The sequence below is a fragment of the Miscanthus floridulus genome, chromosome 7 (genome assembly GCF_019320115.1).
Source record: "Miscanthus floridulus cultivar M001 chromosome 7, ASM1932011v1, whole genome shotgun sequence".
Classification (NCBI taxonomy): domain Eukaryota; kingdom Viridiplantae; phylum Streptophyta; class Magnoliopsida; order Poales; family Poaceae; genus Miscanthus; species Miscanthus floridulus.
In genome coordinates, this window is record NC_089586.1 from 80,138,893 (window position 1) to 80,199,840 (window position 60,948).

The 60,948-nt window shown below is 47.9% G+C and overlaps 3 protein-coding genes and 2 pseudogenes across 4 annotated transcripts; 3 read left to right on the top strand and 2 right to left on the bottom strand.

Annotated features, from left to right (window-relative positions):
• Nucleotides 1–2,373: 2,373 nt before the first annotated feature.
• LOC136463555 (NADPH-dependent pterin aldehyde reductase-like) lies at nt 2,374–13,097 on the bottom strand. The gene is made up of 5 exons (XM_066462546.1): nt 12,809–13,097; nt 11,985–12,054; nt 11,660–11,853; nt 11,395–11,567; nt 2,374–3,151 (listed from the first exon to the last, which is right to left on the bottom strand). Exons 1-5 carry the CDS (start codon nt 13,040–13,042, stop codon nt 3,082–3,084), a joined length of 741 nt encoding a protein of 246 aa, XP_066318643.1. The 5' UTR covers nt 13,043–13,097; the 3' UTR covers nt 2,374–3,081.
• Nucleotides 4,973–10,817, top strand: LOC136462247 (uncharacterized; annotated as a pseudogene).
• A 21,806-nt stretch (nt 13,098–34,903) lies between the features above and the next one.
• LOC136465716 (secreted RxLR effector protein 161-like) lies at nt 34,904–35,758 on the top strand. Its single transcript, XM_066464340.1, has 2 exons — nt 34,904–34,999; nt 35,321–35,758. Exons 1-2 carry the CDS (start codon nt 34,904–34,906, stop codon nt 35,756–35,758), a joined length of 534 nt encoding a protein of 177 aa, XP_066320437.1.
• Nucleotides 35,759–39,841: 4,083 nt separating this feature from the next.
• Nucleotides 39,842–50,166, top strand: LOC136463556 (uncharacterized; annotated as a pseudogene).
• Nucleotides 50,167–51,094: 928 nt separating this feature from the next.
• LOC136467149 (zinc finger CCCH domain-containing protein 16-like) lies at nt 51,095–56,959 on the bottom strand. Of its 2 annotated transcripts, XM_066465734.1 has the most exons (10): nt 56,323–56,959; nt 55,799–55,957; nt 55,555–55,689; nt 55,271–55,429; nt 54,913–54,969; nt 54,357–54,449; nt 53,480–53,596; nt 52,745–52,819; nt 52,351–52,577; nt 51,095–52,219 (listed from the first exon to the last, which is right to left on the bottom strand). In XM_066465734.1, the coding sequence occupies exons 1-10, from the start codon at nt 56,695–56,697 to the stop codon at nt 51,277–51,279; spliced, it is 2,340 nt and encodes a 779-aa protein (XP_066321831.1). In that variant the 5' UTR covers nt 56,698–56,959; the 3' UTR covers nt 51,095–51,276. The 2 variants fall into 2 exon arrangements, with proteins under 2 accessions (XP_066321831.1, XP_066321832.1); XM_066465735.1 differs by lacking the exon at nt 54,913–54,969.
• Between the last annotated feature and the right edge of the window lie 3,989 nt (nt 56,960–60,948).

The window sequence follows — 60,948 nt, forward strand, 5'->3', positions numbered from 1 at the left end:
CTACCCTATGAATTTGAGATAGGCTACATGTAAACTTGAGAAAATAGTGAAATGTCAAATTTCAAACCAAATAACATAATTTCATTATAAGTAGATTCTAATTCCTTCAAAATCAAAGGCCAAACAGCCTCTAAGAGAAATTATGGACCAAAGTTTACTTTGGAAGACTTTTCCCTACCAGAATATATATAGCTTGCAAAGATGGAGGGAGTGGTGCACAGGAATCTGGACAGAAACTCTGAAACTGAAAAGGGGAAAAAGGGTTCATACAACATATATAGTGAAAAAAAAATCGGTCCAAGCAGAAGTAACAAGCCAACAACCTGACGCCGGTGCAGCCTGACGGCAGTTAACGTTACCACTGAAAGATTCCAGGCGCGTACACTGCGAAGGATTGTACAGTAATGATAGGACATAGCAGGAGTCCTGAAGGAGAACAGAAGCCGGCCGGGCGTCCTGCCGGAGAATCATGCAGCGCAGGCGCAGGTCCACTGCCCTCCCCCTCATGACTGCCGGCCGGCCGGGCCGGGCTGCCAAGCCATTGAATGGGGCCATGGGGGGCGCACGGCGCAGTCCAGACTCCAGTCCAAGAAGCGCAGCGCATCGGCTGAAAACCGGACGCCATGGGGGTCTGCATGCGAGATGCAAGGCGCCAAGGCGGGTTATTTGCAAATCCGGAATCCCTGTTAGCGCAGGTACCTGTGACGATGTGCCAGAGCAGCAGAGCAGGAGCGCAGCAATGGCGGTGGCGGGCCGGCAATAACTCGCGGGGGATCGCGCTCAGGAGGAGCAGGGCAGCGTACACTGCCTGGTGGTGCGCGCTCCGGATGTGCTCATTGAATCCCTGCGCCGAGCACGAGCAGGGCTTCGTAAGCGCAGCGGGGGCGATCTATGATGGGCCTTCGCTGCTTGCCGCCGACACGCGGATCTGCAGAGCGCCCAGGCTGCTGCCTGCTGCCCGCCAAGCGCCAATCCAAAGCTCAGAGAGCAGCCGTCTACTGCGCTCTCGATCTAGGAATGGATTCGGATGGGATTCGCAAGGAAACGGATTCGGATACCACTGTTTACCATATTTTAATTTCAATTTCAATATGAATATGGATATTGTCAGATACTAATGCAAAACGGATACTCGAATTCGGATTCGAATTCAGATATCTACTTGATTTTGAATATGTTGATAAAGACAAATACAAAAAAATAAAATATTTTAATCAATATTTCAATAATTAGGTATATAATTATAAGAAAAATATAGATAATATATATTAATTACCGAATTCAAACAAATAAAAATATATATTATAAGACATTTCCGATCGACGCCACAACTTGAGAGATGCACTTAGTTGATAGCCCTTTGAACTTCACTAAACATGTCGTATTGTCGTGGCATTGGGTACTTGATATGCAAATAACTTCAATACTTGTGATCAACACAATGGGTACTCCAATAGTACTTACTAGATCATTCATTGCTTGATGGTACCCAAATGGTGTTGGGTCCTCTCATGTTAGTGACCACATGCTTAGGCATTGAAATGGCCTTTGCGTGCACAATAGAATGATTTGCAACTGTAGCCTTTATGATATCATTTCCGTCCTTCCTAAGCAAATAATTTTCATTAATAGAGATAATTCTTAGGATTGTTACTTTTGAGACAATTCTTAACCAAGTGACCCGGTGGTTGGCACTTGAAACAAATGAAGCTTTGTTGGGCCTCTTGATTCTTGCTCAAATTATGCTTCATGCAGGCTTGCCTCCTCCTTAATGCTTGTTTTTTTTCGAAAACCCCTCCTTGATGCTTGTGCCTTCTACACAAGCTTGTTGGGATAACTTGAGGCAAAGTGCCCCATTTCTTCCCATTCAAAGCATTTGATGTGAGCAATATCTCTTTTCTTCTTGCTCACTTCCTTGGCATCATGATATTTCTTTGAATGCCCTATTCTTTCTCCTTGTCTAGTTTTCATCTTTACTTTCTTCCCCATATTGGCCATGTTCGCTTCTCTTATAATCCGTCTTTTTCAGCTTGTTTTTTCAGCAGGAACAGTGTTTTCTCTCTCACAACAAATCAGCCGGAACAGTGTTTCAGCTTGTTTTTTCAATGAAACGAACAGGGCCATTATCATTATCTTGATGGTTGACCTTTTCTTCAACTTGGGGTTTCTTTGACTCCTTGCTTGAGTCCTGTGGCTTCACACCATTCTTGTTGGGGCAACTCATGTCAAAGTGCCCCATCTTGTGACGCTCAAAGCACAGGCTACCCTCTTAGCAAGCCCTCGTTTACTCTTTATAGGTCAGTCACAGATGGGGTTTCATGAGAATTTCATGGACATAATAAGCTAGCATAGCATAGCATAAATGAAGAGATGTGATGAAGTTATTATGCAATAAAATGAGTTTCATATGGATGAAACTTATCTATACTATTTCCAACACATAGGAGTATTGAAAACTAATAATAAGACATGAAACCCTTATTGAGAGCATCTCAAACAGTATGAGCTAGCTCTAAGTTGACAAATATATGGAGAGAAAGAACGCAGCAAGCAGCTCTAAAGATCATGCTGTGAGAAAAGAATACATTGTGAAAGCCTTATTCATCTTCCGGGGTTATGGGCAATAATTTCTCCCTGCGGCCCTGCCTTTTGCGATGCAAAATTATACTTGGAGCCAATAGATCAAGTATTCAAGTGCTCACAGGAACGGCAGAGCGACGCAACAGGCATCATGCCCGTGAGCCCGTCCGCCCAATTGTTGCTGCATCAGACACGGGCGTACCAGGCTGGGCTTCAAGGCCATAGAGATATGCTAAACAAAGCAAGGGCTGCTTCCATCTCTCCGCCCAAAACCTCTCTCACCATAGTACTCCCCCATCAACAGAACATCAGATGATAGAAGAGCAGATGCATAGGCCATAGAGGTATGCTAAACAATAACGTTCAGACAGCAGCTAGGGGCATCAGAGTGCAGACACACATCATCACTACAATTTTACATCACCGTAATCTCGCAAAAATCTACATGTCAGGCTACAAGGGAACCCATCAGCAATCAATTGAGCACAAAATTTCACCACTTCATACAGTCAAGGAGGCACCGTTATCGTCGAGTGAAAGGCTTAGTATCATTGTAGCTGCCTTGGGTGCCCTGAAAAAACAGCAACATCCATTCATTAATCTGGTAATGTTCATTGTATTCAATGTCTAAACAACCTAATACTATTTGTTTGCCACACAAAGCAATGCTTTGCAACAGCTAAGTATATCACAATTTGTATGCCAATTTAATTAGGAAAAGCACGGTTCCTCCATCCAGTTGAGTTACAACCCTGAGGGCTTGTTTGGATGTACTCGAAGTGCATGGATTGAGGTGCATACGAGTGCATCTAAACAAGGCCTGAGGTGAGTCTGGGTTTTGGGACAATGCTCCGTGCGCCGCATGCCCAATTGGACGTGGGTCGTACAAATCCGTTGGATGTGTAGCAGCTATCATTTAATTACAGGACCACAGACAGGATGATCGAAGTGGCAAGACTTCTCAATGCAGAGTTTTCAAGTCTGAAAAATGCAATAGGATAGATCAAATCTAGCAAATAATAGCAGGCTACTCAACATCAAGCTTCCCTGTCCAAGTGTCACAGAAACCTCACGGAAAAACTTCACATTTGGACAGTATACATGTTGGCAAAGACACAGGTTTGGGATTTTCAGATTTCTGTATTGCACAAGCCTTGAACCGGCTGGTATGATACATATAGACCAAGTGGTCTTGCTTACAACTAAAGCTACCAACTAAAGTAGAAGATAAGCCTAGAGATAAGATTCTAAAGCTAAGTTAAGGTGCCATGACTTGGGCACTAACTGCTACTACTTTATCTAGAGATGGAGCTCCAAAATATCACAAGCACAAGACTTGTTCCTTCAATACAAAGTGGGGTTAGCTATTCCATAAGAGTCTGGAAAAATGGTAGTTGAATTGTAGAGACAGGGCACTGGAAGTGCAAATGTGCAATACAAGGTTGAAGATGACTGACAGTATATTTAGTTGGACTAAGTGCTGACATATTTGGAGTGGAACAGACACTTTTGAAATCACTGGTATGGCAACAGGACTTCTCTATATTAAAGATATGAAGGCACGCCGAATCGGCGGCCTTCTAGGGTGTCCACGTCAGTTCTTTTTATTTGGTGCGTTAGATCGAAATTCCACGGCTCAGATGAGATAGCCAGATAGGTGAAGCAACTGCACCCATTAAATGAAGTACGGTTGTCTGCTGTGTCTCTCAGGGTGTCCACGTACGTTCTTTTTATTTGATGTGTTAGATAGAAATTCTACAGCTCAGATGAGATAGATGAAGCAACTGCACTCATTAAATGAAGTACGGCTGCCTGCTGCGTGACACGCAATGCATGGTCGGTGCATGGTGGTCGGCACGCATCCTCCGCTGGGGCCTTGCTTGCATGCGAAAGCTGTTGGCGCTTGCTTCACGGGATAACTGGTTGCCCGCAACCTCTCTCTCTTCCTCTCCCTCTCCCTCTCTCCAGATCTGCGGCCGCATCGGTCGGCCTCCGGCGCACCGGCGTGGCCAGGCCCCCGCGGTGGGCGCAGCCGCCTCCCCTCCCCCCGCTGCGCGCATCGCTCTCTCGCGCTTGCTCTAGATACGCCCGCGGGTGGCCGAGGTTGCCACCGCGCGCTGCTGCTTTGCGCCGTGCCGTCGCCTTGGTTGGCCGCACTCACCCCTGGGCCGTCACTGTGGGTGCCTGCTCGCTGCTGCGTGCCGCACGGGCCACATCCCCCGCCGTGGTCACGCGGCTCGGTTGCATCGCCGACCCCCTCCTTCCTCGGAGCGGGGCCCTGGACGGAGGACGTGCGGCTCTGGGACTGCCGCTGCGGTGGCCGTCGGGGGCGGCACGAGGAACCACGCTACGGTGATGGAGACGACCGTGCTCGTCGTACTGGAGGCTTGCACCCTTATGCTTGCAGGTACCTCGCATTGGTGTTTCGCCGCCGCCGCAAAAGAGGCGGCCGCTGTGGAGTTCAAGGGAGGAGGAGGCGCCGCAGAACTGCTGTAGATCGGGGAGCCGAGGGCGAGCGAGATGGGGATATTCTTCAGCAAGGCGGAGCCACCGCCGCCGATGGTGTTGGTGCCGCCGCTCTTCGATTACCCTCCCATCGCCGCCCGCACCAGGTTCGTCGCTTCCTCTCTCCCCTCCGTTCCGAACCCTCTGCTTTGTGTTAAGGCAGGGAAGCCAATTGGTTGGTAGCCTCACTCTGCACAAATCTCGGCTGGTGATTCAGCCGTAGACCTACGCTCTGCATAACTGCTCCACTTAAACGGCTGAATGGTCGTGATTAATCATGCTTCCAAGCAATCGCGCTTGATTGCTCGCATGGTGTGAAATAGAACGGTGGATTGGTGAAATGCGTCAGATCGTTAACATCAGTTAGTTGTAAGGTTGTGCACTTGTGCGTCTCAATTTTGGTAGCTTGCTTTTATCCTTGGAGCACGCACATCTCTAGCAGATGCATTTTCCTATGCACCTTTACAGTTAAGGTTAGTTTTAGTCTTCCTGGAAGGATGAGACATTGCCGCATTACACTTGGGGTTGCACTTATGTCAGCCTGGGCCCTTCATTGTGCTTTACTTAAAGCAGTGTTAGTCTTGAACATGCAGGATGGCGGTGCCAGCGTATGAACTAATGTTTGGGAAGCTCTCGCTGCACAATCTGTTTGAGGACTATTTCGATCAAGCTGGGAATATGACCTAAGGATCATGTTGAAGCCGCTGGAAGATCCTCACGTTGATTTGATTGCTACTGTATCCTGTCAAACATTACCTATCATTTCTGCTACTGTCTTCACTTTCTTTACCCTTTCAATATCATGGTACCTGTCTGTTTAGGATGTAATTGGTGTTAAGTGCACCAACTAAACCCTATTGTCATTTTTTTTATTTGTTAATGCTGCTATCATTTTCTGTCCTTTTCATTTATCTTTGAAAGAAAGAATTTCAAAGAACTATCACTTCATATCTCTAGTTGTCATTAGCATGGCATCGTTATTAGAACATCTAGTGACCTTTTGACATCTGTTCTGGAAAGGACACTCTGTTGATGTTCCCTGTGCTTGTGTTTCAACTATGATAACATAGTCTTGCCTGGATGTTGCATAGTGCCACAAACTGAGGTTTTCACATATATATTTGTTGATATTACAGACAACCTTGTGCCAGATTTTGAAATGGTGCCTTTAGTGCAATCTCATGTCCATAAAGCCACTGATTTGCTAGCAGTTTTGTAGAATGGTTATAGCTGCTGCAACTGGAATCTTAAGAGATTTCGTTCCAATTCATCCATATTTAAATATTTTATTACTTCCCGAAAAGCTTTTGCCTACCTTAATGTCACTAGGTGTCTGCTGCTGCTGATAACAATAGTGGAACAGAAGTAAAAGGGGATGCTCTATTTCGCTGGCAGAGGTGGATATTCATAGCTTCTAAACTCTTCATATTAGTCCCACCTTTGTTATACTAACAAAAACACTTCACTTTTTCTTAGAGAACTAGATGACCCCCATACCTTTGTGGACCTTCTTGTGTCAACTTCAAATCTGTATGCACTTTCTGGCTCGATGGACTATAATAATGTTAGTCAGCATTTTTATGTATGAAAAACACATGAATAACAATTTGCCAATCTCCTTTTCTTGCAGCTGGTTGCAGCTTAGGTCATGTGCCTATGATCCTAACTATCGTTTTGGTGCCTTCGGAACACTACCTTTGCTAATGGGGAACAGGTAGGCCATATATCTTGTTTTTGTTTCCAAATAATGCAAAGTGTTGTTAGATAGCTTTCCAGAAGCTTTAATGTTGGTTGTTGAAGATTTTTTTTCCTGGTCCAGTGTTAATAATATTTTATTCTGTTAATATAATTAGAAATGATCACAATGAGGGAGCTATGTTTGTCTTTTTTGCAGGGTGCGTTCAGAAGATTATGGGGTCGTGGGTGTAAGATATGGTTCAGAGAATTTATCTGTTGGGGCATCGTTTGTGCCAATTCCTTGTATACATCTATCTACTGCTAAAACACCTCTTTTCTTTTCTATCTTTCTGTTGGTGGCTTGCTACCCCGACTTGCTCAGGATTAAGTGCCTTTGTTGTTGTTTATTGAATTTTGATTAAGGTTGATATAACAAGTAGATGCACCTCCATAGTTTTGAATCTATTTAATGTATTGGATTGTTCCTTAATAATATTCTTATGTGGTTATGTTCAGGTCTAACATGTCATGCTCATTCTTTTCTTGGCAGTATCTGGTGAGGTACCCTTGGGTGCATGGTTGGTTGGGAGAAAAGGGAGCTTAACTGCAGGAGTACAATACAAGCCACTTAGTGAGTGTTACCAGGCTAAATGGTCTAGAGTTCTATTCTTTAGATGGATATATGATAATATGACTCTTAAAACATCAATTCATTGTTTTGCATTTCTTTGTCTTATTCACCACTGAAGCTACTATACTTGCATGTTGTGGGTGTACTGTTGTTTGTAAGCTGTAGCTGTCTTTTGGCTTTGAACTGCAACAACCAAAACAACAAAGCCTTTTAGTCCAAAGCAAGTTGTCACTACTGCAACTGCAAAGATGTATCAGGCTTTGAAGTTCTCTACAATTACTATTTCTATTAGATCTCCCAATATTTACATAGGTTACCCTAACATGCTTGGGATTAAAAGGCTTTGTTGTCATCGTCGTTGCTAAGTTCCAATATTTTGTTGAATGTTTTCTGCCTTCCCTGCTAGCAGATGATACATGTGGATGTTTATTATTTTTATATGTTTTGAGCCTTCTGTTTTTGCTGCTGACCCTTATTCTCTATCCTGTCTATTCTACAATAGGTGGCAGCAAACATCCCATGCCATTTACAGAACTGGAGAACTGGAATTGTGCAATCAGTTATGGTGTTGGCTCAACTAGCCCGCTCAGCCCTTCATTCATTTTCTCCCTGGAACTTGCCAGAAGTACACAGGTTTGCTTTTATAATTGTACATATTTTTCAATAAGAAAGCTTCAGATAGCTTATTAGTTTGCAACTGCTATGATCTTTTAACAAGAGTATAAACTATTTGCTGCCTCTGATGGAGTGAGGAATTTTTTGTGCATGGATTACGATATGTAATTTGCAAAGTAGCTATATACTCATGTTCGTGATTTATCTAAGAACATCATCGATGCATTAGAAAATGTAATGTTTCGCTTTTTATTGGCGTGTTGTATGCGCTTTGAGTCTTAGTTTACACACAATAACGTATGAGCTTTAAAAGTTGCTGCTTGATCTCATTTGTAATTTTGTAGATTCATAGGTGTCAAAGAACTCAATTATAATCACATCGAAACATGCAATGAACAATGAGGTGGATGGATATGCTTTCTTTTATTCTTTTGTGTGGGGTTCAAATGGTCAACTGTTCTTTTAGAAACTATTAGTTACTTATGGGCTAAACATAAAAAATTACAACACTGACATAAGTCAAGCAGTTGCCAATGATGCTAGCTAAAGAATTTCTTTATCTAAATAATGCTGGCTACCTCGAATTGAATTTTTCCCCTTAACGTGCAGCTAACCACATCATTCTATCAGCACCTGGTTGTTCAAAGAAGGGTAAGGGCAGTTCTTTCATTTCATATTTGCAAATAGTCCTTGTCCTTTCTTATTAATTACAGTTGAGATTCAGGTTATATCTGCTGCTGTGTCATTTTTTGGGCGAGAATCCTACCTGACTTAAATCTAACTTCCATATGGTGTCATGAATATCTGGGGATGCGGCAAAGCCTGAATTTTGTGGCTGTTTAATTATTATATTGTTATTATTCAATTTGGGCATAAATTATGAAGTAAAGCTCTTTTTTGCATTTTCAGATAGCCCATTTGACACTATATGAATTTTCTGGATTTCTTTAGGAAACCATGTTTCTTTGTTCATATTCCAACAAGCTCTAATATATTTTGTAGGGTCCTAGTGTGCCATTGGTTGTCAAATGGGCCGATACAGAAAAGGAAAGGCAGGCTCGGAAAGCACAAAAAGCTCAGTTACAGCTATCTAATATGCCCAATGCAAGTCCAATGCAGCAGTCTTCGGTATTTGGAGCTTTACAGATGGGATATATGCCTCAATACAATGGATTTGGCTATCAGGTGTCTTCTGCTGTTCTTTTAGCCTTCTTTACATTTTACAGCCATATCATAGAAAATGCTCAGTAGTTATACCAAGGGCAGCACTCTTCTAATGGTATTCTGCTTTCAAGGTTTTTTTCCTTCACAAATTCTCTCCACCAATCCTTGTTCAGAACATATGATTTATTAACTTCTGTTCTTCTCACTCATAACATATCATCTGCAGTATTTGAATTCCTTCCTGCTTGTTCTTTGGTAAACATATGTTGTAAACGGAAAAGATCTATTCCATTCAATTTTTCGAAACTCTTAGCTTTACTCCCTTGACATTATATTATATTGATTCTTAAATAATACATGTTATATGTGGAAACTCCAAACACCGAAATCTTTGCCGTAAATGATGATCAGCATCAAATTTAATGTAGTGTGTTTTATTTCTTGTGCAGCCACCAGGAACATACGGGCTTATGCAGTACCCTCTATCTCTGCAGAATCAAGGCCCCTTCTAGAATATGGTTCAACCTCTTAATCAAGGGAACCCAATAAGAGGAGTCAATCCTGAACTGTCTCCCAGTTCAGTTCAAAAGTCATTTAATGCAATGCAGTTAGGCAGCCCTTATCCTGCTATCCCTGGTATGCAGTATCCTGGATCATATCCTGGTGGTCCCATGAACAATCGTCCTTTTGGCAATTCTCACAATTCAATTTCGATTAAAGTTCCAAATTCAAATGCCAATTGCGCCATTTCTTCTAGTCCCAGCAGCAATGCTGGTGGGCAGGTTGAAGGTTAGCCACATTCGATACTCTATTCTATGCAAAGGGAGAAAGACTATTCGCTAGAGAGTTCATGTGGTCATTAGCATGTACTTTTTGTCTCTCAAGTCTCAACGTTAAGTTCCCTAGCAAAAATGTGCATTTTATAGCATGATGTGCATGATCCTTTGTTTCACAAAAATGTACATCAGTACGTAGGACAAAAATGATTGGTAGCCCTTATTATAATATCTGTGCTATCAAAATCCATAAGGACCATAACCCATTATACAATCAATTAATCTGCCTATCTACCACTTCTATAACCGATACCGAATTGTGTTTTAAAACCTATATAACCTAATTATCTAATTATCATGTTACAGGTCCTCCTGGAGCCAATCTATTTATTTATCATATCCCACAAGACTATGGTGACCAAGAGCTTTCCAGTGCCTTTCAGAGTTTTGGTAGAGTACTAAGTGCTAAGGTGTTTGTAGATAAAGCAACGGGCGTCAGCAAATGCTTTGGTAAAATCTCCCACTCTCTCTATCTTTCGGCGCACAGCCTGCTAACTTTGCTAACCGACTCATATAACCTGGATGCAGGTTTTGTGAGCTACGATTCTCCTGCTTCTGCACAGGCAGCAATCAATAGGATGAACGGGTACCAATTAGGCGGTAAAAAACTCAAAGTACAACTCAAGAGAGAAAACAACAACAAGCACAGTAAACCTTATTGGCAAAAGGCCAGCAGCTGTTATGACCATACCACGTGATCATGGTTCTCAGAGAAAGACGTACTTGTGTTGTAGTTTTCGCTCTTTCCACCTATACTATAATCCTAGCCAATGTTGCGCTTTGAATCTAAGTGTGTTGGTTGCCTGAGCCCAACTTCATCAAAGACTTCTTTCCACTGATATGTCATTGATTTGCTGGTTAGAATAGGCACCATGTAATGACAGCCAACCTCTATGTTGGTTTACAACATTGTAATGAAAAAAGCCATGTTACATTTTTTTTCCATATTTTTTCCATTTAATATACCAAATAGACCAACCTTTCGTAGCAACGCGATGATAAAACATATTAGACATATGAGCCATTTTTTCCAAGATTTTTCCTATACCAAACACATCACCCGCAGCGAAGCGCGGGCAGCAATGGCTAGTAACAATAAAGGTGGAATGGAAAGGAATAGGTATAGCAATCAAATCATCCTGGTCAGAACTATCTTGGGAGGATGATCCAGTAAGGTGATTTATGTGTCAATTGACTATGCTAAAGTGTTAACACTAGTTATGTAATCGTAGTGTCCCATCCCTGAGTGTCCGTTGGTTTAGATTTTATTTCCAGCTCAGCCAATAAACAGTGAATAACGGAATGCTGTGTTTATAATCTATATGTGCACAAGGTAGAACAACATAAGGTAAATAGGTCAAACAAACATAAGGCAGGGAAGTTTACCATGTTTCAGTTGTTTGATATAATGCAGCTGAGCTTCCAAAGCATGAAGTAAGCATGTCAGTATTCACGACACCAGGGCTAAGAGCAATGGCTGCCAATCCAGGAGGCAGCTCTTTAGCCAACGAGCGTGTCAAGCCCTCAATCGCCCACTTCGAAGCACAATATGGAGCAACCTGAAAAGACAATGTGCAATTTAGTATGCACTGAGGATTTTGATTCAACAGAAAGAAACAACTATAATGCATTTGATGGCTTTCTGTATGACCTCTGCAGCAGCAGATCTTCCCCAACCAGAGGATAGATTGATTATAATCCCATGTCTCTTCTCTATCATAAGTGGTACGAAATGGCGAAGCACATTTGCTGTTCCCTTGATATTTGTATCGACCACCATATCAAAATCTTCCGCTGGAACATTCCATGTCTTGTTATTCTTATTTATTGTACCAGCATTGTTTACTGCCAGAATACCTCAACAGTTAGAATCCAGGAAATCTTCTTTGCTCATATACTCAGAATGAGCATACAAATATGTGATTCCATAATAAACTTCATGGCTCAACTGCATACGGACACAAAGCACAACAAACCTATAATATCTGGAACTTGCTTCTTTTCCACAACAGCCTTTGCCAGCTCGGCCACACTGCTGTCAGACCTCTGCAGCAGAAGCGTAAAATAGTGCTTGAGAAAATGTTTTCACATAGCTACAACCTTATGTCCAATACGTCACTGATAAAATGTAATTCTATTATCATCTCACTATTGTCCAACACTAATAGCTACAACCTTATGTCATCAATGTACTATCTTTATGCATCTATGGTCAAAATTAAAAACGTTTGGTGGGAATCCTAGACTACAATACCCCTCTCCAATTCCTAGTAAGGTGGAAACCAGTTCTTCAATGTGGAGAATGCTCCAGCAACTCATGCACAAACTGTTCTAGCCCATAGTCTGAGACGATAATCAACCCCCACTGGCTACTGTATGCATCACATTGTGAAAACGTAGAGCACAAAGATTTCCTATTCCTTGAACATCAAATATTATCATGCACACTTATCTGCATTGACTTATGAATTGAAGACCCATGAACACTCAGGTGATACGCTACCAGTCAAACAACGAAGTTTACCAATCTGTAAAATACTCATCCAAAGTTCTAAGCAAGGATGCATATACAGCAGCACGAATCTACAACCTAGTGGGTGTAATTGAGATTTCGCTCATCAATACACTAGCATATGACTTCAAAAGCACAAAGTTCATGGGAAGCCCCAAACGAAAGTAAGCACTGAAAATGAATCCCAGCGAACTGGAGAACTAGGTCAGCAGGTCACTCCCTAGAAAGCAGCGCAGAAACTGCGAAGCAAAATTCCTATCAGTACTTGAACGAGCACTGGAGCCTTACTACATCGGCGACGGTGAGGAAGTGGCGCGACGGGGACGTGATCTCTGCCTCGAGGGAGCGGAGGTGCTCGGCGGAGCGGCCGCAGCCGACCACCGCGTGCCCGCGACGCGCGAGCTCGAGCGCCAGGGCCCGGCCCAGCCCCCTGCTGACCCCCGTGATGAGCACCGTCCTGGGCCCCGCCGCCGCCGCCCGCGCCGCAGCCGCCGCTCCCCCTCCAGGCTTGGGCGCCGTCATCCTCCACTCCTCTCGCTCGCTGCGCCGCCGCACGATGCTTCCAGGGCCTGTTTGGTCGAAGACCTGGAGGACTTGCCTGGCTAAAAAGTGTTGTCTGAGAGTTGCGTTGATGATCTTTGCCTTGCCAGGCAAGTCTGAACAAGGTCTGTTTGGTTAGAAGCATGTGCCTGGAAAAGCTAATAAAAGATACAATACATATTTAAAAGCTAATAAAAGGTATAATACCATATTTAAACTTACACGGTTATGGTTATAAATAATAATAAATAAATAAAAGCATCCATATTTTCTCAATTAATAATATATTTGAAATTACAATTACAAATAAAGTTAATAGATTTCCTAGCTATTTAAAAAATGTCATAAGGAAAGAACGTATGAGGAAGAAAGATAATTATAATTATACTGCACACATTATGCTAATTTTAACGTGAACATGATCAACCGAGGGGAGAAAGACTAGAAAATATAAAATATACAAAAAGTTTTTACACATAGCTGTGAAAAAAGAAATAGAATATGCCTAAGAAGTTTAATAAAAAAGAAAATATATTTTCTTCTATATAAAACTTTAGCATCATTCGAGTAATATATATTATTATAATACAAAAATAATATAAATAAAACCTTTAATAAAGTAATATAAAATATAAATACTTTTAATATTTTATTTTCCTAATAATTCATTCATATGATTAAGGAATAAATAGAATAAAATGTACTAAATGTATCTCGGTTGCACCTATCACAGATTAACAATAGAAAATAGAAATATAAATAATATAGCGTACAGCAAAGTAATAATATAATGTACTAAATGACTAGCTTAGCACTGTAACCAACGTCCAGGCCAGGCAACTGAGAGCCAGGCGCTCGTTTTTTATCGCCTGGGAGCGGACTGGATTGCCTGGGCCAGGAAAGTCACCAGGGTCCAATCCAAACATGTCACAGGCAGCTTCCAGGAACCTCCTTGCCCAGGCAAAATCTTTCCAGGCTCCAAACCAAACAAGCCCCCAGTGCGTGTGGTTGCAGGCAGCGAGGGCAGCTCGTCGCTCTCGATGTTTCCTGTTAAATCGGCCCATGGACCAGGCCCCTTTTAGGCCGGACCATGGGCCTCAGGGGTAAAAGGGAGGATGGGCCCATAGAAAAGCCGGAGAGGAGGGAGGGCTACCGGCCCATCCACCGTACTGTTTCTCCGCAGGGGTGCGCACGCCGCCGTCGTTTATTCTGGTCTGGAGTAGCGTCCGAAAGTGTGTCGAGAACCTAACCGATCCCTCGCGCCGCCTCCGACCTCGCCGCCGGCGGTAAGGAAGCCTCTCTCTATCTCTAACCTCATCCTTGGTTCGCTAGTCCATCATTTGTGATCCCTCTGCTCGTTAGCCTTTCCGGATAAGGTGGAAAAGTTTGTCCTTCTTACTCGATCGTTAGGCTTCTTATTCTTAGTCCTGGGATTGGCCTGTGATGTGTCGTTGTCTCCTGTCACTTGTTGGGTTCTTGTCGTGCTCGAAGAACATGTTACTATCAGAGAGTAAGTAGGGCTGTTTCCCCTGTAAGGGCTTGTTAATTTTGCTCCTAATTTATGCGTTGCCTGATTGAAAGGAATGTTTTCATTTTAACGAACTGGGTACTGTTGTCCTAAGAGGAGGATATGGAATGCTGGGGGTTCATGAATTGAGTTTGTATAATTATGTTAAGACGAACTGTGTCATGTGTCATGTAGGTGCTAACTGTCAAGTACTATGTAGTTTGGGGCTTTAGCAGATTTTTTTTATAGAAATCAATAATTAGTGTGGGGTACGATCTCGGATACCCACGGCAGACCACATGAGTTGCGCCCCCAGGGGCGGCCCAACCCATAAGACGAAGCCTTGCGGGGCACGGCTCTGCTCGGCGCCTCCCGCAAGACACTGGGAACATATCCTGAAGATACTACGAGATCTGTTAGGATACATATGATCCCAAGATTCCTGTAATCTGTTATTACTTTCCGGTTATCTCTCAGATCTAACCGACTTGTAACCCTATCCCCCGGACTATATAAGGCGGGCAGGGACCCCTTCCAAACACACGCAATATCATACGATAGCTAATACAAACCAACAGACCATAGGAGTAGGGTATTATGTCATACTGACGGTCTGAACCTGTCTAACTCTTGTGTTTCTGTTGCCTTCTTATTCTTGATCACACGCTTATCTGTCGATCAATCTATCTTCGTGGGATACCCCTCGGAGGACTGCCGACGATATTCTATCGACAGTTGGCGCGCCAGGTAGGGGTGTGCGTGCTGTTTTCTTATCGAACAAGATGACTTTTTCCACAGCCTCTTCGTCCCTCCCGCAGCCCGGCTAGATTTTCACGGTCGGATCCATCTCGTGGGTCATCAACGCTGACGGAGTCAGAGAGCTCATCGAGACGGTGCAGATCAACGCTGCGCCAAGCACCCCAACACCTGCGATTGTAGATCTGATCTCGGAACCGCCTCCAAGGTCCCCTTCATCGATGACTCGTCGCTCGCTTCCTCGCTACTAGAGGAGGCAGTTCAACAATGATGATCTGATCGCATCCATCGATCGGGTCGGTCTGAAACTCGCCGATTGCTTCTCCATCGCCGAATCAGCTCTGGACACTTTAGTTCAGCGCCGACCATCCTCTGATCCAGATCTATCGGAGGCTGCTCGGGAAACTCCAGGGGTTACGGCCCTACCCTTCGAGTTCACCAACGCCGCCGATATTTACCAAGATGCCCTAAGGGGCAAATTCGCCGACCAGGTTGGAGATATCCATCCTCTCACCGACCAGCCTCCGCACGGCCATCAACATGCTACACGTCGTCCGCCGCCCTAGAGCGTCCCTCCAGACCATCCCGGAGGAGAATTCGAACTCCGAGTCCCAGGGCTCTATGGAGACCGTCGCCGAAACGACTACTGAAATACTTCTTCCCCTCCGTTCTGTGGCGGCGCAATCTTCAACGTCATCGTCGACAGCCCCCCTCAGAACGGTGAAATCGAGGAGGAACACGTCGCCCGCGAGAATCGGAACGTCAACCGTGCGCAGCGTCGAGCAAACGAGATTGCTCTCGCGACGGCCGAGCAGCAACTTGCCTCACAAGGAAGGCCACTCCAACACAACCTCGACGACGAGTTTGTTCGCGTTGACGGCCACGACGTCTACAAGACCCCAAGCGCCAATCTCGCAATGGCCGCCAACGAGCTCGCCTGGCTCTCGCAGACACCCGAGGTCGCCAAGGTCGCCGCCATGCTTAAAGCGGCACACTGTCAGATCAATGAGATCCGCCAGGATCAAAGACCTTCATACTCCACAACCTCGATTCGCCGATCAGCCGCGACAAGAACCGATCGCCACCAAAGTCGCTTCACCGACCAGCACCGCGACAACAGGCAACCTCTCCAGAGCGGAGCTAGGGGCAACCGCATCAAACATCACCACCAACACGACCAGGAGGTCGACCAGGACATCCGAGTGCACCTCAATAATCTTCGAGATGCACGACAACATATCGACGAATGCCGCGTCGGTCGCCATGAAGAAGAAGTACACCGCCGCCAGGAGTACGAGCAAGAGTACGGTAATCCAGACTCAGCTCTCGAGCCGCTCAACGCTGGAAACATTGCAGACGATGGTGCCGCCAACCCTAAGGGGCCCCCAGCATTCACGAGGGCGCTCTGAACACTTCAGTGGCCCCATGGTTTAAAAATCACAGTGGTCGAGCCCTACGAAGTAAGGATGAACCCAACACAGTGGCTATAGGCTTACGCCACTGCTGTCTGCACCGCCGAAGGAGACACAAGTGTCATGGCGAACTATCTTCCCGTCATGCTCACGCCAACCGTCATGAACTGGTTCACGAGCCTTGCCCCAAACTCCATCGGATCCTAGGAAGAGCTAAAAAAAGTTTTCACCGACAATTATATGGCTACGTGTACTCGGCCGGGCACTAAGCATGATCTCAACCGCATCAACCAGAAGCCATCCGAGCTCCTCCATAGCTACATCAGACGCTTTTCCGAGATGAGGAATTCTATTCCCAACATCACGGAAGCGGAGGTCATCACCGCCTTCATCAGAGGACTCCATCACTGCGAGCTTCGCTCTAAGTTCAACCGCAAGCCGCCCACAAGGATTGGCGAGATGATCACGACCGCCAACCAGTACATCGACGCCGAGGAAGCCGAGGTGCGTTTCAATGAGGATGCGGGCACTCATCACCCAACACGCCGCTACGACGACCGCCCCGACGACCGATGCCACAACAATTGCCGTTATGACGACCGCAGTTACCATCAGGACAGTGGCCGTGATTGGCCAGAAGGACCCAAGTCTGGTCAAAATCGCCGCCGTCGGCCAGACCACATTGTCGCCGCCGTCAATGAACCTCGCGCCAAGCGCAAGTACGACGAGCAATAGAAGAAGATCTTCGACGACCCGTGTCCTCTCCACAAGAACGCTAGACATAAGATGAAGGACTGCCTCGGCTTGGCTAAGGAGTTCTAGGACAAGAAGCTGGACGACGACACCAACGACGGAGCTGGAGACCGCTGACCACCTGGGGGCAATAACAATGCCTTCTAGGACCACGACAAGGTGGTCACCACCATCTTTGGGGGCCTCGCCTCCACCGAGAGCAGAAGAGAACGGAAGCTCGCCGCTCGGCGAGTGCTCGCTGTCACTTCAGAAGACACTGCCGCCAACCCCAGCTATCGCCCATGGTCCGAGGTCCCAATCACCTTCAGTAGGGCCGACCAGTGGGCGGACTACACAGGGCGTTTCCCCCTTGTCCTCGACGCAACCATCTAGAAAGTGCTTTTTAGAAAAGTGCTTGTCGACGGTGAGAGCGCTCTAAATCTCCTCTTCGTCGGAGCCCTAAAGGAAATGTTTGCCAACCTCAAAAGGTACCAATGGAAGCTGAACCCTTCAAAGTGCATCTTTGGAGTTCCATCCGGTATACTCCTGGGCTACATCGTCAGCGCACGTGGCATCGAGCCCAACCCCAACAAAGGTCTCTGCCACCACCAACATGAAACGGCCAACATGCGTCAAGGATATACAAAAGCTTACAGGCTGCATGGCTGCTTTAAGCCGCTTCATATCGCGCCTCGGCGAAAAAGGGCTACCATTCTTCAAACTCCTCAAGGCCTCCGAGCGCTTTTCCTGGTCGGATGAGGTAGACACAACTTTTGAACAGCTCAAGTTGTTCCTAACAAAGCCTCCAATCATGACGGCGCCATGGCCAGACGAAACTATCCTAATCTACATCGCCGCTACGTCTCACGTCGTCAGCACAACCATTGTGGTCAAATGCGAGGAGGTCGGGCACGCCTATAAGGTGCAACGTCCGGTATACTTCATTAGCGAGGTTCTCAACGAGCCCAAGACTCGTTGTCCTTAGGTCCAGAAGCTGCTATACGCCGTCCTGATTACATCGCATAAGCTCCGCCACTACTTCGAGTATTACAAGATCATCATGGTCACCGAGTTCCCTCTAGGGGACATTCTCCGCAACAAAGAGGCCAACGACCGTATCATCAAGTGGGCTGTCGACCTCGACACTTACTCCATTGAATTAAGAAGCAGGCCTACCATCAAGTCTTAGACGCTTGCTGATTTCGTCGCTGAGTGGTCTGGAGTAGCGTCCGAAAGTGTGTCGAGAACCTAACTGATCCCTCGTGCCGCCTCCGACCTCGCCGGTGGCGATAAGGAAGCCTCTCTCTATCTCTAACCTCATCCTTGGTTCGCTAGTCCATCATTTGTGATCCCTCGACTTGTTAGCCCTTCCGGATAAGGTGGAAAACTTTGTCCTTCTTACTCGATTGTTAGGCTTCTTATTCTTAGTCCTGGGATTGGTCTGTGATGTGTTGTCGTCTCCTGTCACTTGTTGGGTTCTTGTCGTGCTCAAAGAACATGTTACTATCAGAGAGTAAGTAGGGTTGTTTCCCCTGTAAGGGCTTGTTAATTTTGCTCCTAATTTATGTGTTGCCTGATTGAAAGGAATGTTTTCATTTTAACGAACTGGGTATTGTTGTCCTAAGAGGAGGATATGGAATGCTGGGGGTTCATGAATTGAGTTTGTATAATTATGTTAAGACGAACTGTGTCATGTGTCACGTAGGTGCTAACTGCCAAGTACTCTGTTGTTTGGGGCTTTAGCAGATTTTTTTATAGAAATCAATAATTAGTGTGGGGGTACGACCCCGGATACCCACGCAGACCACATGGGCTGCGCCTCCAGGAGCGGCCCAACCCACAAGATGAAGCCTTGCGGGGCACGGCTCTGCTCGGCGCCTCCCGCAAGACACCGGGAACATATCCTGAAGATACTACAAGATCTATTAGGATACGTATGATCCCAAGATTCCTGTAATCTATTATTACTTTTTGGTTATCTCTCAGATATAACCGACTTATAACCCTACCCCCGGACTATATAAGGCAGGCAGGGACCCCTTCCAAACACACACAATATCATACGATAACTAATACAAACCAACATACCGTTGGAGTAGGGTATTACGTCATTCTGACGGCCTGAACCTGTCTAACTCGTGTGTCGTTGTTGCCTTCTTGTTTTTGATCACACGCTTCTCTGCTGATCAATCTATCTTCGTGGGATACCCCTCAGAGGACTACCGACGATATTATGTCAGCAGTTAGCGCGCTAGGTAGGGGTGTACGTGCTGTTTTCTTGTTGAACAAGATGACTTTTTCCGTAGGCTCTTCATCCCTCTCGTAGCTCGGCTAGATTTTCATGGTCGGATCCATCTCGTGGGTCATCAACGTTGATGGAGTCGGAGAGCTCATCGAGTCGGTGTAGATCAACACTGCGCCGAGCTCCCCAACACCTGCGACTGTAGATCTGATCTCAGAACCGTCTCCGAGGTCCCCTTCATCGACGACTCACCACCCACTTCCTCGCTACTAGAGGAGGTAGATCAACAATGATGATCTGATCGCATCCATCGATCGGGTCGGTCTGAAGCTCATCGATTGTCTCTCCATCGCCAAATCGGCTCTAGACACTCTAGTCCAGCACCGACTACCCTCCGATCTAGATCTATCGGAGGCTGCTCAAGAAACTCCAGGGGTTACGGTCGTACCCTTCGGGTTCACCAATGTCACCGCCGTTTACTAAGATGCCCTAAGGGGCAAATTTGCTGACCAGGTTGGTGATGTCCATCATCTTGCTGACCAGATCGCCAACTAGCCTCTGCATGTCATCAACATGTTGCACGTCTTCTGCCGCCCCAGAGCGTCCCTCCAGACCATCCCATAGGAGAATCCGGACTTCGAGTCCCAGGGCTCTACGGAGACCATCGCCGAAATGACTACCGAACTACTTCTTCCCCATCCGTTCTGTGGTGGCACAATCTTCAACGTCAGCGTCGACAAACCCCCTCAGAACGGTGAAACCAAGGAGGAACGCGTCGCCCGTGAGAACCAGAACGTCAACCGTGCGCAGCGCTAAGCAAACAAGATTGCTCTCACGACGGTCAAGCAGCAACTTGACTCGCAAGGAAGGCCACTCCAACGCAACCTCGACAACAAGTTTGTCCGCGTTGATGGCCATGACGTCTACAAGACCCTAAGCGTCAATCTCGCAGTGGCCGCCAACGAGCTCGCCCGGCTCCCATAGACACCCGAGGTCACCAAGGTCACCGTCATGCTTAAAGCGGTACACTGTTAGGTCAATGAGATCCACCAGGATCAGAGACCTTCATACTCCACAACCTCGATTCGCCGATCAGCCACGACAAGAACCGATCGTCGCCAAAGTCGCTTCACCGACCAGCACCGTGACGATAGGCAACCTCCCCAGGGCGGAGCTAGGGGCAACCGCATCAAACATCACCGCCAACATGACCAGGAGGTCGACCAGGACATCTGAGTGCACCTCAATAATCTCTAAGATACACGATGACGTATTGATGAACGCCGCATCGGTCGCCATGAAGTACGCCGCCGCTAGGAGTACGAGCAAGAGTACGATAACTCAGACTCAGCTCTCGAGCGCTCAACTCCGGCAACATTGTAGAAGATGGCGCCACCAACCCCAAGGGGCCTCCAACATTCACAAGGGCGCTCCGAACACTTCAGTGGCCCCATGGTTTTAAAATCATAGTGGTCGAACCCTATGAAGAAAGGATGAACCCAACACAGTGGCTACAGGCTTACGCCAATGCTGTCTGTGCCGCTAGAGGAGACACCAGTGTCACGGCAAACTATCTTCCAGTCATGCTCACGCCAACCACCATGAACTGGTTCACGAGCCTTGCCCCAGACTCCATCGGATCCTAGGAAGAGCTGAAAAAAAATTTCACCGACAATTATATGGCTACGTGTACTCAGCCGGGCACCAAGCATGATCTCAACCGCATCAACCAGAAGTCATATGAGCTCCTCCGTAGCTACATCAGACGCTTTTTTGAGATGAGGAATTCTATTCCCAACATCTAGAAGCGAAGGTCATCACCGCACTCATCAGAGGACTCGATCACCGCGAGCTTCGCTATAAGTTCAACCGCAAGCGGCCCACAGGGATTGGCGAGATGATCACGACCGCCATCCAGTACGCCGACACCGAGGAAGCCGAGGTGCGCTTCAATGAGGATGCGGGCACTCATCACCCAACAAGCTACTACGACAAATGCCCCGACGACCGATGCCACAACGACCACCGTTATGACGACCACAGTTACCATCGAGATAGCGGCCATGATCAGCCAGAAGGACCCAAGTCCGGTCAAAATCGCTGCCACCGACCAGACCACATCATCGCCACCGTTAATGAACCTCGCGCCAAGCGCAACTACGACGATCAATAGAAGAAGATCCTCGATGGCCCGTGTCCTCTCCACAAGAACGCCAGACATAAGATGAAGGACTGCCTCGGCTTGGCTAAGGAGTTCTAGGACAAGAAGCTGGACGATGACACCAACGATGGAGCCGGAGGCCGCCACCGGAGGCCACCGACCACCTAGGGGCAATAACAATGCTTTCTAGGACCACAACAAGGTGGTCGCCACCATCTTTGGGGGCCTCGCCTCCACCAAGAGCAGAAGAGAATGGAAGCTCGCCGTCACTTTAGAAGACGCTGCCGCCAACCCTAGCTATCGCCCATGGTCCAAGGTCCCAATCACCTTCAGTAGGTCCAACCAATGGGCGGACTACACAGGGCGTTTTCCCCTCGTCTTCAACGCAACCATCTAGAAAGTGCTTTTTAGAAAAGTGCTCGTCGATGGTGAGAGCGCTCTGAATCTCCTCTTTGTCGGAGCTCTAAAGGAGTTGGGCCTTGGGATAGCAGATCTCACACCCTCAAACTCCTCCTTCTGGGGTGTGGTACCTGGCAAGGCATCAAAACCGCTTGGAGAGATCACCCTACCAGTACAGTTCGACACGGCAAGCAACTACCATGTCGAGCACATCAACTTTTACATCGCTGACTTCAACACCGCCTACCACACCATACTTGGTCAGCCAGCTCTGGCCAAGTTCATGGTTGTACCGCACTACGCTTATCTGGTGTTGAAGATGCCTTTGCCCGTAGGAGTCCTGACCTTGTGGGCCAACCTCTCCATCGCCTACGCCTACGAGACAGAGAGTCTCGCGCTCGCCGAAGCCACCGACCTCTCCATCTAGATGGCCAGTGTGGTCATCGACGTTAAGATAGTGCATGCCAATGACCTAGAGATCTCATTGCTGGAGCCTCCTCGTGCCTCCGCCAAGTCCAAGGAAACTAAGGAGGTCGGCCTGGGCCTCGATGACCCCTCCAAGACCATGAAGATTGGGGCTCACCTCGACCCCAAATAGGAAAGCCAGCTTGTCTCCTTCCTACATGCCAACACCGACATGTTTGCTTGGAAACCTGCAGACATGCCGGGGGTACCTCAGGAGAAGATTGAGCACTCTTTAAATGTCTCACCGACCACCAAACCGATCAAGCAGAAACTCCGTCGATTCACGCTAGACAAGGAGGCTATTAGGGTAGAAATAAAACGACTCCTAGTTGTCGAATTCATAAAAGAAGTGTATCATCCTGAGTGGTTAGCAAACCCTGTTCTCGCTCAAAAAAGAATAAAGAATCGAGAATGTGTATTGATTACACTGATCTTAACAAACACTACCCTAAAGACCCCTTCGGTCTGCCTCGTATAGATGAGGTTGTAGACTCCACCGCCAGCTACGAACTGCTCTCCTTCCTCGATTGTTACTCCGGCTATCACCAGATCTCCCTCAAGGAAGAAGACTAGATCAAGACGTCGTTCATCACACCCTTTGGTGCATACTGCTACACCACCATGTCCTTCAGACTCAAGAACACCGGGGCAACTTATCAAAGGGCCATCCAGATGTGCATCGATCAACAGATCGGCCGCAATGTCGAAGCTTACATCGACGATGTGGTCGTCAAGTCTAAGACCATCGATAATCTTATCGCTGACCTGAGGAAACGTTCGCCAACCTCAAAAGGTACCGATGGAAGCTAAACCCTTCAAAGTGCATCTTTGGAGTTCCATCCAGTATACTCCTAGGCTACATTGTCAGCGCACGTGGCATCGAGCCCAACCCCGACAAGGTCTCCTCCACCACCAACATGAAACTGCCAACATGCGTTAAGGATATACAGAAGCTTACAGGCTACATGGCTGCTTTAAGCCGCTTCATATCGCGCCTCGGTGAAAAAGGGCTACCGTTCTTCAAACTCCTCAAGGCCTCTGAGCGCTTTTCCTGGTCGGATGAGACAGACACAACTTTCAAATAGCTCAAGTTGTTCCTAACAAAGCCTCCGATCATGACGGCGCCACGTCCAGATGAAACTCTCCTAATCTACATCGCCGCTATGTCTCACGTCGTCAGCACAGCCATTGTGGTTGAACGCGAGGAGGTTGGGCATGCCTATAAGGTGCAACGTCTGGTATACTTCATCAGCAAGGTTCTTAACGAGCCCAAGACTCATTGTTCTCAGGTCCAGAAGCTACTATACGCCGTCCTAATTACGTCGCACAAGCTCCGCCACTACTTCAAGTATTACAAGATCGTTGTGGTCACCGAGTTCCCTCTAGGGGACATTCTCCGCAACAAAGAGGTCAATGGTCATATCATCAAGTGGGCTGTCGAGCTTGGCACTTACTCCATTAAATTTAGAAGCAGGCCTACCATCAAGTCTCAGGTGCTTGCTGCTTTCATCGCTGAGTGGACTAAGATTCAAGAGCCCATCACCGCTACTTGCCTCGAGCACTGGGTGGTGTACTTTGACGGTGCTCTCAACATCAACGGTGCTGGTGTAGGCATTCTGTTCATCACGCCAACCAAGGATAAGCTCCGATACGTTCTCCGAATATATTTTCCAGCCTCCAACAACATCATTGAATATGAAGCATGTCTCCATGGACTCCGTATAGCCATTGAGCTCGGCGTTAAATGCATCATGGTATATGGGGACTCCGCGCTGGTCATCAACCAGCTCAATAAAGACTGGTCCTGCTCTAATGAGAAGATGGATGCATACTACGTCAAAATCAGGAAGCTCGAAGGGAAATTCTACGGTATCAAGTACCACCATGTGGTACACGATCAAAATCAGCTCGCCGACCACCTATCCAAGTTAGGCTCCTCTCGCGTTGTGATTCTACCGGGGGTGTTCATTCAAGATCTTCTGGCGCCATCCATTAAGGAAGATAAGGAAATTTAGGAAGTTCCCCCCGCCGAGCAGCTGGTAGTTACAGTACCTTCGCCAGCCACTGATTGGAGGGAACAGTTCATCAAGTACCTCTCTAGCGCTGAAGTACCCGCCAATAAGACTGAAATCGAATGCCTAATCTATTGAAGCAAGCATTACGTGCTGGTGGACGGCAACTTGATGAGGAAAATGCCAAGGAAGGGATACTGCAAAAATGAATCACCCAAGAAGGAGTGAAGCTACTTCTCGAAATTCACTCTGGTTCCTGCGTCAACCACGTGGCCTCAAGAACCCTGGTTGGCAAAGCTTTCTGAGCTAGTTTTTACTGGCCCACGGCCATCTCTGATGCAGAAGACCTCGTCCGATGTTGTGAAGGATGCCAATTTTCACCAAGCAAATACACATGCCGGCACAAGAGCTGTAGACCATCCCAACTTTCTAGCCCTTTGCATGCTAGGGACTGGATATGATCGGGCCTTTCAAGCCAGCGCCAGGTGGATTTCAGTACGTATACGTCGCCATCGACAAGTTCTCCAAGTAGATCGGGTATAAACCGCTCATCTCGGCTACTACAAAGAAAGCAGTCGAGCTCTTCGAAGATATCATCCACACATTCGGTCTCTCGAACAACATCATCACCGACCTTAGAACTACGTTTATTGGCCATCACTTTTGGGACTTCTGCGAGGACCGATGCATCTCTGTCAAATACGTCTCTATTGCCCATCCTAGAGCTAACGGCCAGGTCAAACGAGCGAACGGCATGATCCTTGATGTCCTCAAAAAGAGGCTATATCAGAAAGAATAAAATCATCCGGGCAGATGGCTTAAGGAGCTACCAGCTGTGGTCTAGGGACTGCACACTCAAGCTAGTCGCAGCACCGGTGTGTCTCCATATTTCTTGGTCTACGGCTCAGAAGCCATACTACCAGCAGATATTGCCTTCCGAGCATCTAGGGTGGAAAATTATGATGAAGAGCAAGCTGTAGCTGTTCGGACAGAGGACGTCGACAGGGCCGAGGAAGAACGCCTAATCACCGGCGTCCGCACAACCAAGTATCTAGAAGGCTTGCGGAGGTACTACAACCACAACATCAAAGGTCGTTCATTTGCTGTCGGCGACCTCGTTCTCCGTAGAAAATAAAAAATCGAAGGGATGCACAAGCTCTCCTCCCCCTGGGAAGGGCCTTACATCATCAAAGAGGTTACTCGACCAGGGTCTTATCGCTTATGTGACTTAGACGGAATCAATGTCCCCAACTCATGGCACATCGAGCACCTTATATGTTTCTATCCTTGAAATGCTCCAGATATGTACTCTCCACTTTATGATAAATAAAGTTTTGGTCTCCATTATTTGTCTCCATTACGGTTTTTTCTCCATTACGGTCGACAAACTCTAAGCTACTCCTTAACGAACTCCAATATGAGATCACCATAACTGCTCCGTTAGTTTTCTCCAAATTGCTAACGTATTTTGCCAAACAAGTTCTCCAAATCGCTGAGCACGTTTCTCCAAATCACCAACGTATTTCATCGAACAAGTTCTCCAAATCGCCGAGCATATTTCTCCAAATCGCCAACGTATTTCGCCAAATAGGTTTCTCCGAATTGCCGAACACTTTTCTCCAAATCTCCAAGATATTTCACCGATCAGCGAGCAGCATACGTTCTGTTCTATTCTCTATGGAAAAGATCTAGTCTCTGATATCTCCCTAGACGTGCTACGGCTCTGCGCTCTGCGTTATGGGTGGTCGGCTGTGGTTCCTTGGTCATGCCTGTTCCTCCTACATGTGCATGGGCTCCGCACTCGACGTCATGGACTACGGGCTAGCCAAGGCCGAGAGCTCAGTAAAGAACTAACTGCTCGGACGCCACTTATACTACGTTTATCTCCAAGTTATTTCGCCAACCGCCGAGCAGCACATGTTCCGCTCTGCGCTCTATGGAGAAGACCCAGTCTCCGATCTCTCCTTACACGTGCTATGGGCTCTGCGCTCTACATTATTGGTGGTCGGCTGCGGTTCCTTGGTGATGCCTGTTCATGCTACACGTGCACGGGCTCCGCGCTCGACATTATGGACTATGGGCTAGCTAAGGCCAAAGAGTTTAGTAACGAACTAACTGCTCGGACACTACTTATACTACGTATAATTGCATGAGGGTTATTACTACAATGATTTTCACTACAAATACTGGCAAGCTGCATAAACATGCACTTTATAACATTTATAGAAATACATAAATGTTTTTTGCGCTCTCGCGCGCTCTAACTACCTTCTCTAGATGTTCCAGATAATACTCTCCGAGCAAATTATCAAGCTCCACCATCGTCGTCTGTCTCGCCGAATAGGTCTATGTCGTTGGGTCTCCGCGTCCTCCACCTCAACCTCTAGCTGTTGGGTCTCCACCTCGCCCATCCCTTTGGCAAGTGAGGCCCCTATTGCCTGAAGGTCAATGGATTGATAGTGGGACCGAACCACCGTAAGGGCATGAGTAATGGCGGTAACAACGACGTCGCGGTTAAAGCGCTTGAAGTTATCCCACGCCGCCTTGCACCTCTGGATGATAGTGTCTGAATGCGGTGGCCTGCTGTCAGGCTAAGGAGCCGCCTCTAGGTCGACACAGTCGAGCACCAGTTTAACTCCGGCGACTATGGTGTCAAACTTCTTCCATTAGGTCCTGGCTTCCTACACCAGCACATCAAACTATGCCCTGACCCTCCGATGGTAGTCTGCAAGCATTACAGGGTTCCATCAAGCAAGGAAACTACTTTAGCAGTAACTCCAACCAGGAAGTACTCATCGTTCAGCTCCTCGGCTAGTTTGTTTGCTCGCCCTGTCTCCTTCGTCTTCTCCTCTCGGAGTTGTTCGACAACTTGGCGTAGCTGGTCGAGCTCTACATCTTACTCTACAAGCACAATAGTCATCACCAAAGATATAGCTATTCAGCAATACAAAGCACATTCGCCTATATACCGTACTTGCTTTCTACTCGGATACGCTTCTGAGCTGCTCGGACTTCTGCTCTAGCTATGTGGAAGCACTCGCCAGTTGCTCGGACTTGCCACGCAACTGCTCGGATGCAGCTGTCAACTGCTCGGATAGGATGCCCTTCTAATACTCTAGGTCCCACGTGTTGGACTCAGCAAGGTCTCGCTCGCATTGGGCCCTCTAGATGCTTTTGTCCATAAGGTTCATCGTCTCCTTGAGTTTTTCATTTTCCCCGACGATGGGCTCCATCCTTTTGGTCTCCATAATTTGTCTCCATTACAGTTTTTTCTCCATTACGGTCGACGAACTCTAAGCTACTCCTTAACGAACTCTAATATGAGATCACCATAACTGCTCCGCCAATTTTCTCCAAATTGTCAACGTATTTCGCCGAACAAGTTCTCCAAATCGTCGAGCACGTTTCTCCAAATTGCCAACATATTTCACCAAATAGGGTTTCTCCAAATCGCCGAACACTTTTCTCCAAATCTCCAAGATATTTTGCCGATCAACGAGCAGCATACGTTCTGTTCTGTTCTCTATGGAAAAGATCCAGTCTCTGATCTCTCCCTAGACATGTTACGGGCTCTGTGCTCTGCATTATGGATGGTCGACTATGGTTCCTTGGTCATGCCTGTTCCTCCTACATGTGCATGAGCTCTGCGCTCGACGTCATGGACTACGGGCTAGCCAAGGTCGAGAGCTTAGTAAAGAACTAATTGCTTGGACGCCACTTATACTACGTTTATCTCCAAGTTATTTCGCCAACCGTTGAGCAGCACATGTTTCGCTTTGCGCTCTATGGAGAAGACCCAGTCTCCAATCTCTCCCTACACGTGCTACGGGCTCCGCGCTCTGCGTTATTGGTGGTCGGCTGTAGTTCCTTGGTGACGCCTATTCATGCTACACGTGCACATGCTCCACGCTCGATGTTATGGACTATGGGCTAGCTAAGGCCAAAGAGTTTAGTAACGAACTAACTACTCGGACGCTACTTATACTACGTATAATTGCGTTAGGGTTATTACTACAATGATTTTTCACTACAAATACCAGCAAGCTGCATAAACATGCACTTTATAACCTATTAGAAATACATAAATGTTTTATGCGCTCTTGCGCGCTCTAACTACCTTCTCTAGATGTTCCAGATAATACTCTTCAAGCAGATTATCGAGCTCTGCCATCGCCGTCCGTCTCGCCGAACAGGTCTATGTCGCCGGCTAGCTTTTTCACCACGTCCTCCACCTCATCCTCTAGCTGCTAGGTCTTCACCTCGCCCATCCCTTCGGCAAGTGAGGCCCCTATTGCCTAAAGGTCAATGGATTGATAGTGGGACCAAACCACCGCAAGGGCATGAGTAATGGCGGTAACAACAGAGTCACGATTGAAGCGCTTGAAGTTCTCCCACGTCGCCTTGCACCTCTAGATGATAGTGTCTGAACGTGGTGGCCTATCGTCGGGCTGAGGAGCCACCTCTAGGTCGACACAGTCGAGCACCGGTTTAACTTCGACGACTATGGCGTCGAACTTCTTCCTGCACCTGCACATCAAACTGTGCCCTGACCCTCCGATGGTAGTCTGCAAGCATTACGAGGTTCCATCAAGCAAGGAAACTACTTCAGCAGTAACTCCAACCAGGAAGTACTCATCGTTTAGCTCCTCGGCCAGTTTGTCTGCTTGCCCTGTCTCCTTCGTCTTCTCCTCTCAAAGTTGTTTGAAGCTTGGCGTAGCTGGCCAAGCTCTGCATCTTACTCTACAAGCACAACAGTCATCACCAAAGATATAGCTATTCAGCAATACAAAGCACATTCGCCTATATACCGTACTTGCTTTCTGCTTGGATACACTTCTGAGCTGCTCGGACTTCTGCTTTAGCTACGTGGAAGCACTCGCCAGCTGCTCGGACTTGCCACGCTACTGCTCGGACGCAGTCGCCAACTGCTCGGATAGGACGCCCTTCTGATACTCTAGGTCCCACGCGTTGGACTCAGCAAGGTCTCGCTCGCGCTGGGCCCTCTAGATGCTTTTGTCCATAAGGTTCATCGCCTCCTTGAGTTTTTCATTTTCCTCGACGATGGGCTCCATCCTTTTGATCAGCTGGTGGCGCTGCTCGACAGTCTGAGTTATCCCCTACAAGCGCACAATGGCAATGACGAACTCTGATCTCCAACGTCAAAGACGAGGATTCTAGATGCAGTACTAACCTTGATTTTCTTCATCACTCCGGCAAGGGAGGACTTCAGTCTCCTCATTTCCTGGGTGGTGTCCTCCTCCTCAATAACCACCACCTCGTCGCCACGTCTGCGGAGGATTCAGACGGCTTGGGGTCGAGACTCCTCGTGTTCAATCTTTTCCACCTCATCCTCCTCCGCCACGGCTGGAGGCACCACTAGGGGGTTCTGTGGCCAGACAGTGGGTCTGACCATGCTCTATGACACCTCAAGGGGCGTCGTCTGCTCCTCGAGCACGATCAGCTTTGCCGCCCCAGACTCAGGTGCGGCATCGACATCTCCCACATTCGCCGCTGAAGACCCGGCGGCTTCCGCCGTTGCCCCAAGCGCCGTCGCCGATCCGTCCGTCGTTGGTGCCAACTATTCACCGCCACCACGTTCACCAGTAACGGTGGTTGACTCCTCCGTAGACCACTAAGCACTCGGGGACTCTGGAATGGGGTCTACCGCCACCTCCTCCACTCCAAGATCAGCCTTCGGTTGCTCGACTGTCTGGTCGGGCGGGGTCGGATCCTCCGCACACCTTGCACTGCATCAGATCAGCTTGTTAGTCGCCAACAAAACTAAGGAACGACAGCAAAAAAAACTCCAAGGCAAGGATACTTACGGTTTGGTATGCCGGTACAATTTCTTGAACCGACGCTGCCTACCCGAGCCCCCAGCCGTGGCCTTGGGGTCGACGCCTGTGCCTTGGGGTGGAGGTCCCGCGGTCTCTACCATCAGCCTTTCCTCTACTCTGATGGATAAGTCTCTGTGTTGGCTGGTCTTTGTGGGCTGCATCTAGGAAAGTAGCATCTTAGCATCTAGGACTAGCATCTAGGACCATCTAGGACAGCATCTAGGACTAGCATCTAGGACAACATCTAGGACAACACCTTAGCATCTAGGACTAGCATCTTGGCATATGCTTGGCATCTTGGCATATGCTTGGCGGGCTAGCAGCCTATAAATATATATCCCCAACCCCTTAGGTTGGCATGGCATTTGTGTGAGAAATAAACTAGAAAATTGCCCCGACTCCTAGTGTCATCCTCTCTCGATGAGAGTAAGAATTCTGCTACTACCAAGAGTAAGAATTCAGCGACTAACAAGTGGTATCAGAGCCATACTATCCTGTAGCCTGAGCATCTCCAGCTCATCTCCTTTCCTAGCCGCGCAATAGCCCTAGCTAGGAGTAGCAGTAGCTCCGGCCGCACCTACTCACTCCTCTCCCTCTGCGCGTCTGAAGCAACCCTCTCCCCATGTAGCAGCCCCTCGGTAGCGCGTCATGTCCACAGGGTAGTCTCAGCGCTCAGTCACCTCGAGCACACGATGTCGGTAGGAGGCCGAACTTGCCACGGCAGAGGAACATGAGCGAGCGGCGGTAGAGGCCGCTTTGGCGGTGGCAAGGGCATCGAGGCTGGCAATGGCGGAGCTGGCAGCAGCCAGAGCAGAGGCGGAAGTAGCGACAACGGTGGATGCAGCGCGTGCAGCAGCATCAGAGGTTGAGGCTCTGCATGGCAGCATCAACAGCTCTGTTTCTGCTGACGATAGCGCCAACACGGACCTCGAGCTACTGGGGAGGGAGGCAGCGTGAGCGCGGGCGGCGTAGTAGGTAGCCGTGCACGCCCATGAGCGCGGTGGCAGCCCAGACAGGCACGGACGCGCCAGTGGCGCTCCTAGAGGAGGTGCGCATGGTGGTGGCGCCCCTGGAGGAGGCGCTCATGGCGGTGGCGCTCTTGGAGGAGGCGTGCATGGCGGTGGTGCTCCAGGAGGAGGCACGCATGGCAACGGTGGCGGACGAGTCGATGTAGAGCATGACCTTCATAGGCGGTGTGGCTCTCTCTCCCTGGATCGGTACTATGGTTACCACGGGCTCTAGGCTGTTGTTAGGGACGTCGGCCCCAACGGTGGGTGGCCTACCCTCACTAAGACCAACTACGTCGAGTGGGCTGTGGTGATGAGGGTAAAGCTCCAGGTGCAGCACATGTGGGAGCCAGTCCAATACGGCGACATCGACTATGACTAGGATTGACGGGCGTTGGATGCCCCCATCGCTGCAGTCCCATCTGAGATGTAGTTTTTGCTTACCAACAAGCGGACTGCCAAGGAGGCTTGGGACGCCATCGCTTAGGCACGCATCGGCAGCGACCATGCCCGCAAGTCCACACTATAGGCACTTTGCAAGGAGTGGGAGAACCTGGCCTTCAAGCTAGGTGAGGACATTGATGGCTTTGCTCTCTGTCTCAACACTCTGTTGCAGAAGATGGTGCAGTTCGGCGATGACACCTATGGTGAGGAGAGAGCTATCGAAAAGCTCTTCTGCTGCATCTCCGAGAAGTACAAGCAGATGGCTCGCTCGATCGAGTCCCTACTGGATCTCTCCACGATGTTGATCAAGGAGGCGATAGGTCGCCTCAAGGTTGTCGACAGCGATGAGCCACAGTCTCTCTTGGGGCCCATCACCACTAGTGGGAAGCTCCTTCTCACTTGGGAGCAATGGGCTACCTACCAAGGTGACCGAAAGAAGGGGGAGCCTTCTTCTGTGATAGGTGGCCGCAAGCATGGCAAGCAGCGCAAGGCGCATAGAGACGCCCAGGCCGGGCGCAAGGACATGCCGAGGGTGATGCCTGTAGAGGCACCTAGGGCGGCGCCACCGGCAAGCACAAGCTGGCACGAGATGACACCTGCCGCAACTGCGGCCACCTTGGCCATTGGGCCATGGACTGTTGATAGCCACGACGCACCCAGGCCCACATCGCATAGGCGGAGAAGGAGGAGCCGGCTCTGTTCATGGCACATGCAAGCATCGAGCTACCTCTAGCGGCACTGGCCACAGCAGCTCTCCTTCACCTTGACGAGCCAAAAGCACATGCCCTCCTCGGCGATGGCTCCGGCAACAAGACTGATGGGTGGTGCCTCGACACCAGCGCCACCCATCACATGACCAATCGATGGGAGTTCTTCACTGAGCTTGACTCTAGTGTCCGAGGCTCCATCAAGTTTGGGGATGCCTCCAGCGTGGAGATCAAGGGCGTCGGCTCCATCATCTTCACCACCGTGTCTGGTGAGCACATGCTGTTCATCAGAGTCTACTACATCCCCACGTTGAGGAACTCCATCATCACCTTGGGATAGCTAGATGAGAACAGTTCACGCGTGGTGGTTGAGGATGGAGTCATGAGGATTTGGGATCGCCATCGCCGCCTTCTCGCCAAGGTATCCAGAAGCACAAATCAACTCTACGTCCTTAATGTGCAGGTGGCACAACCCCTCTGTCTCACTGCTTGTTGGGATGATGAGGTGTAGTAGTGGCACGGGCGCTTTGGGCACGTTCACTTCGAGGCCCTAAAGCGGCTCAGTGCCATGGAGATGGTGCGAGGCCTACCATGCCTTGACCATGTGGAGCAGCTCTGCGACGTCTACGTGTTGACGAAGTAGAGGCGACTCCCCTTTCCCCAGCGGGCGAGCTTTCGAGCCAACGAGAGGCAAAAGCTTGTGCACGGGGACTTGTGTGGCCCGATGACACCGGCCACACCGAGAGGACGACGCTACTTCTTTCTACCTGTCGATGACCTCTCCCGCTACATGTGGGTGATGGTCCTCGATAGCAAGGGAGAGGTTGTAGACGCCATTGGGCGCTCGCAGGCTACTATGGAGGTGGAGTGCGGCCGCAAGCTACACGTACTATGCACTGACAACGGTGGCTGAATTCACATCGTACTACGCTGATGAGGGCATTTAGCGCCACTACTCCACGCCGTACAGCCCATAGCAGAATGGTGTCGTCGAGTGGTGCAACCAGATGGTTGTGGGGATGGCTTGGGCCCTTCTCAAGCAGAGGGGGATGCTGGCTGTCTTCTGGGGAGAGGCGGTGGTGTCGATCATCTACATCCTCAACCGCTCACCTACCAAGGCGCTTGACGGCAGGACGCCATACGAGGCTTGGCATGGGCGCAAGCCGGTAGTCTCCCACTTGCGGGTCTTTAGCTGCCTCGCGTTCGCCAAGGAGCTTGGCCACATCAGCAAGCTCGACGATAGGAGCACTCCGGGAGTGTTCATCGGCTACGCGGAGGGCTCGAAGGCCTACCGCATCCTCGACCCAAAGACACGGCGTGTGTGCACGGCATGCGACGTTGTGTTCGACAAAGGGCGAGGATGGGCATGGGACAAGGCGGTGGACGACAGCTCGGCTCTGACGTACGACGACTTCACTATCAAGTACGTCCACTTTGAGCAAGTTGGGAGAGTAGGTAGCTCTTCTTCGATGAGTGTATCTACCCTAGTCCTCGAGCCTCCACTGACCCCAGCGCCTGCTACTCTGATAGCACCACGCTCTCTAGCCAGGACCTTGGCTGCGATGAGTTCTTCATCGGCTCCACCACAGTCAGCACCGCCACGCACTCCAGCACCGACAGACACCTCTCTAGGCACGTCTACTCCAACACCAGCTCGTGTCGAGCATAGCCTGGTTGAGCTCGCTACTCCACTCTCTCACAACAAGGAGCACATCGACGCGTACCATGATGGCGAGCCGTTGTGGTACCGTACGATGGAGAACTTGCTCAGCGACCAGCTAGTGTCGGGACTGGTGCCTCACGACCTAGAGGCGCGTTTGCACCTTGCGTGTGATGATAGCGAGCCTCAGTCATTTGCAGAGGCCGAGAGATAGGCGGCATGGCGCGCCGTGATGCAATTGGAGATGGATGTAGTTGAGAAGAACCACACATAGGAGCTTGCTGACCTTCCTCATGGTCACCGTGTGATCACCCTTAAGTGGGTGTACAAGCTGAAGAGGGATGAAGCCAGTGCCATCGTCAAGCACAAGGCTCGCTTGGTGGCACGAGGTTTCATGCAGCAGGAGGGGGTCGACTTTGACGACGCCTTTGCTCCCGTGGCACAGATGGAGTCCATGCGACTCCTTGTGCTAGCTGCCTAGCAGGGCTGGCGTGTTCATCACATGGACGTCAAGTCGGTGTTCCTTAACGGCGACTTGAAGGAGGAGGTCTACGTGCACCAGCCACCGGGATTTGCGATCCCCAGCAAGGAGGGCAAGGTGCTCCGCCTATGCAAGGCCCTCTATTACTTGCGGTAGGCACCGAGGGCGTGGAATGTCAAGTTGGATTCCATGCTAAAGGGGATGGGCTTTGAGCAAAGCCTGCATGAGGTGGCCATCTATCGACGTGGCAGTGGAGGAAATGCTCTGCTGGTGGGTGTCTACGTCGATGACTTGGTGATCACCGGCACCAAGGATGAGGAGGTGGCGGCATTCAAGGAAGAGATGAAGGCCACCTTCTAGATGAGTGACCTGGGACTTCTCTCCTTCTACCTAGGAATCGAGGTGCACCAGGATGACTCTGGGATCACACTTCGATAGACCGCCTACGCCAAGCGCGTTATTGAGCTAGCTGGGCTCACTGACTGCAACCCAGCTCTCACTCCGATGGAGGAGAGGCTAAAGCTAAGCCACGATAGCACGACGGAGGAGGTGGACACTACGCAATACCAGCATCTTGTGGGGAGCCTTCGCTACCTCGCCCACACATGGCTGGACTTGGCATTCTCCGTCGGCTATGTTAGTCGGTTCATGCAGCGACCAATGATGGAGCACCAGCAGGCTATGAAGAGGATCATCTGCTACATTGTGGGGACTCTCGACCACAACCTCTACTACCCTAGGTGCCCTAGGGCGGCACACTTTGTTGGGTACAGCGACAGCGACCACGTCGGTGACATCGACACCAGCAAGAGCACGAGCGGGATCCTCTTCCTCCTCGGCAAGTGCCTCGTTAGCTGGCAGTCGGTCAAGCAGTAGGTGGTGGCCCTGTCCAGCTACGAGGCCAAGTACATAGCGGCCTCCACCGCTTTGACTCAGGCACTCTGGCTTGCTCGACTGCTTGGTGATCTCCTCGGCAGAGACACTAGAGTGGTGGAGCTTAGGATGGACAGCAAGTCCGCTCTAGCCCTAGCAAAGAACCCCGTCTTCCATGAATGGAGTAAGCACCTCTGGGTGAGGTACCACTTCATCCGAGGCTGTTTGGAGGAAGGGAGCATCAAGGCGAGCTACATCAACACCAAGGACTAGCTTGCGGACCTGCTTACCAAGCCTCTTGGGAGGATCAAGTTCCTTGAGCTCTGCTCCAGGACCGGGATGGTTCAACTTTCCCACAAGACGACGCACAAGACTTAGGGGGAGAATGATGGATAAATCTCTATGTTGGCTGGTCTTTGTGGGGCTATAGCTAGGACAATAGTATCTTAGCATCTAGGACAGCATCTAGGACTAGCATCTAGGACCATCTAGGACAACATCTAGGACTAGCATCTAGGACAGCATCTAGGACAACACCTTAGCATCTAGGACTAGCATCTTGGTATATGCTTGGCTGGCTAGCAGCCTATAAATATGTATCCCCAACCCCTCAGGTTGGCATGACATTTGTGTGAGAAATAAACTAGAAAATTGCCCCAACTCTTAGTGTCATCCTCTCTCGATGAGAGTAAGAATTCTGCTACTACCAAGAGTAAGAATTCAGCGACTAACATCCTCTGCTCGCCGCTTTGGGGCTCCCCTCACCTACTGCTTAGGAACTTCCTCCGCCCACCGCTCCGGAGCTCCCCTCGCCTACTGCTCGGGGACTTTCTCCGCCTACCGCTCCTAGGCTCCCCTCGCCTGCTGCTTGGGGACTTCCTCCGCCTACCGCTCCGGGGCTCCCCTTGCCTACTGCTCGGGGACTCCCATCGCCTATTGTTGGGGAACCTCCTCCCCTCCCATCGACTGTTCCTCCATGCACGTGCTGCGCGGAGGCGCCTTTGTGCTCAGTGGAGGAGCAACTGGAACTTCGTCATCATCTGACCACTCGAATACCGTGGTCCTTCGTGTTCGAGTGGTCTGGTCGCCACCAAGCGAGATGCCGCCCGGCTGGAGGGGAGCGGCACCTGCCATCTTTCTCTTCTTTTGGGCCGGCTCATCTACCGCTGCCCTCTTCCCTTGGATTTTCTTCAACATCGGGGATGGACTCTCTGACAAGATGCTGACGGTTTCCTCCCTTCGGCCAATCGCTCCTCGGCACGCTCAAGAAGTACACCACTCTTTCCTATAAATGGATCTTCGCATGAGTAAATCAATCAACCGCTCGGCAATGACAAAAGATAAAAAAGCATCAGGAACGTACAACTGAGATATTTACCTGAGGAGGCAGATTTTTGCAGTGAAAGGGTTTTGTTTGCCCTGACAAGTTGAATGAGGCAAGTGGAGTGAACAACTCTGCGGCCCGCTCCTACACAACATCCCTCGACAGCATCTTCGACCTCTCCCGGGTACCGTCGGTCTCCCCCTTGAACTCAAAGGCAGGGTGGGCCCTCTCCTTGCAGGGCTGGATACGACGCACTATAAAGCTTGCCGCCACTAATCCACTGTTGGTCTTCATGCCCTTTATTAAGCCAAGGAGCTCCCTCACTTGCTCCATATCAGCACTGTTTGGTGTCACCGACCAGCTCTTCTGGCTCTTCGGTATGTGGTCGGCGTTGTAGTGGATTGCAGGGTGGCTCTACTTCATGTAAAATCACCTAGTGTTTCACCCCTTCAGCGATGTGCTTAGCGGAACAGTAAGGTATTGCCCTGCCATTCCATCGCGTAGCTAAAGATACACTCCGCCGACCACCTTGGAACCACCGCCGCCTCTCTTCTTCAGCCAGAATAGGTGACGGAAGAGATTGAAGTGTGGAAGGATTCCGAGATACTCCTCATAGAAATAGATGAAGATATATATATGTGCAATATGATATTTGGGGGTGGAGGTTGCACAGACTAACAGCCCAGAGCTCCAACAGATCCCTCAAGAATGGTTGAACAGGAAATCCCAACCCCCACTAGAAATAGTCCTCAAATACCACCACTTTGTCGGTATGAGGCATGGGGAAGGGCTCACCGAGGGCCGGCTGCCATCCGGCGGTGATGCGGTCAGGCAGAACGCCTGCCTCCACCAATCTATTGAGCTCTGCCTCTCCTGTTCGTGATGGCACCCACTCTTCGTCATGCCAGATTTTGGCGCTCGCCTTCTAGGGGCTCGTCTTCTTTGGTTTCGCGGCTCCCTTCTTCGGCGCCATCTCTTAGATCTGGCTAGGGTTTGGCAGCAGAAGCAGGAGTAGATGTGAATCTGGAAGTGCGATGGTTGAGGAGGAAGACAAAATGGTAAATGGGCAAAGGTATGAGAGCGGGGTGCGGCGGCGCAGTTATAAAGCACTCCCCCCTCCTTTTCACATTCGAGGGTTTTTGGGAAACCGTTCCCACGATTTGCGTTTCTCTGAATTCCTTGCAACTGAAGGTGGGCCGTTATCTGAGCCTTCGTGCAGCCCCAGCCCGTATCGCTGATTTATCTCCGCAATTTGTTACGGCTCGCCGAATATTCACCGACATCTCCGTCAACCATTACGGCTCAGTAATTACTACTGTACAGACGTTACTTCGGTGTTTTCTCCGCGATTCTGTTTTCTCCAAGTTGACTGATGTTTCTGACCCTGGCACCATGTCACCTACTGTCAGGCTCGGGGACTAAGTGGGCACACTTCACCTTGCGGTGAATGTGCTTTTCGGGGCTACGCCCGGGGACTGGCTGCCTGCTCAACTGATCTTCTACTTTGGACCCTGGCACCACATGACCATGTCACCTGCTGTTAGGCTCGGGGAATAAGTGAGCACACTTCACCTTGCGGTGAATGTGCTTTTCGGGGCTACGCCCGGGGACTGGCTGCCTACTCGGCTAGTCTTCTACTTTGGACCCTAGCACCACATGACTATGTCATCTACTGTCAGGCTTGGGGACTAAGTGGGCACACTTCACCTCACGGTGAATGTGTTTTGCTTTATTCTGGAAGACTCCGCGCCTCTTGAAGCTGAAGAAGACTATTTCCTTTTCTCGTGATCGGACTCTAAGTAGGCACACTTGATCCACTGTGAAGAAATTTTCAATTATGAACTTGAGCTCCTTACACCCTTATGGCAAGCCGTACTTGGTTTACACTGCTCGGTGACGGTTCACGCTGCTCGGTAATGGCTCGACAACTGCTCGGCAACTCATCACGATGGTCGGACCATGAGTTTGACTGCTCGGCTTTGTTCGCACCTGCTCAAACAAGCTCAAGATGGCGTTGCACAACGGATATAAGGCGTTCGGGGACTAACTGTGGGGGGTACGACCCCGGATATCCATGGCATACCACATGGGCTACGCCCCAGGGGCGGCCCAACCCACAAGACGAAGCCTTGTGGGGCACGGCTCTGCTCGACGGCTCCCGTAAGACACCGGGAACATATCCTGAAGATACTACGAGATCTATTAGGATATGTATGATCCCAAGATTCCTGTAATCTGTTATTATTTTTCGGTTATCTCTCAGATCTAACCGACTTGTAACCCTGTCCCCTGAACTATATAAGGAGGGCAGGGACCCCCTCCAAACATATGTAATATCATACGATAGCTAATACAAACCAACAGACCACAGGAGTAGGGTATTACGTCATACTGACGGCCTGAACCTGTCTAACTCATGTGTCTCTGTTGCCTTCTTGTTCTTGATCACACGCTTCTTTGCCGATCAATCTACCTTCGTGGGATACCCCTCGGAGGACTGCCGACGATATTCTGTCGACAATTAGGTAAATGCGATGAGTGTGATAATAGGAGCTCACAATGGCATTTTTCTTAGCATTCCTTCGACATTTTGCTAATCTCACCTCCTAGAGATGAATTTCGTGCTGGCTGATTGTTTCATCATCTATATTTTGTTGCTCAGTTTTTAACTACAGTTTTATATCTCATGGTCTTCCTTGTGATTGAGGTGGTATATTAACTTATTTATATGCACTCAACTTGTTCCTGGGGTCTGATCAGCCATGTTCAAGAAACCTGTTGATGTGAAAACCATACAGCGCTTGTCTGGGGCGGACAAAAAGAAGCTAAGAAGAACTGCCAAGGAAAGGTTTCCACAGGCTTATGATGCTGATCTCGATGCCATCCTTCCTCCCAAGGTGATGACTTGTTTTGTTTTATTTACACCATCAGTGTCTGATAGAAGAATATGTAATTCACATGTTAACTAGGTTTCATATCTAGCCTTCCTTAACTTCCATGGACTAAAGAATTTGTTGTTGATGTTAGTGTAGTATGGGACGATAACATGTAAGGCTACGCTAACGAAATTACAGGCATGCTTTGGATCCCTTGCTCGCCCTCACCTTGCCTAACAGAGTAAGAAGTTGAAACAGTGGACGGTGTTTGGTTCTCTCGCTAGCTGCCTTGTTATTTATGAAAGCGAGGATTTTCCTCGCTTGCTCTGGAGAGCCAATTCAGCTCACCACCTTCCTCAGCAAGGCGAGGCGAGCGGCAGGGCAAGGCAATCAAGCAGGCCCTACATATCATCATTATATGACTCCCTCGGTTCCTTTTTGTTAGTCTTTTCATCTTAGGCGCGTATTGAGGAGCTTCAAATTTAAGGGGACGACAAGCAAAAAAGACTGCATTAGCCGTACTCTTCCACTGACTCTGTCACTTTGTGCATTCGTGGAGAAAATACACTAGCTTTATGCTATCCAGTATTGGTTGAAGCCTTTTGAATTCCCAATCCTCTCTCACATGGGGGGCATTTACATATTTACCATTATTACATATGACATCTTACACTGTGTCACTGACATGGTACTTTTTATACCACTCACATCATAATAATGGTAAATATGTAAATAATCCCTCACATGGTGGGTATAGGAAGTGGAGAGACAAGCCATTGGTGACGTAGGCAATTGATTGGCAGGCATGCGCCATTACGCGGGCAGTAAAGAAGCAAGGGTAAAATAGGAAGGAAGTAGTTAAAGATTCCCTTCAAACCTTACATGCCTATAAAATGAAAAAACTCTCTAATCCTAAGATGCCTAACATAAAGAAACGGAGGAGTACATGTTAGACGTTATATTGTTTGGGTTGTCACCATCAACTTGGCATACATTGTGTGGTAGAGCTCTGGTCTTAGTGAAGGAATAGTAGCCTACTTGTTCATGTATGCTTGTGAAATTTCAACTCGTAACATTTACTTTTTCTTTATCATATTCCTTCTCATTCCTATTGTCATGTACGGGCGCCAGTACGTGAGGCGCCATAGGGCCCGCGACATCCGTCGCGCGGTAGAGCGCGCTGCGCGCGCGGGAGTCCAGCCGGGCGACGCTGGTGCCCAGCCTGCGGCCTCTGGCTGAGCAGAGGAGTCTGCAAGGAAGACGCGTGACTAAGAATAGAAAGATTGAGTCGGTTATGGCTAAGAATAGGAAGAGTCCAAGTTGGTTAGGAATTGTAGCTTTTAGTCGGTTAGCATCCAAGCTTATTTAAGCATGTACGTGAACTCACGAAAGGATAAGTAATATCAGATTTCTCAAATATATCTCTCTCCTAAAATCTCTTAAGCCTACGGCAGGGGACTCACCATCGCCGGAGAAGACGGCCGATGGCTACGAACTCCGTAGCCGAGGTCCTGCTACCCTAGGGCTCGACACCCTTGACAACCTGGTATCACGGTCACGATCCTCTTCTTCCCGCTCCGCTGATCCACCTACAGCCGCACCAGCCCTAGCCGCTGCGCCTGAGCCATCTGCACCCGCTACCTCATCTCTAGCCGCTGCGCCGCCAACCCTCATGGCGGAACCATCCAACGCTGACCTCGCCAAGCTGATCGCGAGCCTCTCCAGCACGATCACCTCCCTACAGGATGACATCGCGACGCTGAAGAAGGACAAGGAGAAGTCCCCCTCGTCGTCGGGCATGGGACCGGGCGGTGATGGACAGCACCACAACGACCGGCCGCCGTGATTTCAAAAGCTGGATTTTCCACGCTACGATGGCAAAACCGATCCGCTGATCTTCGTCAATCGATGCGAGTCGTACTTCCATCAGCAACGCATCATGGAGGAGGAGAAAGTCTAGATGGCTTCGTATAATCTGGAGGACGTCGCCCAATTATGGTACATCCAAGTCCAGGCGGACGAGGGCACTCCTCGGTGGAGCCGCTTCAAGGACATCCTCCACCTGCGCTTTGGGCCGCCCCTGCGCTCAGCGCCACTGTTCGAGCTCTCTGAGTGCAGGCGCACGGGCTCCGTTGAAGAGTACCAGAATCGCTTCCAGGCCCTTCTTCCACGCGTCGGGCCACTGGATGAAGTCCAGCATGTACAGCTCTTCATGGGAGGACTCCTACCGCCGCTGAGCCACGCGGTGCGGATTCATAACCCGCAGTCGCTCGCGGCCGCCATGAGCCTGGCACGCCAAGTGGAGTTGATGGAGCTCGATAGGCTGACACCGGCCCCTGCCTAGGCTGCTCCACACGGCCTGCTGCCAGCACCAGCCCCACGACCGGCCCTAGCCCTGCCCGCCCCTGCTGACAAGACTGCGCAACCACCGGGCCGTACAGAAGGGGCCCCAGTGAAACGACTCTCGGTGGCGGAACAGGATGAACGACGCCGCCTTGGGCTGTGTTTCAACTGCGACGAGAAGTACTTCCGGGGTCACAACCGTGTCTGCCGGCGCCTCTTCTTCATCGGGGGAGTCGAGTATGCCGACGCCGACAAGGAGGACACCGATCCGGCACTGGAGGCCCCGGTTTTCTCCCTGCATGCGGTGGTAGGTTTACCGGGCTGCGACACGATGCAAGTCCATGCCGCGGTAGGAGCCACTACTTTCGTCGCGCTGCTCGACATAGGCTCCACCCACAACTTCATCGGCGAAGATGCAGCGCGCCGCTTTGGGCTGTCCGTTCGATCACAGCCCCGGCTCACGGCTCGGGTGGCTAACGGCGAGCGGATCGCCTACCCAGGGGTCCTCTGCGACGCCTCCATCACCATCGACGGCGTGACGTTCCAAGTCGACCTTTACGTCATGCCGTTGGCGGGCTTCGACCTCGTCCTCGGGACACAGTGGCTCGCCACCTTGGGTCCCGTCGTTTGGGACATCGCGGCACGAACCCTGCAGTTCCAGCACCAGGGGTGTTCTGTCTGTTGGTCTAGTGTCCCGGCAACCGCGCCTCCGTCCTTAGGCGCCACGACGGCGAGTCCCATGATCGCCACCGACGCCACGGCCGCTGGGGAGCCCCTGCTGGAAGCGCTCCTGGGGGCTTTTGGGGTAGCCTTTGACGAGCCCCAGGGCCTCCCTCCGAGGCGTGCCCACGACCACCGCATCACCCTCAAGCCAGGCACGACACCAGTGGCGGTCTGGCCCTATCGGTACCCTGCGGCGCACAAAGACGAGTTGGAACGTCAATGTGCGTCGATGCTGGAGCAGGGCATCGTCCGCCGCAGCGATTCGGCGTTCTCCTCACCGGTCCTCCTCGTCAAGAAGCCGGATGGATCATGGCGTTTCTGCGTCAACTACCATGCCTTGAACACGCTCACCATCAAGGACACGTTCCCGATCCCCGTCGTCGACGAGCTCCTCGACGAGCTACACGGCGCCCACTTCTTCTCCAAGCTCGACTTGCGGTCGGGGTGCCATCAGGTGCGGTTGCGGGCTGAAGATGTGCACATGACGGCGTTCCGCACCCATGATGGCCTGTACGAGTTTCTGGTGATGCCATTTGGGCTTTGCAATGCCCCGGCAACGTTTCAGGCATTGATGAATGACGTCCTGCGGTCGTTTCTTCGCCGTTTCGTCCTTGTGTTTTTTGACGATATTTTGATATACAGTGCGACATGGGCAGACCACCTGCGGCACCTCCGCGCCGTTCTTTCTGAGCTTCATCGCCACCAGCTCTTCCTCAACCGCAAAAAGTGTGCGTTCGGCGCGGCGTCGGTCTCCTACCTCGGCCACACCATCTCCAAGGACGGCGTCGCCATGGATCCGGCCAAGGTGCAGGCCATCCGCGACTGGCCCACTCCGCGCTCGGTGCGTGCGGTGCGTGGGTTCCTCGGCTTGGCGGGTTATTACCGCAAGTTCGTCCACAACTATGGCACGGTGGCCGCCCCGCTCACCGCCCTCCTCAAAAAGGACGGTTTCGCCTGGACCGAGGCAGCTACCGCGGCGTTCGAAGCTCTCAAAGACGCGGTCACCTCGGCCCCTGTTCTTGCCATGCCGGACTTCTCCAAGCTATTCGTCGTCGAGTGCGACGCCTCGTCCCATGGTTTTGGGGCGGTGCTGGTCCAGGCCGGACACCCAATCACATTCTTCAGCCGGGCCATCGCTCCTCGCCACCGTGCACTGGCCGCCTACGAGCGTGAGCTCATTGGCCTTGTCCATGCGGTCCGACACTGGCGACCGTACCTGTGGGGGCGCTCCTTCCTCGTCAAGACGGATCATTATAGCCTCAAGTATCTGCTTGATCAGCGGTTGGCGACGATTCCGCAGCACCATTGGGTGGGCAAGCTCTTGGGCTTCGACTTTACCGTCGAATATAAGCTCGGGACGACGAACATGGTGGCAGACGCTCTCTCCCGCCGCGACACTCCGGAGGAGGGCGCCATTCTGGCTCTCTCAGCGCCCCGGTTTGACTTCGTCGACCGTCTTCGCCATGGACAGCTCGTGGAACCGGCCATCGTCGCCATCCGGGATGACGTGCTAGCTGGCATACGCACAGCCCCTTGGGCTATCGTCGACGGCATGCTGCAGTACGCGGGACGCTTGTACATTCCGCCGGCCTCCCCGTTGCTACATGAGATCTTGGAGGCCGTCCATGCTGAGGGCCATGAGGGAGTACAGCGCACGCTGCATCAACTACGCCGGGACTTCCATTTTCCTAATATGAAACAAGTTGTGCAGGAGTTTGTCAGGGGGTGCGCCACTTGTCAGCGCTATAAGTCTGAGCATTTGCACCCGGCGGGGCTGCTGCTTCCTCTGCCTGTGCCGCAGGGGGTCTGGACGGATGTGTCGCTTGATTTCATTGAAGCACTTCCTCGAGTTCGCGGCAAGTCGATCATCCTGACCGTGGTGGATCGATTCAGCAAGTACGGCCACTTCATCGCGCTGTCCCACCCCTACTCGGCTGAGTCCGTGGCACAGGCCTTCTTCGCCGACATCGTCCGTCTACATGGGGTGCCGCAGTCTTTGGTGTCCGACCGCGATCCAGTCTTCACCTCCAAGTTCTGGCACGAGCTGATGCGGTTGATGGGCACCAAGCTGCACATGACATCGGCGTTCCACCCACAGTCCGACGGGCAGTCCGAGGCGGCCAACCGTGTCATCACCATGTACCTGCGCTGCCTCACTGGCGATCGGCCGCACCAATGGCTTCAGTGGCTTCCGTGGGCGGAGTACGTCTTCAACACCGCCTACCAAAGCTCTCTCCAGGACACCCCGTTCCGGGTTGTCTACGGGCGTGACCCTCCGTCGATCCGGTCCTATGAGCCGGGGGACACTAGGGTGGCGGCTGTTGCCCGCACCATCACTGACCGTGACGAGTTCTTAGCGGATGTGCGTCATCGCCTTGAATAGGCGCAGCAGGTCCAGAAGCATCACTACGACCGGACGCACCGCGACGTCTCATACGCGGTGGGCGATTGGGTCCTTCTTCGCCTCCGACACCGCCCGGTCGCCTCCCTGCCCGACTCTAGCACCGGCAAGCTGAAGCCCAGATACTACGGGCCATATCGCATCACCGAGATCATCAACAATGTCGCCGTTCGCCTCGACTTGCCGGCCGGAGCTCGCATTCACGATGTGTTCCATGTTGGTGTCCTCAAGAAGTTTCACGGGCCTCCACCAACGGCTCCTCCACCACTACCGGCCCTCCACCATGGTGCCGTGACTCCAGAGCCTGCGCGTGCTGTCCGGACCCGCTTGGGCCGTGGTGTACGCCAAGTCTTGATCCAGTGGAAAGGTGAGACGGCTGCCTCCGCGACATGGGAAGATGTTGATGCGTTCCTCACCAAGTTTCCAACATTCCAGCTCGAGGACGAGCTGCCTCTCGAGGGGGGGAGAGATGTCATGTACGGGCGCCAGTACGTGAGGCGCCATAGGGCCCGCGACGTCCGTCGCGCGGCAGAGCGCGCTGCGCGCGCGGGAGTCCGGCCGGGCGACGCTGGTGCCCAGCCTGCGGCCTCTGGCTGAGCAGAGGAGTCCGCAAGGAAGACGCGTGACTAAGAATAGAAAGATTGAGTCGGTTATGGCTAAGAATAGGAAGAGTCCAAGTTGGTTAGGAATTGTAGCTTTTAGTCGGTTAGCATCCAAGCTTATTTAAGCATGTACGTGAACTCAGGAAAGGATAAGTAATATCAGATTTCTCAAATATATCTCTCTCCTAAAATCTCTCAAGCCTGCGGCAGGGGACTCACCCTCGCCGGAGAAGACGGCCGACGGCTACGAACTTCGTAGCCGAGGTCCTGCTACCCTAGGGCTCGACGCCCTTGACACCTATATTTATCAGTTGTACCACGGAAGGAACTTATAGTAATTCTACACATAGTTCTGTACCATTTTTATCTTTATGTATATGTTTGATGAATTTGTTGTAATACTTGCTCTGATGTGCTTTTGTATAGGTTGAGATAACAGTTGCTAAGTACCCGAATCATGCTCTTGTATATGGCATAGAGGGAGAGTTCCCAATGATTTTCAACACTGATGCAAGAGGCCATGAACTGTCTCCAACAGGTTCCTCTTTTCATCTCCACCATATTGGCATTTCTCTTTTCATCTATTAAATCCAACTTTGGTTACTTGTGCTACAGTACTTTCTTGTTATTGTACTACTGTTTTTGAGATTTATTTGTTTCTGGTTGAGTATGCACATAAAAGAAAGGGAACAGAGAACAAACAGAAGCCTCCGCTTCCTGTTATCGAGTGCAATCATCATTAGTTTGATTTCTAATTATCAAATCAGGTGCTTGATTTACTGTAATTTTGTTATGCTCTACTCTTATTTTGTATGTATAACTTATTGGTTTGGTTCTGTATATTGAAAATAAGTTAACTACTTAAACCTAGATTAGCAGATGGTAACCATGAATTATCGAAGTTACTGTCCATAATAGTATAAGGCATCGCTTCCATTAGACATTGCCTGAGTTTATAGAGTTAAGATTTTGTCTACAAAATCGTTGCCTTCTGACTGTTATATAGGTTTTTCACTTACTAATCAACAGTTGTTGCGCATTGGAAATGAATTGAGTATGGTTTATCTACTGCAAATGTTGCAGTTTATGCGCTTTGGAAGGTCCCCCATCTGTTGCCAGCTTTTACGCTTAACGGTGGTGAGGTTTCACGTTTCGTGATTGGTGGTGCTGATCTGATGTTTCCTGGTATCAGCATACCTCCAAAAGGGTTTCCATCTTTTGAAGCTGGCCAACCATGGGCTGTAAAAGTTCCTGGTAACCCTGCTCCAATTGCGGTAAGTTTTTCATATTTTCTTGTAACTGATTTTGCCCAGAGTTTTTAACTGGTAGAGCTTTATCAGTATGTTCAAATCTGCCCTTTTTACCATTATGCATTACACAGGTTGGGAGCACAACTATGAGTGGTACTGAAGCATTGAAGGCAGGGCTACTTGGCAAGGCTTTAAAGATTTTACATTACTACTGTGATATGTTATGGCAAGTGCACACTGACCAGGGATGGTACACAAACGACTTTAGCCATTTCTCAGGAGATTAACTTGTCTAATACTATTTGCAGGGATTCGGCTGATGGTCGCTATGTCCCCAATGAAGGATTTTTTGATGACATTGTTGTTGAAGATCCTAATTCTGTTTCAATATCTCAGTCTCCTGATTCTGCTGAAGAACCTGAAGGCACGAATGATGGTAGTGTTTTGGCTGAAAATGCAGGAGTTGATATTTCAGACAATCATGGTGCTGATCCTGGCATCCAGAGTGAAGCCGTGGAAGAGATAACTGATGCTGTTAACGAACTAAAACTGCCTAAAGATAAAACCACTGAACAGGCACCTGTTGAAATGGAACATCATAATTTGACAACTGAGGAAATTGATTCTCTCTTGGACAAATGCCTTCTGCAAGCGCTATACACAAGCATAAAAGAAAAAGATCTTCCAATGCCAGGAAGTACACTATGGTAAATTTTTTGCTCCAGATCACACATCTTGGTTACCTCTGCTTTAACACATTCTTTCACATTTATGTTTATTCTATTTATTTAAGTTATTGCAATCTAGCAGCTGCTGTATGGTGCACACTCATATATCTAACTTTCATTGGGTTCATCTTTTTTCTCCATGACATATTTTAGGCCTTTGATTACATACATGGAAACATGTTCTGCTCCGCAATAAATGGCATTTATGTTTCTTTCTTTGTTTGCCTGTTGTACTATTAAGCTGTAGCACTACTTATTTTTTCCTTTTTGCCCGACTAATCAAGCATTCTTATTAAAATATTTGGATTACTAGCCTGGCTGATTTTAACGAAATATTCAAATGTTCAACAACTTATAGCTCGCATGTTCTGCCTTTTTTCGTGACTTGGGCTTAAGTCCATTGTCTGTATATTGTTCTGTGCAGGGCAAATCACATACTACCCTGCAGACCTCCTGGTGTTACTCTTGATATCAGAAAGTCATCACACAAAAAGTAGTCAAAGTGGTTACAATCAAAATCTTCATCTGGCCTTGTAAGACTGCTATGTTTTCATATGCATAATTTATGATATATTTGAGTTGGTCCAGTTGTTCTGGACTACATGTAGCAGTTTTTTGTCTTAATTTTTTCTAAGCATTTCAAAGAAGTTCATCCATGTATCCATAAAACTACAAAATTGAAAGGGGGACACATAAACTGCCCATGCCTTCATTACTTGCATGTCACTATTTTATTAGTGTGTGTATATATATATATATGTGTGTGTGTGTGTGTGTGTGTGTGTGCGTGTGTGTGTGTGTGTGCCCGTTCGCTTGTCTTAAATTTGGCTTGTTCGGCTTGTTTTTTCAGCCGGAACAGTGTTTTTCTCTCACAACAATTCAGTCGGAACAGTGTTTTTCAGCCAGTTTCAGCCAAAATTCAGACCAGCGAACGGGGTGACATGATAATCCAACGAGATGGTTCAGGGACTAATCTAATGATTTAGAAATTGTATTGAATCTTATGGCCCAATTTCAAAAATGAAAAAAAAATCAGAATAATGTTTCGCATTCCTTTACTCAAATGTCTGAACAAGGCCCCCCGCTGTGTGTTTTGCAGATTTCAGCAAAGGAGGACAAATATAAGAAGGAATTTATGTTGCTTGCTATCAATCGTAAGCATCCAGACTACATGGCCTTTAGACCGGAAAAGAGGGTACAGGAGCTTGTTGAACACGAAAAGGATGTTGCTGAAAGTAGTGTCACTAAGCAATTGGAGGTTGCAGAGATTTATAAGCCAAGTTCTCATGTTAAACCCATATTTGTGGCTGTCGAAGCTGACATGGAGGAGTATTACAGTGCACCAGAGGCTTCAGATATAGTCTTCAGGTTTGTCTCACTCGCTGTAACTACTTTGTTGGACAAAGTGGCTGATTCTTTTGTGGTAAATAGCTAGTCCTATGTTTGTGAAGTGTAAGGTGTCCATTTTATTCACATTCATATAATTTTGTTTTCTTCTGTGAATTAGGTATGTCAAAAAGGAAAATTTGGTTAAACCTACAGACAAGGCCAAGGTGATTCTTGATGTTACATTATGTGATGCATTGTACAAAGGGGCGATCAAAAAGGGCTCGGCATATCCAACTGAAATCCACAAGAAAGACTTGGGTTCAACATTTTTAAACCGCATGCAAGTTCACCATAAAGTATCAAGAGGAACTTAGGAGATCATACGCAAGGGTGCCATAAGAACTATTCAGATCATGACAGAAAGAAGACAGGGTAATAAGAAGATGACTCGGCTTTCTGGGCTCGAGTGTTTCCTGATGGATCCTGATTCATTGGCTTCTGAACTCCAGAAAAAATTTGCCTGCAGCACCACCACAGCAGAGCTTCCAGGTAACTGGCCTACATCCCTTGTTCATCTTCTGTTCTTGAGCAGACTAGTTATGGTGTGAAGGAAATACCGAAATACATTACATCTACACGACCATTTCAGGTAAGAAAGGGCAGCACGAGGTCTTGGTACAAGGTGGAGTGATTGATGACCTTGCAAAACACCTTGTCGACCACTACGGTGTTCCAAAAAGATACATCGAGGTTTATGACAAAACAAAGAGGTAGGAAGGGGAGCTGATCAGCTGGAGGGCCTTTTAGGTGTTGGAGCGCTTGAATGGTCCAAGGATCTTCAGCTTTGTGCAAAATACGAAATGATCCCAGGATTGTCATTATTATGACAGTGTTGAACTGTGAGTTATATATTTGTTTTCGTTCCTGCCCTTTATTGGTGGAAAATGCTATTGTGCTTCCTGAAGAAACGATGGTTACAGGACAATGAGGTTTCCTCATGTAACCCCCATGCTTTTTGTACGATGACACTTAGTAGTTCGTGCGACTGATCCATGATATGGTAGCGTCCTTAGTAATTCTCATGTTGTATGGTTTTGTAATGTACAGTACCCGCAAACCATTCCCGCCATAGAACTGCAGTTCAGCCAAATTGCTGACTAGATCAGACACCCATATTAAGGATACGAACACTAAAGGCACAGCCCCAGAGCTTAAGGGTACTTGAGACGAACTGGCACAGCCCAGAGCTTAAGGGTACTTGAGCTCACGAACTGGGACAACTGCTGCTTGCTGCCGATAGACAAACCAAAGAGAATCTGGTCATCCATATATATCACTTAAGCAGTGTTGTTATTTACATTTAAATGAGATCAAAATTCTGAAATGTTTAGCACGGAAATAATACACATATATTAACAGAAATGCTATACAACACACGGTCTGGAATTGAGCAATGTCATGAACCGCACCACTACCGCAGTGCATAGTAACAGAACTACATAAGCAAAACGGCGAAAGCATACAGTTGAATATCAAAGATACTAGAGCTGTGTTTGGTCAAGCTTCTAAAAAAATGCTTCTGCTGTTAAAAAACCAGAAAGCAACTCCAAACAGGTGAAATCTGAAACTACTTTCTTAGAAATAGCTGAATAGCTGTTTTCGGGTACTATGATTTTAAAAAGCGCCTTGAACCTTATTTTTGGTTTTGTACTTTTTGAAATATGTGAAAATAAAGAGCTGCTTCATAGCTGTTTCAAGCAAGATAGAGGAGGTACGTTTTATACTTGTTTTAACCAAACAGCTTTTCTGCTGCACAGCTCACAACAGTTTTTTTACAACTCACAGCCAAACCAAACAGACCCTAACAAAGTGAATGGGAGGGCAAACTCAGCAAAACTGGGGTATCTGTCCTCTATAAATGCACGCACACATGCACTGTTTACCACTAACTAGACTTCTTGCCCACACTTCGCTTCCTCTTTGACCTGTGTGCTGAAAAGTTCTCCTCACTGCTTCTCAATCTCCGGCTCCATGAATCAGAGCTCAAATCTCCACTGCCTGATTCTTGGGTACCCTCTTCAGTACCACTGTGCCGCCTGTTTCCACTGTGACACTTCCTTCTCCTGTCATCCTTTGTACTTCTACTTGACCTCTGATGCCGAGCTTCACTGTCTGGATGAGCATCATCCTTCCTTCCCAACCTAGTGCCTTTACAGCTTGAACTCTGATATCTATCTACATCCGAATCAACATCGCTATTTGTGGCTACCCAACGATCATTCGAGTCATGGTGATCATGCTTTCGAGATTTCCCTCTTCCGCCATCTTTCTCATCATGATAATAATCTTCAATGTCACGTCTCGAGCGTCTTTTAGTGTTGTGCTCCTTTCCTGTTGGTTTTTTACCTGTAGAGTGGTGTCTTTCAAGATTGTAGTACTCCGACGATCCCCTCCTGCTCCTTTTGGCATCATCATACTCGTACCTGCTAGTGGACTTCTCACCTGAAGGACCCTTCCTGATGTCTGTATCAGTGAAGTCTGAAGGCCAATCAGAATATCCAGGCTCCAAACTTCCATGCCTATCAGAACAGTGCTTCCTAGGCCTAGTTTTTTCATCTTTTTTCTCTCCATTAATAACATGATCACTTCTATGCCTTTCTTCATGCTTGTGCCTATGGGACTCACTGCCATTTCCCATGGGTGAAAATTGCCTGCCATTTGTATCTTCAACATCTTGCCTTCGGCGCTTATCTACTGCTGAAGAATCTCTTCTATGTCGTTTGTACTCATAATCCATGCTGTGGCTACTACGTTCTTGCTTAGAGTGTGAATAATCTTGAGAGTGTCGTGTATGCACATCTTCGTCCCTAGATCCTCTTGAAACATATCTGTTGAACCAAAATCAAAATATTAAGCATAGTCCATAGGTCTGTTGAACCAAAATCTAAATATTAAGCATAGTCCATAGGTATAATGGAAGCTGACAGGTAAAATGATTAACTCGTAATTTAGTATGTACCTATCGCTGGAAATTTTCAGTTTCTTCCTATCAGAGCCCTCTGAACTTTTAAAATTGGGGGTATCACTCTCCTTTTCATACATAGTATCAACTGAGGGACCAAAAAGAGCAGTCATCTTCCTAATCCAGTATCTAGGAGGAGGATTGTCCCAATCAGCCCACTCATAATCTCCTCCAGGATTGTGAAAGCAGTGAATAAAATTACACGCAGCTCCATGTGAACATGTCTGAAAGAGGACGACAAAAAATGCAGACTATATTAGCAGTTCTGAGCCTATTTCTCAAATTTTAGAGAGTATTCTCCTCTAACAAATATCAACACTTCAAACAAACTTCATATCTGTCATGAAATCAGACTAAATTGATTAAGGAGACAAAGCTACAAGCAAAGTACCTTGTATCTTGACCTCATGTAGTCACCGCATATGGCAGCCCTCCATCTTGTCACAGCAACAAATTCACATGTTATCTAAACGCACAGGAAAAAATCCAGGTTCAGGTTATGCAAACAGTAGCATGTGTATTAATTTAACACAACAGACAACAGTATCTAAGGGTGCAGGATTCTGTGACTTAAGCAAGGATTAGTGAATAATGCTATTAACCTAGGGAAAAGTCCAAATTACTCACCCCATGTAAGCCATGTCCAAATTACACCCTCCCACACAACCAAAAAAATACAATTGGTCCAATCTACCCCTTAAAAAGATCTGAATTTTTTTTGTTTCTCCATGTACAAGCTGACTTATAAGTTATTCCCTCTGTTCCATATTATAAGGCGTTTTGGCTTTTCAATCACAATTCTATCATATTTAGATATAGTGTATATCTAAATGCATAGCAAAAGCTATGTATATAGAAAAGCTAAAACGTCTTATAATTTGGAAAGGAGGAGTATGGGGTGATACCAGACGTAACATTTTTAACATAACTTATGCCCGTTCCCCATTATCACCGCACAAAATTTTAACTTAAAACTCAACTTAGTACACAAATTTTATAAAGGGGTAAAAATAGTTTAGGGGTTTTATCCAGCCGGACAAATTTGGGGGTAGTAATTTGTACTTTCTCCCTTAAGCTACAACAATTATCCTCACACAATACTTGAGGAATGAAACAAAGTAATTACCTGCTTTCCAGCAAAATAGCGTCCATTCATGCTGCTGTAGGCAAGAAGAGCTGAATCCAACGATTTATAGTGCACATAAACATTTCCTCGAAGATGGAAAGATCCATTTCTACATACCTACCATATTAACTGGAATCATTTCGATAATTCTATCGGATGAAAAAATGTACATAAGCCTAAATTTATGAAAATTGCAAAACACTGTTTCAGCTCCCACAGGGAACCATCATTTAGAGGTGCCTATCTGATTCGCAGCGCTAAACTGTGAGTGGCTACTACTCTACAGCCCTTTTATTTCAAATTTGTGTCAAAATTTAACTTAGCCCATAGTAACCAGTGGGAGTAGGATCGTGGTGTGCATTCTTCTAAAGAGGTCTAAGTCAATCATATATGTGAACAGCAAGGTGAGGTTAAAATGCTTAGCTAAGACTAAGGTTGCGTTTGGATTCTTTATCAGGGACTGTTTAGCCTTGCTGAGAAAGAATGCAGAGCAGGGACATGCATTTGGATAGTTGGTAAGCCAATCTTGAGGTCCGTGCTAGCAAGGTAAGGCAAACTAGCTAGGGAACAAATCCCCTAAGTCTTCAGAAGTTTGGACATATTCTAGTATGCAATGGCAGTGAACTACTAAAGTGAACTAGTCCCCTCATGTAGAGCTTAAGAAATACCGATTAACCATGATCAATTTAATTGTAAACTAATTCTCCAACTCTCACTCACTAAGGCAACCACGACCCTAAGAAGATATCATAATCCTTCTAGAATTTAGAGCAACAATCATGCGAAGTAAACAAACTGAATATAATGAATACAACAGTAAGTGAAGCATTGGCTTAGGGAATCATGTTGTCTCAGGACAAAAGGAGGCACAAAGAACCTTGAAGTTCGCAAGTTCACCAAATTTCAGAAATTCTGTATGTACATCTTCATAAAATTCTTCATAGCTTTGTTCAATCTCTTCATCTGTGAACTGGAAAATGTTAAAGAATAACTTATTAGTCTGTGTTCAAACTATTGAAGAAAACAAACATCTTATTGCAATTTCCATTATCACTAAGAGTAGGAACAGGAAATAAAAAAGGGGAAAGAGAGAACCAAAAGTAGAGTCTATTTAGCTCTAGTTCACAAACAGAACTCTTCTTTGCACAGAAGGATTAAAATAGATTCACCTGTCACCCTAATGGTCATCAAAGACGTCCAATAAAAGAAATACTCCTCAATGGTTCAACATTCCCGGATACTATCAAAATTGTCAAGGATCTACTTAATAAATGATACCCAAGACATGTACCAGTTTTCAAATATTGGACACATTTCTAATAGCTATAGAAAAAACATCAAAAAGCTCAGCAACATCAGCAAGACCATGATAATTTAGGATACATGAGCAGATCAAAGTTCAAGACGTCCTCAATCAAGTGAAATCAACTGGCCTGATCACTGTATGCCTCAAGTCGAAGTTCTGAAGATAACACGAAAGAACATACAATCTGTCGAAGTCTGAGAGTAGCCATGGAAAACTTGGGTCTTGGAACAAGAGTTATCTTGAGCAGTAGATAAAATTTTCAAATGGTTCCAAGCAGTCAGTTATTTATACTCATGGCTGCTTATAAAGGCTTACAAGCTTAAAGTGGAATACTTGTTATTTTGACATGAGCTTGATTTAAGTATTGAACTATCACAACTTAAAATGGCACTGCCCATGAAACCAAAATTGAGCATCCTTAAACGTAAAAAAAATAGTAGTTTAAGGATACAAAGTTATTCATTAGAGAATTTCCTCTAACAAACCTCAAGCCCTTCATCTTGCTCCAAAGCAAGGCCTGGACCGTTATACATGTTTTTCATTAGTAATGTGCTTGATTTATCAGGGTAAAAATGAACCCTGCTGCAGCGCACTCCAAAGCGACAAGCCCCTGTCTTGAGGTGAAATGGACAATGGGCCTTATCCTATAGAAATAAAAGAGGAAAAACCAGAATGTCAAGTAGAGAACAAGTTGTATTTTCTTTCTGTTGTAACAGAATAAATATACAGGACATTTCTGTCCTAATAGAAAGAGAAGAATGGAGCATGCCTGCTCTGTTCCAAAATTCGGTGTCTCTTGAGCAACTTTGTCAAGTACTTCTTGAGCAGACAAAGAAGGTTCTCTCCTCTGAGCAGCAAAAGCAACAGACTGTGGTGGGAGCGGATTTGATGTAGGTCTATCTTCCTGCAAGACATTTAGAGTAACCTTTATCGGCAGTATGTCAAAAAAATTGACCTGTAAGCAGCCATAAGGAACAGAACCAATAGAAACTTATAACGTATAGTATTGTGACCTCTTGAACTGGCAGTGTTTCCTTGGACCCCTTTGGTACTTTAACCTTTTTCTTCTTCACAATGATCTCATTTCCTTTCCATATAATTTCTGCTGGACCATCTTCAACATATTCCCATTCACTATCTTCTTCTGACTGGTTCCCTTGGTCATCTTTAGGCTGCAAGAGGGAAGTTAAATTTGTAATCAGATCACTATGTTAGAATGTGTATACAACTTATTTTTCAAAATATGCACTAGTGAATTCAAGACGTGCTGACGGAAAAAGGATTCAACAGATGGATTAAGCTACCAAAAACATATATACATCCAAATGCAGAATAAGAGTCTGCCAGCTTAAAACTACAAAGGTGATTGGCACTTGCCTCTGACGATGACTACAGAAACTGACATCCTACTCAGTAACAATTATTAGCCCAGCACGCTCATCCCAGCAGCAGAAAAGGGATGCGTCGATTGTGAAATGGCTAAACACAATATCTCAGTAGGAGCTAAGAAATTATGGAAAGGGCGGGGAGAGATAACCTCCTTCCGAGCGGAAGCCTCTGCGGCCCTGGCCTCCTCTTCCGCCGCAGCAGCCGCAGCCTTCTCTGCGGCGCGGGCGGCGGCGGCCTCGAGCCACCGGCGCTCGGCGTCCTCGAAGGCGCGGCGCGCACGCTCGGACTCCTCAGCCGCCTCGGCCTCCTGGATCTCGAGGAGGCGGCGCTCCTCCTCGGGGTCGGCCGCGGGCGCCTCCGCCTCGGCCGCAGCGCGCGCGCGCGCCGCAGCCTGCCTCCGCGCCCTCCGGCGGCGCTCCTTCTTCCGCTCCCTCCGCTTCTCCCTCCTTGTCGGCGCCGTTGCCGCCTCCGGGGCACCGGCGGCGGCGGCGGCGCCACCGCCCGCGGCTAAGGCCGACGACATGGCGAGCTCCTCGATTCGCTGTCGCCGGTAGTGCGCGATCGCAGCGGCCCGGCGGAATTGCGTCGGGACTCGGGGTTCGTGTACAAGTGGGCCTGGGCTTCTCGTCTTTCTTCATCTTGGTCTGTTTTTTCTTTGAGAACAGGTGGGCCTGTGTTTGCCAAACGGAGAGGTTGGAGCCCGTTGGGCCCTGTAGAAATGGGATTCATTGATGGCAACATGGGCTGGCCTCTGTTCATTAGAGCATCGTGATTCGATCCCCTCAATCAAGTCAACAACGCTGCATCTGTTAAAAAAAAAAACTGCATCTTGAAGCTGCTGCAGCTTTTCACCTCTCAAAAAACGCTGTAGGTGCTGCAGCCAACAACCCAAAAACCTCTCAAAAAAGTGCAATGAACATCCACTAACATGCTGCTTAAATGCAGTGCCGGTCCGTGGATTTTAAGAGCCTCTGAATATTTCGTCGCAATGGCCCTCTTATCATATATAAAATTTTGTAAAATAAAAGTAAATTCAATAACATATTTTTAATTTAACATGTCTGATAATTATCGAGGAACAATGTAGATTAAGCAATATATTTGTAGATGTATGATAATTATCGAGGAACAATATAGATTAAAAAAGCAATATATTCATTTTCTTTTCTCACCCATGACAAATGTTTCTTAGGTAACATTTTAAAATTCTAACACCTAAATTAGAAGAAAAATATGACTATATGGGTACAAAGTACTAGAAGTCTAGAATACTATACAAATAATTAATTTGGATTAAAAATAAAAAGGAAAAAATACCTTGGGCCTAAACAACTAATCGGTGATCGCAATTCGTAAGAAGCCAAGAATCAAGATGTTGTCGTCGTGGAGCCCTGCCTGGTCGCCGTTCTCGTGCGCCATGTCCGTGTCTCCGGTAGTCTAGCTCTTCGCGGCGGCGCGGCTCGCCAGCTCCGCGTGTGTATGGCGCACGTCGCGAACTCACGATCAGAGTGTGCTGTGTGCAGCGTGACTCCTCGCCTACTCTCTACCCGAGGGCCGTGTGTAAAAGAAACTAGTAAAGAAATGTTGATGTTATCTTTTTGGGCCGTCTGACCAGTTCTATGTCTCTCTTCTCATTAGTTTGCTAATGCTTAATAGACTATAGGATCTGGAGGTTTGTATACTAGGCTTGGACCCTTCTTTCGCTTGAGCCCTCAGCCGTCGCACCTCGTACCCTAACCCCTAGGCCGGCACTGCTTAAATGGCACGAGTATGTCGTGTGGTTCATCATTAGCACTGATGATGATCAATTCAAGAGTGCGAGTATCCATGCGCGTTGGGGTTGTTTTGGTGGCGTGGCTCTGCAGCTGACTTCTGGTGCCTCGCTTGCCGTTGGGCTGCATCTCTGCCCGTCGCGTGCTTGCCCGTGCGAAGCGGGAGTGATGGCGCGTCGTTTTCCGCAGTTTGCCTCCCCGCCACGCCTGCTGCACCTGCACCAACCGACTCCTGGAAAAGAAAACCATGCACCCAGTCACCTAGACACAGTAAACAAATTAAAAAGGTTTGATTTGTCACATATATCTATAATTATATTTTTTTCAGTACTAGCAGAACCGGATAAACGCCAATTGAGTGAAGTGGCGCGTACAAACTGTTGTAGTATTATATTCTGAACAGTAGAAAGTGAAGGTGTAAATCTTTATTGATGAACAGTACATATATATACATGCCCACGATGGGGCAGTTCCAGTGAACGTGGGAGAGCCCCGCTCCCACGTCCTGTCCGTACGACGTCTTTTCAGTAGTCACGGTAACTGCAATTAGTAGTTGCTAATTGCCCACTAATTGATTATTAGGAATATTAGAATATTCTTAACACTCCCCCATAATCAATTATCTTCTGGAGCTCCAATGTTCATCATAATTATTAATATTATTAATTCTTAGAAAACCCTGTGGGAAAAACTTAGGAACACATTGATATATCAGGATACCATGATAATCATATAGCAATGTCTTAATATATCATCTCCTAAAAAACTCCAGTGGGGAAAAACTAGATGATATGACATACATAATGCTGATACTGCCTCGTTAAAAACTTTATATGAGAAACCCTTTCAAGGTAAAACTCATACAAAGAAAAGAGTATAATACGATGTGAAATGGATTAAGTATCGAGAGATACTCCCCCTGATTTCTGCAAGTCTCTAAGTCTAACCATACCAATTCCTTCAATGCATTTATGAAACGTAGAATATGGTAGGGACTTTGTGAATAGATCGGCAAGATTATCACATGATTTAGTTTGCAGAATCTCAATTTCCCCATTCTTTTGCAACTCATGGGGATAAAATAATTTGGGGGTGATATGTTTCGTCAAGTTACTCTTGATGTAACCTGATTCCATTTGCACAACACAAGCAGCATTATCTTCAAAGATAATTGTTGGTGCATCAAGTGCACCAATTCCACATGATTTCAATATGTGGTCTACCATTCTGCGAAGCCATACACACTCTCGTGAGGCTTCATATAATGCAATAATCTCAGAATGGTTGGTGGATGTAGACACTAAAGTTTGCTTGGATGATTTCCAAGAAATTGATGTTCCACCATTTAAAAATACAAAACCAGTTTGGGATTTGCCATTATGGGGATCAGATAAATAGCCAGCATCTGTATAACCCAATAAATTTTGATCTTGATTCTTTCTATAGAATAATCCAAGATCTCTTGTGCCATTGAGATATCTAAAAAGAGTTTTAACTCCAACCCAATGACGCTTGGTAGGAGCGGCACTATGTCTTGCTAATAAATTAACTGCAAAAGCAATATCTGGCCGGGTACTATTAGCAAGATACATCAGTGCACCAATGGCACTTAGATAAGAAAGCTCGGGTCCTAAAATCTTTTCACCTTCCTCCCTTGGTCTGAAAGGATCTTTCTCAACTTCCAAAGATCTAACAACCATGGGGGTTTTACATGGGTAAGCTTTATCCATATTGAATTTCTCCAACATTTTCTGGATATAGGTAGCTTGATATACAAAAATCCCAGCCAAAAAATGCTCAAGTTGCAAACCTAAGCAAAACTTGGTTTGACCCAAGTCTTTCATTTCAAACTCCGCCTTCAAATGATGACGTGCCTCATTAATGTCATGTTCGTTACCAATGATATTTATATCATCAACGTATACAGACACAATGCAAAAACCCGTTACGGATTTCTTAATGAAGACACACGGGCAATCATCATTATTTGTGTATCCCTTATGTTTAAAGAATTCACTTAACCGATTGTACCACATTCGGCCCGATTGTTTTAAGCCATATAACAACTTCTGTAACTTAACACAAAACATGTTGCGATTTGCCTCAGGATTTGGTATACTAATTCCGTCAGGAACTTTCATGTATATCTTAGAATCCAATGACCCATATAAATATGCGGTCACCACGTCCATCAACTGCATAGACAGACGATTTTGTACTGCCAAAGATACTAAATATCGGAAAGTTATGCCACTCATGACTGGAGAATAAGTTTCGTTGAAATCAACGCCAGGCCTTTGCGTGAAGCCTTGTGCTACTAGCCTTGCTTTATATCTCACCACTTCATTGTTTTCATTCCGTTTTCGGACGAAAACCCATTTATATCCAACAGGATGGACACCAGGAGGTGTTGGCAATACAGCCGAAAACACTTCCCGTTTTGTGAGCGAGGCTATCTCAGTTTCTATTGCATCCTTCCACTTATTCCAGTCCGAGCGCTTCTTGCACTCTACCATGGATTTTGGATCTGGATCACTTTGAAGGGTTTCAGCAATTTGTTCAGAGAAAAAGATGTCGACAGTTGTAGCATTTCGATCATAAGACTCTCCAGTCCCTATATAATTAATAGCAATTTCATCAACCCTTAATAGATCATCATGATTTCCCAAAACAATAGATCTAGGGCCTTCCGATGTCCCAGCCTCAGTATTTATGCGCATGACTGGGCTAGGAATCAAATCAAATCTTTCTAGAAGATATTGATTAGTAACAAGGTGATTCACATCAACAGATAGTTGATCTTCGTTTACCACTTTCTTTTGTTTCTTATCTTGCACCTTGGAATTGCCTCTCTCCCTCTTGCTTCCAAGAGGGATAATTTGAGTGGTTTTATTTGGTACCTCCACTCTTTCTGGCACATTCCTTGCAGGATAGAAAGATTTAACAACACCTTTATAGTTGGTAAACGCATCTGGCAGATTATTTGCAATGTTTTGCAAATC

What these genes read in the sequence shown, in the direction of transcription:
- LOC136467149 (XM_066465734.1), bottom strand. Translation starts at nt 56,697, where the DNA reads ATGTCGTCGGCCTTAGCCGCGGGCGGTGGCGCCGCCGCCGCCGCCGGT. An exon ending in CGAATTTTGGAACAGAGCAG is followed by an intron (nt 55,430 to 55,554) that starts GCATGCTCCATT and finishes TTATTTCTATAG; the next exon opens with GATAAGGCCCATTGTCCATT. An exon ending in TTGAGGCATACAGTGATCAG is followed by an intron (nt 54,450 to 54,912) that starts GCCAGTTGATTT and finishes AACATTTTCCAG; the next exon opens with TTCACAGATGAAGAGATTGA.
- LOC136463555 (XM_066462546.1), bottom strand. Translation starts at nt 13,042, where the DNA reads ATGACGGCGCCCAAGCCTGGAGGGGGAGCGGCGGCTGCGGCGCGGGCG. An exon ending in GAAGATCTGCTGCTGCAGAG is followed by an intron (nt 11,568 to 11,659) that starts GTCATACAGAAA and finishes TTGTCTTTTCAG; the next exon opens with GTTGCTCCATATTGTGCTTC. An exon ending in TATCAAACAACTGAAACATG is followed by an intron (nt 3,152 to 11,394) that starts GTAAACTTCCCT and finishes CTGTTTTTTCAG; the next exon opens with GGCACCCAAGGCAGCTACAA.
- LOC136465716 (XM_066464340.1), top strand. Translation starts at nt 34,904, where the DNA reads ATGGACGTCAAGTCGGTGTTCCTTAACGGCGACTTGAAGGAGGAGGTC. An exon ending in TCCCCAGCAAGGAGGGCAAG is followed by an intron (nt 35,000 to 35,320) that starts GTGCTCCGCCTA and finishes ACACTTCGATAG; the next exon opens with ACCGCCTACGCCAAGCGCGT.